Consider the following 72089-nt stretch of genomic DNA (forward strand, 5'->3'; position numbering starts at 1 on the left):
CACAATACATTACAAAATAACAAAAAGAAGACGAACCAAAAGCAAGTTCAATAACAGGAAAACGGCAAAACAGTGCCCTAAACGGGCCAAATAAGAGGCAGAAGTGCCAGAAGAACTCAAATCAAAAAGAAAATCTGCAGACACAACACGGCCCCAAGAGCGATACCAGAACAACACGGAACTAGGGGAAGACAAGACACCACGAGGACAGGAAACGAAAGGAGGGGAAGGAGAACAACATCTAATTTAGAAGAAAGGAACAGAGCGAGACAGAAGAAGAAAAGTGGGACGAAAGACACTTAAAGACCCCAAAAGGGGAACCACCGGAAAAAAGGGTTAAGGAAAAAGCGAAGAGAACTCAGTCGAATCTTGGAACACAATCCACGGCCGCCAGAGGGTCTCGAACTTAGACGAATCCACAAGGTCCTCCGCTACAATAGCCTCCATCCTTCTAATGAGGAGGAATTCCTGGAGCCACTCCAACAGGGAGGGAACCACCGAGCTACGCCAATGGCGTGGAATGACCGTCCTGGCGGCCGTCAGAAAATGGCGTAGTAAGTCCCCTTTGACCCTAGAAATCTTACCAGGGATAAGAGAGAGGAGGGCCAGTTGAGGGGATGGGGACACAGAGCGACCACTGACCTTAGAGTACAGGGAAAAGACAGATGACCAAAACTCCTGAATCTTTCCGCAGTCCCACCAGATATGGAGGAAGGAACCCACAGCTGAACCACAGCGCCAACACTCATCCGACACAGAGGGGAAAATGCGATGCAAGAGGGTCAGACAACGGTACCAACGGGACAAGATTTTATAGTTTTTCTCCTGCGCACTACAGGGCAAAGGCAGCTTATGAGTCAACAGGAAGGAACGTTCCCAATCAGCAGCATACAAACGGTGGCCCAAATCAGAGTCCCAAGCTTTGGTAAAGGGGGGAAGACCGGGGGCAGAAGCCGTAAGGAGAATGTCATAAAGAGCGGAAAGAACCCTAGTCGGCACCCCGTAACGGAGGAATTCGGACTCCAAAGCAGTCGGGGCAGCAGAGAGGATGGGCTGCAAAGAGAACCGACGAAGAAAAGAAGCAAGTTGGTTGTACTCTAACCAAGACAATGTAAAGTCAGGGGAAGAAGCCTGTAGCAGGCTAAGAGGAGGCAGAGCAGAGGACCCAGCAATGGACCCCAGACGGACATCGTCAAAAACGGACCAACAAAGAAAATGATGAGCGGTGCGGCCGGGGGGAAACATACCATTCCGAAACAGAGGTGTCAGGCGACCCGGGACCTTGGCAAGGGAGAGAGAGGAGCAGACGGAATCCCAAGTGGACAGAAAGTGGGAAGAAAGAGGAGAGACGTGAGTTAAGGCCGGCCGAAAATGAGAGTCAAAAGTCACTTACTTTGCTACTGTTACCTCCATTAATCTACCCATAGCGCTCATTGAGCTTGATGGGGAATTTATTAAGAGTAGACTATCATTTATACATTGGTCAGAATTAGAGATGAGTGAACACTGTTCGGATCAGCCGATCCGAACAGCACGCTCCCATAGAAATGAATGAAAGCACCTGACTTTGTCGGCGGCCGGCGTCACAGGTGCTTCCATTCATTTCTATGGGAGCGTGCTGTTCGGATCGGCTGATCCGAACAGTGTTCGCTCATCTCTAGTCATAATGGATTCCATACTGAAGTCAGATACACCACAATTATTGGGAGACTAGTCTCTGCCCGCGACTGTGTCTGCGTGTTGTTGATGTCGATGATCCGCCTATATTCAGCAAATTGCTGCCGTCGATGGTTTGCCTGCTCTGACGTTTTGGCAGCTCTTAAAGGGATTCTACCATTAAAAAACTTTTTTTTCTAGGTAACACGTGGGAATAGCCTTTAGAAAGGCTATTCGTCTCCTACCTTTGGAAGTGATCTCCGCCGCGCCATTCGTTCGAAATACCGGTTTGTACCGGTATGCTAATTAGTTCTCTCGCAGCGATGGAGGCGGGCCCCAGCGCAGGAGATGCGATGGGGGCGTCCCCATTGCTGCTCGAAAACCGACTCCAGGGCCACCTCTGTCTTCTTCTGCATCCGCCCCTTCCTTCTTCGGCTTGACGTCGGATGCCTGCGCAGTACGCTTTGTTCGGCGAGGTTCGCCGAACGTACTGCGTATGCCCGCGGCCATAGTGCCGACACCGCAATTTCGCGCATGCGCAGTACGTTCGGCGATCACTTCCAAAGGTAGGAGACGAATAGCCTTTCTAAAGGCTATTCCGACGTGTTTCCTAGAAAAAAAAGTTTTTTAATGGTAGAATCCCTTTAAGCTTTTCTGCTGCTGAACCTATTCCTCACGCCGTGCCTGTGATTGTTTCGGCATCTCAGCAGCTCACTGGGACGCCATATAATGAGCATGTTGTTGAAACCTGTGTAAAGGGGTGAAGGTCAACCTCTGTTGTAAGCAACCTCAGGTGGTGAACATTGATGCCTATATACTGTATGCCCACTCAAGACAATTTAGCGACTCCTGTGTAGTGAAATAAGTAGTGTTATGCTACTGAAAATACATTACAAATGAATTTAATGTCATATTTATGTATGAAAGTCATTTGCCTGCACATAAGCAGTTAATCTACTGGATATATAACTTGTGGTCATATACTTAGATAGATAAGGTATAATATCCTCAAGGCTGATCACCCTTACCTGTCTAATGATCATTTAATCTATGATGGAACATAGAGGTAAAGGTACATTCACCTTTAGAGGACAGTTGAAAGTAACATTTGGATGACCTTTACTGCTGACAGAGGTTTCATCCATGATCATGCATATTGCAGAATATACCAACCACATCTTACATTAGAGTGGAAATTTTTGAGTTCTGATTTACACTGCTTAAAGGGACACTCCAGTGATTTTTAACTTATGTTGTCCGAAAGATCATGCTATGAATAGTAATAGTTATCTCTTCACAGAGTTTTTCCTACCCTGATGTCACCTTTTTTAATAAGTCACATGATCACAGCATGACCTCTTTTGTTCTAGCACGGGTTGCTGTGTATACAGGAGGTCTCTCTGCTGCTGCCAGATAATATTTGGCGCTACCATATGACCTTAGATCCATCAGAGTCCCATCCCCTTTTCTTCTGCCCTTTTCTTCATCCCATTTGCTTCGCTTCTGTGAAAATGGCTCCCTGCTCCTCTTCTGCCTCTCACATAATTTGCATCATCTACTCTCCTCTCTCACATAATTTGCTTTCTATAGCTCCCTTGCTCACATACTGCCCCTCAAATATTATCACAGTCTTGTGGACTGGAGAGGTTTGGAACCTGAAAGTGGCCCCATTTTATAGGTGGGCTCGTTGCAAGTAAGTGGAGTCAATACAAGTAGGCAGGACAAGCACAAGTAGCTCCTCTATGTAAAGCAGAAAAACAGCGGTTACAGGGTGGCACTTGACTCCTAGTGATTTAAAAATAGCTTGGGTGCACATTTACTGGGGAACTGACCAACTCCCCAAATGAAACTGTAGAAAAATATGCGATGGCACTTTGATTTGTGTCTGCATAAAGTATTTATTATTCAATATAAAGTTCAACATTTCGGGAAAATATTCCCTTCATCAGGCATTGATCCAGAGGTGGATAATATAGCAATAGGCCAATAATATAACAATAGTGATGTCATATGGTATTATTGATGTCCTATGGAACCATTGGTGGGTGGTGAGGATCTGATGCATGGCATCATCAGATCTTCACCACCCACGGATTCCTCCCCAGTTACTGTACAACATCAATCTTACCATATGACATCACTATTGTTATATTTTTTCCCCCTATCGGTATGTCTTTGTATACGAGGAAACCCATACAAACACAGGGAGGACATACAAATTCCTTGCAGATGTTGTCCTTGGCAGAATTCGAATCCAGGACTCCAGTGCTACAAGGTTGCAGTGCTAACCACTGAGACACCATGCTGCCTTCACTATTGTTATATTATCCACCTATTGCTATATTATCTGCCTTTGCACCAATGTCTGATGAAAGGACGGGTTCCCAAAATGTTGCAGTCACTCATTCCATGTAAAGCAGAGGGATGCCTGCTTTATATATAAAGGCAGCAGTCCTATGTAAGTAAAGTTATGGACAGTGGGGTCAGGATATATATTTATCTATGAACAAAAGTATTTCATTCAGCCCCATGCATATGCAGTCAGGCACCTAGCCTTGCAGTCAACTTTTAAAAATCTGTCATGTCCACATACAGTCCTATGAAAAAGTTTGGGCACCCCTATTAATCTTAATCATTTTTTGTTCTAAATATTTTGGTGTTTACAACAGCCATTTCAGTTTGATATATCTAATAACTGATGGACACAGTAATATTTCAGGATTGAAATGAGGTTTATTGTACTAACAGAAAATGCGCAATATGCATTAAACCAAAATTTGACCGGTGCAAAAGTATGGGCACCTCAACAGAAAAGTGACATTAATATTTAGTACATCCTCCTTTTGCAAAGATAACAGCCTCTAGTCGCTTCCTGTAGCTTTTAATCAGTTCCTGGATCCTGGATAAAGGTATTTTGGACAAACAATTCAAGTTCAGTTAAGTTAGATGGTCGCCGAGCATGGACAGCCCGCTTCAAATCATCCCACAGATGTTCAATGATATTCAGGTCTGGGGACTGGGATGGCCATTCCAGAACATTGTAATTGTTCCTCTGCATGAATGCCTGAGGATTTGGAGCGGTGTTTTGGATCATTGTCTTGCTGAAATATCCATCCCCGGCGTAACTTCAACTTCGTCACTGATTCTTGAACATTATTCTCAAGAATCTGCTGATACTGAGTGGAATCCATGCGACCCTCAACTTTAACAAGATTCCCGATGCCGTCATTGGCCACACAGCCCCAAAGCATGATGGAACCTCCACCAAATTTTACAGTGGGTAGCATGTGTTTTTCTTGGAATGCTGTTTCTTTTTGGACGCCATGCATAACGCCTTTTTTTTATAACCAAACAACTCAATTTTTGTTTCCAAAATGAAGCTGCCTTGTCCAAATGTGCTTTTTCATACCTCAGGCAACTCTATTTGTGGCGTACGTGCAGAAACGGCTTCTTTCTCATCACTCTCCCATACAGCTTCTATTTGTGCAAAGTGCGCTGTATAGTTGACCGATGCACAGTGACACCATCTGCAGCAAGATGATGCTGCAGCTCTTTGGAGGTGGTCTGTGGATTGTCCTTGACTGTTCTCACCATTCTTCTTCTCTGCCTTTCTGATATTTTTCTTGGCCTGCCACTTCTGGGCTTAACAAGAACTGTCCCTGTGGTCTTCCATTTCCTTACTATGTTCCTCACAGTGGAAACTGACAGGTTAAATCTCTGAGACAACGTTTTGTATCCTTCCCCTGAACAACTATGTTGAACAATCTTTGTTTTCAGATCATTTGAGAGCGGGCTGTCCATGCTCGGCGACCATCAAACTTAACTGAACTTGAATTGTTTTGTAGAAAGAAATGGTCCAAAATACCTTCATCCAGGATCCAGGAACTGATTAAAAGCTACAGGAAGCGACTAGAGGCTGTTATCTTTGCAAAAGGAGGATGTACTAAATATTAATGTCACTTTTCTGTTGAGGTGCCCATATTTTTGCACCGGTCAAATTTTGGTTTAATGCATATTGCGCATTTTCTGTTAGTACAATAAACCTCATTTCAATCCTGAAATATTACTGTGTCCATCAGTTATTAGATATATCAAACTGAAATGGCTGTTGCAAAATATTTAGAACTAAAAATGATTAAGATTAATAGGGGTGCCCAAACTTTTTCATAGGACTGTATTATGACAATCAAATACAAACCTTTCGAACAATAGCAAAAGATTAAAAAAAACATTTCTATATTGAAAAATATGACTGGTTTTGTCTAATCTATACTGCTAAAAAACACCTCCAAAATATTCATCCTCCTACAAATATGTAACAAAATTGCAAAAACAAGGTACCAGCGGATAGACTTGTAGCAATAGATAAGACTTTATTAATGCACTAACCAGGGTTATAATATTGTGGCTACACTTTGCCTCACTCATTTATGGTCGATATGTTGCATGCTAGCTACTTCCCTCTATAACTTGTTTGGCGGAGTGTGTTACATTCATTCTGGCATGTAGTAACTGGCTGACATCCCAGTTTCAGTACTTTATTCCTGGACAGTATATGGCTCATTTGCATTGGCTGGCACTCGGCATAGTGTATACAGTATTAGATTTATACTGGCGCACATTCAAGGTAGCAGTGATCAAATTAAGTGGCTGACCCTCTGAGTGCATTGTCCTTAAGAGTCCCTGGAATCTTACTAACCTTGCTGTTTTTTATCTCTGTATCTCACAAACTAAATACTATTTAACAGTGACAAGGTAACACAAAATAAATATTACATCAGTTTATATTTTATTACTGCAAAACCTAGAACATGCATGTCTTTTCTTAGATAGGAATTAAAAAGGTTTGCAAAGACACAGTATTAATGACTTTTTTTCATTAATTTGAGATCAGTGGCGGTCCGACATCTGACCCCCCGCACCGATCAGTGGCTTTGAGCATAGTACAAAGATTCAGAAGCAGATGGCTTTGTACACTGTACAGTGGTTGAATTGAGCTATTGAAGTTCAGTTGACTTTCAACTGAATAGGAGCTAAGCGACAATAGTGCAGCCGATAGTGTAGCTGGGGCACTACACAGTATGCAGAGCATCCAACTCCATACACTATACTCAAAACAGTGGATCAGTGTGGGGGCCAGGTGCCCACTGACCTCAAATTAATGACTCATCCTAAGGAACATGGGAAGAATATGCAAATCTGACTTCCATGGCGTAATCAGGATGTCAGTGCCTCAAGTATGCACACCAATAGAGGGCGCTGTCTGAGAATGTGCAAGTCTATTTTCCTAATTACATCATGGAAGATAGACTTGCACATTCTCAGTCAGCGCCCTCTATTGGTGTGCATACTTGAGGCACTGACATCCTAATTACACCATGGAAGTCAGATTTGCATATTCTTCCCATGTTCCTTTGCACAGTGGAGTGCTCATGGCTTAATAAGACTCCACACATCTTAATGGTGGTTCTCTCCTTATTGACTTATCCTAAGTCATGGAGGTGCAGCCAATGGGCTGAATAGTCATGGCAGCCATTTCTAAAGACGGAATGTTGATGTCCCTGAAGCAAGAATCCAGCATTATAAGCTATCTAAAATCCTTTGTAAGTGCTGTAGTATTTTGGCATATGTTGTGAGGCTCTGTGTAATTGCATTGGCTTCATTGTGAATCCATTCTTCCAAATATCGGTTACATTATTCGTAGGATTGCTACTTGGGATCAGTCTTATGGTTTGTGTGCCTTTGTCTGTAACAATCTACATTCCTCAACGTTGAAGTTGCAACACCATGGAGGTCAAAATATAAATGTATGCAACTTGAAGAAGCACCTACTGGTAGATCCAATATGTGGGAGGGGCAAGATTGAAAGCCATTTTTTTTATTATTATTATTTCTCTTACTTGTATAGCACCAACATACTCCACAGTGATTTTCAGACATTTCCAGTCACTGTCACATATAGGGTTCACAGTCTTAGTTCCCTATCTGTATGACTTTGGAATGTGGGAGGAAACTCATGCAAACACGGGGAGAACATCCAAAACTCATTGACGATGTTGTCCTTGGTCAGATTCGGTGCAAGGCAATAGTGCTAACCAGTGAGCCACCGTCCTGCCAACGTAAAGCCTCAAAAATCTGTGGGGAGATTGTGCAATGCCTTTTGACCGAATCCTTACACCTTGGTTTACTTCTGCGGCAGATCACTATGTGCCTGAGCTGGGATATCATTGTTCAATGCTTGTGCTACTGAGAGCAGCCTGCACGGCCTAAACAAGCCACCATGGCCTGCAGTGTCTCTAGACTTCCCTTCCATCAAGGATTTCTGGGATGTTATTTGGCTGGCAATTGCAAGGGAGGCTGACAGCAGACAATCTTGATGATTTGCCTGCTCAAGCGCTTTCAGCCAGGTATAATATTCCTTAGACAACCATTAATAACCTCATTATTAGTATGCCTAGGTGTACAGATGTGTTTGCATATGGCGCTCACTCGATAAATCAAGATGTTTTCAATATTTTTGTCTCTGCTTTTCTGTTTGTATATCATAACATGTCTGTTGAATCTGTGATTTTGATAATTCAAAGTCTTGTTGTCCTTGATGATGTTGTAATATCAATGTTGAGGAGTGTAAGTCTACTAATGTACTAATATTACCTTTTTTATTTATTGCCATAACATTTCCCTTCCTTGATTGAAATTGATCAATATATAATATGTCATAGTTGAAAATGCTATGGTTTTTCTGGTGATTCTGTCCTGTTCTCCATTAATATTCTAAATTTCCCATGGAACCCTTCTTTACAAGATAAAATGAGCCCTGTTGTGTGCATGACTCCTCAATCTGTTACAGGGCACCTCCTATGTTGCTTGTCTTCTTGTCTCTCTATCAGAAATTGATACTTGATGATAGGAGTTGCAACTGACACATCCGGCAGCACTGCCATGTACAAAACACACACAGAAGACTGTAGAGACAGCTTTCTTGTCCCGATGTGCTGTTTGAACTTGATAGACTTCTGTGCGATGAGTCCTTCCCCATTTGTTCCTCTCTAACCTGAGAGCTCAGACTGGTGTACAGTGGAGGGCGCTCTTCATGCAATAAAATAATGAAGCACATCCTCTGTATTTTTGTCTGACTGTGTTCCAGGCTGGCTGGTTTGCTCCCCCCTCCTGATATGATGGACCCTGTAGAAGAAGCTATGGCTGCTATATGGTAGTTAAGACCCTACATGGCAGTGCTTTGGCATTAAACAATAAAATGTTGTGCTACAGACAATATGCAAACTGTATGAGGACTGACCATTATATTAGTGATAACAATATCAACCATGTAAAACACCAGCGCCTGTTGACTTGATACATCATCGTCATGATGATCATATTCCATGCATAAATCTGCCGTGTAAAGGATCATTAGTCTATGAGCCTCCACCACAAATTTTCTTAAGCTAGCTACACACATTCAATAGCTGTCAACCTCTTCTGACCAACAGTTATTCCATTTAACTTCTCCATACACATGCATGCTTGGTTCACCCAAGTATGAATAGGCTTTCAATTATGGAAAGGAGAGTAGGCCCCTGTAAGACAGATCTGCAAACAGATTATTTCCCATGAGAATAAAAAGTCCAGAATGTTGAAATTTAACCTGTACAGCCTACACCCTGTTGAAGTGTCAAAGTGTCGAGATATCTCTGATCCTGGGCATTTAACCATGTTGATTAACTCTTTGTAGTCATAATACAATGTAAAAATACATTATTATGTAAAAGAAAAAAAAATACAAATTTGGTATTGGTAAACCTTAACAACCTACACTGTAAGAATAATACATTATGTATCCAGCAGGGTAAACGTTAAATATTTGTTTATTTTTTTTAAAAGCCAGAAATTGTTGTTTTATTACTTTACCTCTAAAAAGTTGGTATAGAAAGTGATGAAAAGTTGTATGTACCCCAGAATGGAAATGATAGGTAATGGAAAGTATAGGTCATCCCGCCAAAAAAAAGGGTCTTAAACTCAGTCAATAGGAAAAAATGGAGTAAAACATGAACAAAAAAATTAAATGAAGTTCCTATTAGGCCAATATTCTAGATATTAATTGGCTGCCCTATCTAATACCGCTGACTTACCACTGGTTGGCTGGGAGCATATTTTATGTAAGATAAAAGACTTATATTATTGGCAGCACATTGCTGTGTGTAATGAGGACAGTATTGCTGATCCCATGTAGCCAAATGGGGTTGGAGGGGACAATGGCAGCAGCGACTATACCTCCACTATTCAATTAGTCCAAATGTGTTTCTTATTGACTGGCACTCCTGCAGACTGACATCTAACTATTTTCTATGGTCTCGGTTGCACTTGTACTCTGGCTTTATCATACATGTTGTGTATAATATATTACAGTGTTAGGAACCTTCAAATGTTTGTAACACTAGACATATAAATGGAAACTTTTCTTTCTATTTGCACCTGTCAATCTAGCAAAAATTAATGTCCATTGTTCCGAACCTCTGATCGATTAAAACAATGAAGAAACAGCAGTGTCATAAAACTGCCTTTAAGTACCTTCAATGTTATTGGAAAACCTACACAAAAATAAGGCCAAAAAGAGTAATTAACGAAATGTCGTTGTAAGAATGATGAAATAGGGTATAGCTGAGCACCACTATAATACATTATTAGGAGCTTTGGACATTTATATTATTATGCAAGACTAGGTTCACCTATATCAGCTTTGTCCAGTCACTAATGTCATTATATTATTGCTTAATACTAGGTTCACATACTGTATATCAGGTGTGTCTGGCCACTAATGTCATTATATTATTGTATAAGACTGGGTTCACATATGTCAGTTCTGTCCAGCCATCAATGACATTCTTTTATTGTATAAGACCAGGTTCACATATATCAGTTATGTTCAGCTGTCAATTATGATAATTGCATATGACTGTAATACTCACTTAAGAGCAGATTATTGCTCCATGTATGCAACTGATAAGTTTCATGAAAAATAGCAGAATACTGTTTGGATCAGGTGCAAATTTTCTCATGTACAACATATATAACACTGAATAGATCTCAATGAATTGCAATTGAACCTGATAGACTTGTAGGAAGTTGGGTATATGTTCTTTAAAGAAATATTGAGAAGACGTCTTTTATCTTCGTTTCTTATCACTTTGGGCCAAGATGAAATTAGAACTGAGAATAGGGAGGATGTTGCAACTTCTATTATTTAAAGATGGCTGGAAATGCAGTCTGTATCAAGAAGCTGAAACTATAACAAACTGGCAGGAGAAAGACTTAGTCAAGGACGCCATGTGAGCTGTCCATACACATTACCCTAATTTCGACAGATTTTGCAAACATTGGAATGTGTTCAGATGGAGTCTGTCTCCAAACATTCATGATTTTGGGAGCATTGGGGTGAGAGAGCTGTTGACTGAGTGAATGTTCTGCCAACAGCTATGTCATATATATGGGCAGTATTATCTATAGGCACAGTTACATAATCTGGTGCAAACATTTGGCTTCTACTCCCTCTATATGTACATGCATTCTCATATTGGTCAAGCATGCATATTTATGTTAATGAAAAGAAGCTTTGCTATGATAGAATATAGTATTTTAGTACACCTCGTCCTTGTTCGCAGTTGGACAGTTGAGTTAGGTTCACACACATTAGATTGTTGGTGATTCTGTTGATATTGGCAGCAGCCATTTATTAAAAAGAGTTTTGATACTGACTACAAGGAAAACCAGATGGTGTGCTTTAGTTATCTGCAACAGAAGTCTTAGCAGTAGCATGGGTCTGCTAAATATAGTCATGTGTCTGGCGATACTTGGGGTTGCATTTTGGTGTTGCTGGAACCCCATAAAAGTCATTCTTTAGAAAAAACATTCTGAGTGAATTAATATGTTCTTTCCAGTGGTCAGAAAGTGTACAGGACAAGCTTGCAATGGAAGGATCTACTAATACCAAATCAAATCTTCAAACAGAATGGCTTTATCTATCATATAAAAGCTTTCGGCATATTGAAATCATAACAGAATATTTGTATCTACGTGGTTTGAAGACAGACCTTAGAATGTTTCTTTGGTGGCTGGTAAATCTTATGTCTATGACTATATTTTTATGAGACACATTTGGTTTATTTATCATCTAAGGAGGTGTGAAAAAAATCATCTATATGAAGTATTTGTAATGACGTGTGAGTACTTATAGCAAAAAAACATTAGTAGTATTTTTTTGCAAAATTGTACTGGAGTCAGTATATAAAGCAAGTGGTTTCGAGGTAACTAGAGAAGACAATAACCTCGGGGTCCCTCAGCTACAATGTGTTGCTACTGCCAATGCAGTTTAGTATACGGGATGCTTTTGCATGAGTATTCTTGAAGATAACACAAGAAAAAGCAATCCTACTTGCACGCACATAACAATGACATATGGAAGATGACTATAGCACGACATCCTGTTTTTCATGATTTTCCCATGTGAAACTCAGTGATATCATCCATCATAACATATATTTTATGTAGATTGTTTAAAGAATTATGAATAAAATCTGAAAGCATGACTAAAAAGTAGGATTGAGCGATCGGGATCGGAAAGGATCGGCTTCCGATCGGCAATCGAGTAAATTTCACGATCGGAATTCCGATCCTGATCTTTTCTGGTGGGATCGAGGTCAGAAGTTATTTCCCACAATGCTTTGCTACTGGCCAATCATTGTGGGAAAAGCTATTGTATCAGATGACCGAGTGCTATTCGAAACTCCCGATTCAAATAGCACGCACCCATACGAATGAATGGAAGCGGCCGGCATGCCGACTTTGCCGGCGTCTGGCCGCTTAACCCCCTGCGTGCTGGCTGCGTCCATTCATTCCTATGAATTTTACCGCAGCCTGCGACTCTTCTGCTTCATCTCTGTTTTACCGTATAATCAACTCTGGCTACATCTGAGATGTAGCAGAGCTGAGTTTACAGTAAAGCAGGGATGAAGCAGAAGAGTAGATAGTATCTATCTACGCGTGAAATTCACTCAACTTACCTGCACAGAAGTGCTGTCACTGCCGGTTCTGTTCTTCTCGCTCCTATTTTGTTAGAGATGCTGGGAGAAGGCGGAGCTTGTGGCTTAGGAGAGTGTGGGCTGGTACTAGGAGGGGAGACTTGAGTGATGCACTCACATCTCCCCGCCCACACTTTCCTAAGCCACAACAAGCCCCGCCTACTTCCATCATCTCTAACAATAGCCTAGGGAGGTGGGGGCGCGCACGGCGCTCTGAAGGCCTGTCAATGAGAGAGGATGGAACCGAGAAGAATGCGGAGAGGCAGTGGATATGTGCAGGTAAGTGGACACCAGCGTGTAGTCCAAAAAGGCAATTCAGTAATGAGTGTGAAAACTCGCATCACCTATGACATAAGACAATTTATAAATTTCCGAACAGCAGGTGTCATTTACTGTGTTACATGTCCTTGCCCACAGAACTACATCGGGAAGACCCGACGAAAGTTCAAAAAGAGAATTCTTGATCATGTGGGTTATATTAATAGGAAGGAGGACAGGACTCTTGCAACACATGTGTGGCAATGTCATGGGGGTGATCCTAGGACCCTGAGGTTCCAAGGGATTGAACATGTACCTGAAGCTGTGAGGGGTGGTGACTGGGACCTTCTCCTTTTACAACATGAGGCTAGATGGATCTTTAAATTCGATTGTGTAAAACCTAAGGGTCTAAATTACCTGATATCCTTTGCTCCTTTTATTTAAAATTATACTAATTGGGGATTATAATATCCAGTATAGTCATGTAAGAATAAAAACCAAGAAAGACACGCAGTCGCATTATCAGAAATGTATGACTTATATCATGATAATGTTCAACTAATACTCTAAGAAGCAGGCTTATGAAACATCTGGATTTGACCAATTAATTGATCTTTACAAGTTACATGACTACCAGCAATTCTCGAATAAGATGAATGTAATACTCATTTGTTGGTGACAATATTGGTGGTAAAGCACACTCCCCTTTTTGAGAAATATACTATAAATCATTCTGGTATGGGAATGTCTAGGTGGGGATCAACATTGGCCATATTTTTAGCCTCTTTGTTTGGCCGATGTTCACATTTGCGGTAGTGATGTGGTATCGCATAAGCCACGGGCGGACGACAGGAAGAGGAGATACTTAATGGCCTAACCCCTGATTTGGGAAGCGAGCATGTGAGACCCCAGGAATGGGTATAAAAATATGGGGAAGAGAAGGATTGCTCTTCTAATTTTACTGTTATGATATCACTCATACTATACCTCATACTATACCTTTACTCTTACTTACCTTTACTTTTGGCTTCTTCTATCCATGCGGAGATGACATGTTGCTAATCAGAGCGCAACGACGGGATTGACACGCCCACGTTAGGAGTTTTCCCATACAGAGAGACGCTCCGCGATGGGATTGGCGGAGGTCCCAATGACACGAGAGGGGGCGTGTCCATATGAGCGCAAGGACTATTTAAACCCCAGCGTGAGTAATAGTCAGCGTTTGACACTGAGTACTGGCTCCCACCATCAGGGAGCCGGGAAGTGCGGTTATAAAACCAGGATCTTTATTATTTTTTTGACATCGTTATTTACAATCCTCTCCTGATGAGAATTAATATATTTGAAAAGCGTAGAGAGAATGTTACTGAGAGAATATTACTAATCGGTCTATCATAAATCCCTAGAGCCGTCTGCAATTAGACAGGTAGGGAAGTTTTTTCTTGTATAGGTGTCAATTATTATACAACATCATATGCTCTAGGGGAGAACCTAGAGAACTGTGTTATGGGGGGAGAGGGAGTACCCTCTGTAAGCCAACAATATTTGTCAGCTCATTGGGAATTTATCATCAGTATTAATGAGGAACTGACAGGTTAGGTTCATTGCTCCCCAAGATATACCCCCAGATTTCTGGGATGAATGCAGGTGGAATTTGAATTATCTAGTAATCCCCGGGGCGTCTCCTACTTAGTTCTATTTTTGGTTTTAGCCCTAGTAGGCAATGACTAATGGTTTTAGCTGGCTTTATTAAAGGTTATGTTTTATGCTAATTGGTTCGTAATAGAAAAATTTGTAGCAGTTCAGTACCCATCAGCTTAGTTGTAATACAAGGGGCTCTAAAAGCTCTGTGATATCCTGCGACCATGTATTGCCTCTCTTAGAAGGGCTCCTAACCAAGTGCATAGCTATAAATGGTGCAGTAGTAGCAGTTGCTACCAGGCTCTGAGGAGGGGGGAAGGCAAAGGTCACAGAAAATATCCCACTATCCAAAATGGTATAAGATAGCAATGGGGCTCCATTACAGATTTTGCAATAGGGCCCAGGAGCTTCAAGTTACATCTCTGCTTCCAACCGGCATTTTTCAGCAGGATAATGCTCAAACACAGCATGGGTTTCGAAGGAATGTGTCTGCCAGATTGCAATACTCCCTTAGCCTGCCCCATTACTACATTTATTGCCAATCGAGTATTTATGGGAGCAACTGGGATACTAACTATGGCAGCCTACTAGTGCCCACGATCTACAGGCCCAGATGAAACATTGGTGAGTAAATGTGTGCAAGATACTATATGCAAACTGTATGCCTCCACGCCCAACCATATCTCATCTTGTGTCCAGGCTACCTGTAGGCTGCAGTACTAGAGCTTCCTTACAATTGTACAGTATTCCCCAATAAACTTATTTTTGCACGCTAATACTGTAATCAATATCATCATTACATTTACATATAGAAAGTTTCATTGGATTCCAACAGCTTCTTCTAGGTGCATTATTTATTTATTTATTTTTTGTCAATGAGCTTACTGAACCTCCCAACCGTCCTGGATTCAATGGGACAGTCCAAGATTCAGGGTCCTGTCCCGCTGTTCCCGTCATTGTGCCTTCAACCTATCTACATTCGGAGGACACAGATGAGTTGAATGCAATGATGAAGCAGGGAGGCATCCACAATGTAGTTACATCACTTACGTAAATGGCGCCTGCTGCTGTCTGAAGGATCTGAGACGAGAGATAGTAGGCAAGAGCTGCAGGAGTACAGTTTGTTTCATACTATGGGGGCACTAGGAGAGGGAGGTGATACTGTGGGGGGCCACTGGAAGTGTAGATAAAAATGGGTGCAAATGGAGGAGGACATTAAACTGTGGAGGTATGAGTATACTTATAGAATTACTAATACGTCTTAAAGATCAGAAGCCCTTCACAACATCCCATATAAGACCCATTCATTATATCAGAAATATCGTACTGTGTGATTAAGATAGATGGTTCGATAGATGAGGAAGTAAAAAAATGTTCCACTCAGCTAGTCATAACCTTAAAGGCTTTTATCCTGGGGAAAGAAAATGTCCTAAAACATCTAAACATAGGGTGTTAGCATAGCAAAATGTTCCCTCTAACTATCTAAAACTGTGCACATCTGGGCTCCACTTTCTGGCGTTCCATGGCACAAAGGTAATGCTTTGAGATGCCATCTTGGTCAATCACTGGCCACAGCACTGATATTCCTCAGTCAGTAATTGGCTGAGTCAGCAACTCCAAGTATTTCCTGTGTACGTCAAACCCTAGAAAGTAAGGTACAGCGGAGACCCAAGCAGCTTGGGAACTGGAGCGGCTGCAGAAATGAGTGGCAATTGGTTAAGTTAGGGCAAAGCCTTTATAGTGAATGGGTCAGCTAAATATTGTATGCACTGGGTAATGAATCTACTGCATTTAGGGACAATCCCAAACAATTCCCCCAACCAATCCTAACTCTTCTCCAAATTAATTGATGACTGGCTGTGTAGTATACATCCACATGAATGCCAGTACCCACCGTTTCCTAGTAGTACATTGCCTCACACTAGCAATGTTAGATCATCATAGGTGCAATTTGGGTGGCTGGCAAGGGCTTAAAGCTCCCAGGGCTTCCATGGCCACATAAACCTCTCATAGTCCCCTCCCCTCTCATAGTCAGTGGCCACTATAGGTCACCAGCTGGTGAATCTTGAGCTACGGGATTTGGGTGTGAGCAGAAGGGTGTATGTTCTGCTTGTCTGAAACTTGATGTCAGGTTGAACAAAGATAGACTAAGAAATAAGAAAAATCTCCAATCCTTGCAGTCTTTGGCACTGAGAACACACTGCAGCAGTGGTCAGCAACCTTTTTTGCCTGGTGTGCCAATTTTTATTTTTTATTTTTCATCAAAGCTGAAGTAGTCAGTGTGCCATGCAATAACAGTAAGGATGTCGACCTCTACCTTAAAGTCAATAAACACAATCCATATCAGAAACCAATTATTGAGTTAATTAAACTTATATTTCAGTGCCATTCCTCTCTTGTGATAGGATCAGCTTTTGTATGAATAGAAGACATTTACATAGCCTGATCTTTATCTTGAATAAATTCATACAAATCCTTCCAGACTTGTTGAAATGAACAAACATTCACTTCAAGGAATAAAAGCAATTGCTGCCCTCTGATTAGGTTAGCTCATATTACTACCTCCTTATTACTCAGTACCTCCTCCACTGGATCCGCACAACTCAAAGATCCAAGTAGACATGCCTAAAGTGTGGACTTTGACACAGGTGCCAGGGGTTGTTGATGCCTGAACTGCAGTCTGTATGACAACTTGCTTTTACTGCTGGAGCTTTCCTGGAGGCGGCAGCATTTTATATTAGTAGGACAGAGGTTCCCTTCATCATATATAAGACTGAGTAGTGGGCTCTTGAATAAATTGTAATTGTAATGAGATCAGTTAAAAAAGGATCCTACTTGTATAACATTTTAAACCCAATTGCTTTTGCTAGATGACAGCTCTCAACCAGAATCACCAGCTTGCAGGTGAGTATGTGGGCACAAATATTAAAGGGGCTCTATCATGGGGAAAAGTCATTTTTAGATAAGTACATCCTTGCATAGCCTTTAGAAAGATTATTTCACACTTACGTTTTGTATGTAAATTGCCTCAGTAGATTTTGAATAAGTCTGTTTTATTCATATGCTAATTAGCTTATCCTTGCACTCTGGAAGTGTCTGTGATCACAGTCTGCACTATGTGTATGTACAGCAGAGATGAGTCATCAGTACAGCAACCTCTGCTGTACTTACACAGAGAATAGCAGAAAGGAGTGCATGGTGAGACTTCCAGTGCACAAAGAAGGCTAATTAGCATATGAATAAAAATGGACTTATTCAGAATCTACTGAGGCAATTTACATACAAAAGGTAGGTGTGGAATAGACTTTCTAAATGCTATGCAAGGATGTGCTTAGCTAAAAATGACGTCTCCCAATGATAGAGCCCCTTTAAGTATGCTTTAATGGCATGCATGTATGTGATAATGTGGGAACCCATTCCTGTATCATCAACTACAAACACATTGCATCAAATATTTAATTGTATTATTGAAAGTAGCGCTTCAGTCTTGATATCTTGTGCTGTAACCTGAATCATTTACTTGAAAATCAAGATTAAACGCAAGAATTTCTTTGAAACGGGCTCTATCATTGAGAAAAGTCTTTTTTTAACTAAGCACATCCTTGCATAGCCTTTAGAAGTCTATTCCACACCTACCTTTTGTATGTAAATCGCCTCAGTAGTTTTCGATTGAGCCTGTTTTTATTCATATGCTAATTAACCTCCACTGTGCACTCCCAAAGTCTCATTGTGCACCCTCTGCTATTCTTTGCTATGTGTGTGCACAGCACAGGCTGCTGCTGCTGACTCATCTCTCTGCTCTCATACACACGTAGGAAAGAATAGCAGTGAGGTTGCTCGCTGAGAACTTCCTGTGCTCGCTGGAGAATAATTAGCATATGAATAAAAGCGGGCTCATTCAAAAACTACTGAGGCAATTTACATACTAACGGTAGGTGTGGAATAGACTTTTTCTAAAGGCTATACCAGGATGTGCTTAGTTAAAAATGACTTTTCCCAATGATAGAGCCCCTTTAAGCTTGAAAAAAAAATTGAGATTTCTATGTGTGTTGAAATTGTAGCATTACTGTATGTTCTCTTTGGGCACTTACACAGCCCCAAGGCCAGCAAGCAGTGTATGTCAGCATCTGTGTGGTCAGTTTCTACCATCAAGGAGAACATTTGCTTACTTTATCTTTCTCTAGTGTGATCAAAGCTATTTTATTAGTTGCAATAAATCCCCAAAATCTGTTCTGTTTGCATGCCTGCAGTCTTCTACCTTCAGACTATTTTCCTTGTCTATCATCCCTAACTTGTCCGCCATAAAGAAATTAAGGATAATTTGCTCATGCCATATTTTATCACTGGTGGCGTCCAAAGGCCAGTTTACACAGAGCAAACTCTGATATTATGAGTTTGTAAATGTCTACCTACACTTAACAGAGAATCTTTAAAATCTGTATGTGGAGTTTAGGTATTGGTACAATGTAATAGGACTATAGTTTCTGGCAAATCAAGTTTTTTTATCTGTCAAATCTAATCTCTTTTTTTAATAAATCTGCATCAGACAGTGGGGTAGCTAGACTAAACTAGATACATCAGAATTTTGGCTTACACTAGGTTCCCACTAGTGTTTGAGCCTCTCAGTCCCAGATTCTGCTTAAAATTGGCGGAGAGAAAAGTCCTGCAAGGAGGACGTTTCTTTAAGTTGTTTTCAGTTAAAACCCAGAAGACCCCATTATAATCTATGGGGTCTGTGGATATCTGCGTTTAACAGATTTTTCAGGCCACCAAGCAAACCTGAAGGACAGAAACCTGAACACTAGTGTGAACCTAGCTTTGATTTGTCTGGCCTACATACTGTGCATCATATTTATGATGTGTTTTAGGCTTTGTCCATGGAGGGGACAGTGCTTATGGCGAAAAGGAGTATGGGTTGCCAAAAGGAGCGTTTCCTAAGATGTGCATTGGGTGCCAGAACTACAACAAAATTATGACAAAATTCTAGGGTTAAGGGGATATTGTCACTCCATAGAGAGATCACCATATAGGTGTGTGGAGTCTTATTAAGCCATGAGTGCTCCACTGTGCAAAGGAACATGGGAAGAATATGCAAATCTGACTTCCATGATGTAATTAGGATGCCATTGCCTCAAGTATGTACACCAATAGAGGGCGCTGACTGAGAATGTGCAAATATGTCATCCATGATGTAATTAGGAAGACAGAGTCTCAGTCATGCACAACCTATAGAGGGCACTCCCTTTAACATCATGCCCGACCTTCTCAGAGGCCTTTGTTTGTAATGATTTAATCAGTCAGATTTGCATATTCTTCCCATGACAAAACCTGCTATAAACTTATGCTAAACAATCTAAATATGCCACAAAAGTGTGGTCTAACATCAGCCACTATAATAAATTTGGAACATTTTAAGACTGTCTAGTCCACAGTTACACTGTCTAAATATTAGACTGTGCTTCAAAATCTGCTCAATTATGTTCCAAGAGCAGCAACCTTCGTCACTCCAGCTGTTGTAAAACTACAACTCCCAGCATGCATACTTGCTCTGCTGTTCTTGGACTTCCCATGGAAGTAAATGGAGCATGTAGGGAGTTGTAGTTTCACAGCAGCTGGAAAGCCAAAGGTTGCTGACGCCCATCCTAGAGAAATGATAACATAAAAGTTGACCATACACGGTGGACCAAAGATGGGCAAACTCTATAATTTCTGTTTCAATAAGTTTTTTATTATTGCAGTAAATAGATAAGCATAAAGTACACAAGAAGTACATAAGTACTAGAGATGAGCGAACAGTGTTCTATCGAACTCATGTTCGATCGGATATTAGGCTGTTCGGCATGTTCGAATCGAATCGAACACCGCGTGGTAAAGTGCGCCATTACTCGATTCCCCTCCCACCTTCCCTGGCGCCTTTTTTGCTCCAATAACAGCGCAGGGTAGGTGGGACAGGAACTACGACACCGGTGACGTTGAAAAAAGTAGGCAAAACCCATTGGCTGCCGAAAACATGTGACCTCTAATTTAAAAGAACAGCGCCGCCCAGGTTCGCGTCATTCTGAGCTTGCAATTCACCGAGGACGGAGGTTTCCGTCCAGCTAGCTAGGGCTTAGATTCTGGGTAGGCAGGGACAGGCTAGGATAGGAAGGAGAAGACAACCAACAGCTCTTGTAAGAGCTAAATTCCAGGGAGAAGCTTGTCAGTGTAACGTGGCACTGACGGGCTCAATCGCCGCAACCCAGCTTTCCCAGGATCCTGAATGGAATACACTGTCAGTGTATTCCCGTATACCCGATATATACCCCGATACCCGTTCCAACGGTGTGCCCCCCCACCTTCACCCCAGAAATACCCTGCAAGTCCCCTAGCAATAGAATTGGGGCTATATACACCCACAATTTTTACTACTGGTATACAGTGCCATTGTCTGACTGGGAATTCAAAGAATATATTGGGAATACAAATACCCTCATTTCTTGCTACTGCCATATAGTGCCAGTTTCTGACTGGTAATTCAAAGAATATATTGGGGTTACGTGCACCCACAATTTTTACTACTGGTATACAGTGCCATTGTCTGACTGGGAATTCAAAGAGTATATTGGGAATACAAATACCCTCATTTCTTGCTACTGCCATATAGTGCCAGTTTCTGACTGGGAATTCAAAGAATATATTGGGGTTACGTGCACCCACAATTTTTACTACTGGTATACAGTGCCATTGTCTGACTGGGAATTCAAAGAATATATTGGGGTTATAAATACCCTCATTTCTTGCTACTGCCATATAGTGCCAGTTTCTGACTGGTAATTCAAAGAATATATTGGGGTTACGTGCACCCACAATTTTTACTACTGGTATACAGTGCCATTGTCTGACTGGGAATTCAAAGAGTATATTGGGAATACAAATACCCTCATTTCTTGCTACTGCCATATAGTGCCAGTTTCTGACTGGGAATTCAAAGAATATATTGGGGTTACGTGCACCCACAATTTTTACTACTGGTATACAGTGCCATTGTCTGACTGGGAATTCAAAGAATATATTGGGGTTATAAATACCCTCATTTCTTGCTACTGCCATATAGTGCCAGTTTCTGACTGGTAATTCAAAGAATATATTGGGGTTACGTGCACCCACAATTTTTACTACTGGTATACAGTGCCATTGTCTGACTGGGAATTCAAAGAGTATATTGGGAATACAAATACCCTCATTTCTTGCTACTGCCATATAGTGCCAGTTTCTGACTGGTAATTCAAAGAATATATTGGGGTTACGTGCACCCACAATTTTTACTACTGGTATACAGTGCCATTGTCTGACTGGGAATTCAAAGAATATATTGGGGTTATAAATACCCTCATTTCTTGCTACTGCCATATAGTGCCAGTTTCTGACTGGTAATTCAAAGAATATATTGGGGTTACGTGCACCCACAATTTTTACTACTGGTATACAGTGCCATTGTCTGACTGGGAATTCAAAGAGTATATTGGGAATACAAATACCCTCATTTCTTGCTACTGCCATATAGTGCCAGTGTCTGACTGGGAATTCAAAGAATATATTGGGGTTACGTGCACCCACAATTTTTACTACTGGTATACAGTGCCATTGTCTGACTGGGAATTCAAAGAATATATTGGGGTTATAAATACCCTCATTTCTTGCTACTGCCATATAGTGCCAGTTTCTGACTGGTAATTCAAAGAATATATTGGGGTTACGTGCACCCACAATTTTTACTACTGGTATACAGTGCCATTGTCTGACTGGGAATTCAAAGAATATATTGGGAATACAAATACCCTCATTTCTTGCTACTGCCATATAGTGCCAGTTTCTGACTGGGAATTCAAAGAATATATTGGGGTTACGTGCACCCACAATTTTTACTACTGGTATACAGTGCCATTGTCTGACTGGGAATTCAAAGAATATATTGGGGTTATAAATACCCTCATTTCTTGCTACTGCCATATAGTGCCAGTTTCTGACTGGTAATTCAAAGAATATATTGGGGTTACGTGCACCCACAATTTTTACTACTGGTATACAGTGCCATTGTCTGACTGGGAATTCAAAGAATATATTGGGAATACAAATACCCTCATTTCTTGCTACTGCCATATAGTGCCAGTTTCTGACTGGGAATTCAAAGAATATATTGGGGTTACGTGCACCCACAATTTTTACTACTGGTATACAGTGCCATTGTCTGACTGGGAATTCAAAGAATATATTGGGGTTATAAATACCCTCATTTCTTGCTACTGCCATATAGTGCCAGTTTCTGACTGGTAATTCAAAGAATATATTGGGGTTACGTGCACCCACAATTTTTACTACTGGTATACAGTGCCATTGTCTGACTGGGAATTCAAAGAGTATATTGGGAATACAAATACCCTCATTTCTTGCTACTGCCATATAGTGCCAGTTTCTGACTGGGAATTCAAAGAATATATTGGGGTTACGTGCACCCACAATTTTTACTACTGGTATACAGTGCCATTGTCTGACTGGGAATTCAAAGAATATATTGGGGTTATAAATACCCTCATTTCTTGCTACTGCCATATAGTGCCAGTTTCTGACTGGTAATTCAAAGAATATATTGGGGTTACGTGCACCCACAATTTTTACTACTGGTATACAGTGCCATTGTCTGACTGGGAATTCAAAGAGTATATTGGGAATACAAATACCCTCATTTCTTGCTACTGCCATATAGTGCCAGTGTCTGACTGGGAATTCAAAGAATATATTGGGGTTACGTGCACCCACAATTTTTACTACTGGTATACAGTGCCATTGTCTGACTGGGAATTCAAAGAATATATTGGGGTTATAAATACCCTCATTTCTTGCTACTGCCATATAGTGCCAGTTTCTGACTGGTAATTCAAAGAATATATTGGGGTTACGTGCACCCACAATTTTTACTACTGGTATACAGTGCCATTGTCTGACTGGGAATTCAAAGAGTATATTGGGAATACAAATACCCTCATTTCTTGCTACTGCCATATAGTGCCAGTGTCTGACTGGGAATTCAAAGAATATATTGGGGTTACGTGCACCCACAATTTTTACTACTGGTATACAGTGCCATTGTCTGACTGGGAATTCAAAGAATATATTGGGGTTATAAATACCCTCATTTCTTGCTACTGCCATATAGTGCCAGTTTCTGACTGGTAATTCAAAGAATATATTGGGGTTACGTGCACCCACAATTTTTACTACTGGTATACAGTGCCATTGTCTGACTGGGAATTCAAAGAGTATATTGGGAATACAAATACCCTCATTTCTTGCTACTGCCATATAGTGCCAGTTTCTGACTGGTAATTCAAAGAATATATTGGGGTTACGTGCACCCACAATTTTTACTACTGGTATACAGTGCCATTGTCTGACTGGGAATTCAAAGAATATATTGGGGTTATAAATACCCTCATTTCTTGCTACTGCCATATAGTGCCAGTTTCTGACTGGTAATTCAAAGAATATATTGGGGTTACGTGCACCCACAATTTTTACTACTGGTATACAGTGCCATTGTCTGACTGGGAATTCAAAGAGTATATTGGGAATACAAATACCCTCATTTCTTGCTACTGCCATATAGTGCCAGTGTCTGACTGGGAATTCAAAGAATATATTGGGGTTACGTGCACCCACAATTTTTACTACTGGTATACAGTGCCATTGTCTGACTGGGAATTCAAAGAGTATATTGGGAATACAAATACCCTCATTTCTTGCTACTGCCATATAGTGCCAGTGTCTGACTGGGAATTCAAAGAATATATTGGGGTTACGTGCACCCACAATTTTTACTACTGGTATACAGTGCCAATTTCTAACTAGGAATTCAAAATGCGCAAGGCTCCCGGAAAGGGACGTGGACGAGGCCGTGGGCGAGGTCGGGGGAATGGTTCTGGGGAGCAAGGTAGCAGTGAAGCCACAGGGCGTCCCGTGCCTACTCCTGTGGGGCAGCAAGCATTGCGCCACTCCACAGTGCCAGGGTTGCTTGCCACATTAACTAAACTGCAGGGTACAAACCTTAGTAGGCCCGAGAACCAGGAACAGGTCTTGCAATGGCTGTCAGAGAACGCTTACAGCACATTGTCCAGCAGCCAGTCAGACTCTGCCTCCTCTCCTCCTATTACCCAACAGTCTTGTCTTCCTTCCTCCCAAAATTCCGAAGCTTTACAGAACAATAACCCAAACTGTCCCTGCTCCCCAGAGCTGTTCTCCGCTCCTTTCATTGTCCCTCAACCTGCCTCTCCACGTCACGATTCCACGAACCTAACAGAGGAGCATCTGTGTCCAGATGCTCAAACACTAGAGTCTCCTCCATCTCCGTTCGATTTGGTGGTGGATGACCAGCAACCCACCCTCATCGACGATGATGTGACGCAGTTGCCGTCAGGGCATCCAGTTGACTGGCGCATTGTGCGGGAGGAGGAGATGAGACAGGAGTTGGAAGAGGAAGTGGTGGATGATGAGGACACTGACCCGACCTGGACAGGGGGGATGTCAAGCGGGGAAAGTAGTGTGGATGTTGAGGCAGGTGCAGCACCAAAAAGGGTAGCTAGAGGCAGAGGCAGAGGTCAGCAGCTTAGGCGAAGCCAGGCCACACCCGGAATCTCCCAAGATGTTCCAGTTCGTACCCAGCCCCGAAAAACTCCCACCTCGAGGGCACGTTTCTCGAAGGTGTGGAGTTTTTTCAAGGAATGCGCCGAGGACAGATATAGTGTTGTCTGCACAATTTGCCTCTCGAAATTGATTAGGGGCTCTGAGAAGAGCAACCTGTCCACCACTTCAATGCGCCGTCATTTGGAATCCAAGCACTGGAATCAGTGGCAGGCAGCAACGGCAGGACAAAGGCCGCCTGCCGTTCACGCCACTGCCACTGCCTCTGCCTCTGCCTCTGCCACTGCCACTGCTGACTGTGCTGGCGATGCACTCCAGAGGACGAGCCAGGACACCACTTCATCTGCCTCCGCCACTTTGTTGACTTCTACCTCATCCTCCCCTGGTCCTGTCTTATCTCCTTCTCCTGCACCATCAAAGGCACCATCAGGCGTTTCTTTACAACAACCCACCATCTCTCAGACATTGGAGCGGCGGCAGAAATACACTGCTAACCACCCACACGCGCAAGCCTTGAACGCCAACATCGCTAAACTGCTGGCCCAGGAGATGTTGGCGTTCCGGCTTGTTGAAACTCCCGCCTTCCTGGACCTGATGGCAACTGCGGCACCTCGCTATGCCGTCCCTAGCCGTCACTACTTCTCCCGGTGTGCCGTCCCCGCCTTGCACCAGCACGTGTCACTCAACATCAGGCGGGCCCTTAGTTCCGCGCTTTGCACAAAGGTCCACTTGACCACCGACGCGTGGACAAGTGCATGCGGACAGGGACGCTACATTTCACTGACGGCACACTGGGTGAATGTAGTTGAGGCTGGGACTGCTTCCCAAACTGGCCCGGTGTACCTCGTCTCCCCGCCTAACATTCCTGGCAGGGACACGAGAAGAACACCCCCCTCCTCCTCCTCCTCTACCGCCTCCTCCTCCGCCACCGCCTCCTCTTCCGCCACCGCCTCCTCCTCCGCTGTTAGATTGACCCCAGCTACGAGTTGGAAACGTTGCAGCACTGGCGTTGGTAGACGTCAGCAGGCTGTGCTGAAGCTGATCAGCTTGGGGGACAGACAGCACACTGCCTCCGAGGTGAGGGATGCCCTCCTCGATGAGACGGCAATATGGTTTGAGCCGCTGCACCTGGGCCCAGGCATGGTCGTTTGTGATAACGGCCGGAACCTGGTAGCAGCTCTGGAGCTTGCCGGACTCCAACATGTTCCATGCCTGGCCCACGTCTTCAACCTAGTGGTGCAACGTTTCCTAAAGAGCTACCCCAATGTTCCAGAGCTACTGGTGAAAGTGCGGCGCATGTGCGCCCACTTTCGCAAGTCGACAGTAGCCGCTGCTAGCTTAAAATCTCTCCAGCAACGCCTGCATGTGCCACAACACCGGCTTTTGTGCGACGTCCCCACACGCTGGAACTCAACGTTTCAGATGTTGAATAGAGTGGTTGAGCAGCAGAGACCTTTGATGGAATACCAGCTACAAAACCCTAGGGTGCCACAAAGTCAGCTGCCTCAGTTTCACATCCATGAGTGGCCATGGATGAGAGACCTTTGTGACATCCTACGGGTCTTTGAGGAGTCCACAAGGAGGGTGAGCTCTGAGGATGCGATGGTGAGCCTTACAATCCCGCTCTTGTGTGTTCTGAGAGAATCCCTGATTGACATCAGGGATAACTCAGATCACACAGAGGAGTTAGGGATAGCATCCGATCCGTCACAGCTGGAGAGTAGGTCCACACATCTGTCCGCTTCACTGCGTTTAATGGAGGAGGAGGAGGAGGAGGAGGAGGAAGAAGAGTTGTCCGATGATGTGATGGTGATACAGGAGGCTTCCGGGCAACTTCGAATCGTCCCATTGTTGCAGCGCGGATGGGTAGACATGGAGGATGAGGAGGAAATGGAGATTGAACTTTCCGGTGGGGCCAGAGGAGTCATGCCAACTAACACTGTGGCAGACATGGCTGAGTTCATGTTGGGGTGCTTTACAACCGACAAGCGTATTGTCAAAATCATGGAGGACAACCAGTACTGGATCTTTGCTATCCTTGACCCCCGGTATAAAAACAACATCTCGTCTTTTATTCCGGTAGAGGGGAGGGCCAATCGCATCAATGCTTGCCACAGGCAATTGGTGCAGAATATGATGGAGATGTTTCCAGCATGTGACAGTGGCGGCAGGGAGGGCAGTTCCTCCAGTAGGCAACCAAGTTCTCACCGGTCCACACAAACGAGGGGCACACTGTCTAAGGTCTGGGACACCTTGATGGCACCCCCTCGCCAAAGTGCCGCCACGGAGGGTCCTAGTGTCACCAGGCGTGAGAAGTATAGGCGCATGTTGCGGGAATACCTTTCCGACCACAGCCCTGTCCTCTCCGACCCCTCTGCGCCCTACACGTATTGGGTGTCGAAGTTGGACCTGTGGCTTGAACTTGCCCTATATGCCTTGGAGGTGCTGTCCTGTCCTGCCGCCAGCGTCCTATCTGAGAGGGTGTTCAGTGCAGCCGGTGGCATCATCACTGACAAGCGCACCCGTCTGTCAGCTGAGAGTGCCGACCGGCTCACTTTGATAAAAATGAACCACCACTGGATAGAGCCTTCATTTTTGTGCCCACCTGTGTAAAGCACCCCAACATGAAACTCCATGTCTGTACTCAACCTCTCCAATTCCTCCGCATCCTCATACTCATCCACCATAAGCGTTGCACAATTCTGCTAATACTAGGCTCCCTCCAACATGATTTCCCCCAACTCTGCTGGTTAGAGGCTCCCTCCACCCTGATTTCCACCAACTCTGCTGGTTAGAGGCTCCCTCCACCCTGCTTTCCCACAACTCTGCTGGTTAGAGGCTCCTTCCACCATGAATTTGCCCAAACTGGGCTGTTTAGAGGCTCCCTCCACCATGAATTGGTCCAAACTGGGCTGGTTAGAGGCTCCCTCCACCATTAATTGGTCCAAACTGGGGTGGTTAGAGGCTCCCTCCACCATTAATTGGTCCAAACTGGGCTGGTTAGAGGCTCCCTCCACCATGAATTGGTCCAAACTGGGCTGTTTAGAGGCTCCCTCCACCATGAATTGGTCCAAACTGGGGTGGTTAGAGGCTCCCTCCACCATTAATTGGTCCAAACTGGGCTGGTTAGAGGCTCCCTCCACCATGAATTGGTCCAAACTGGGCTGGTTAGAGGCTCCCTCCACCATGAATTGGTCCAAACTGGGGTGGTTAGAGGCTCCCTCCACCATTAATTGGTCCAAACTGGGCTGGTTAGAGGCTCCCTCCACCATTAATTGGTCCAAACTGGGCTGGTTAGAGGCTCCCTCCACCATGAATTTGCCCAAACTGGGCTGTTTAGAGGCTCCCTCCACCATTAATTGGTCCAAACTGGGCTGGTTAGAGGCTCCCTCCACAATTAATTGGTCCAAACTGGGCTAATTAGAGGCTCCCTCCACCATGAATTGGTCCAAACTGGGTTTTTTAGAGGCTCCCTCCACCATGAATTTGCCCAAACTGGGCTGTTTAGAGGCTCCCTCCACCATGAATTGGTCCAAACTGGGCTGGTTAGAGGCTCCCTCCACCATGAATTTCCCAAAACTTGGCTGTTTAGAGGCTCCCTCCACCATTAATTGGTCCAAACTGGGCTGGTTAGAGGCTCCCTCCACCATGAATTGGTCCAAACTGGGGTTTTTAGAGGCTCCCTCCACCATGAATTGGTCCAAACTTGGCTGTTTAGAGGCTCCCTCCACCATGAATTGGTCCAAACTGGGCTGGTTAGAGGCTCCCTCCACCATGAATTGGTCCAAACTGGGTTTTTTAGAGGCTCCCTCCACCATGAATTTGCCCAAACTGGGCTGTTTAGAGGCTCCCTCCACCATGAATTGGTCCAAACTGGGTTTTTTAGAGGCTCCCTCCACCATGAATTGGTCCAAACTGGGCTGGTTAGAGGCTCCCTCCACCATGAATTGGTCCAAACTGGGGTGGTTAGAGGCTCCCTCCACCATTAATTGGTCCAAACTGGGCTGGTTAGAGGCTCCCTCCACCATTAATTGGTCCAAACTGGGCTGGTTAGAGGCTCCCTCCACCATGAATTTGCCCAAACTGGGCTGTTTAGAGGCTCCCTCCACCATTAATTGGTCCAAACTGGGCTGGTTAGAGGCTCCCTCCACAATTAATTGGTCCAAACTGGGCTAATTAGAGGCTCCCTCCACCATGAATTGGTCCAAACTGGGTTTTTTAGAGGCTCCCTCCACCATGAATTTGCCCAAACTGGGCTGTTTAGAGGCTCCCTCCACCATGAATTGGTCCAAACTGGGCTGGTTAGAGGCTCCCTCCACCATGAATTTCCCAAAACTTGGCTGTTTAGAGGCTCCCTCCACCATTAATTGGTCCAAACTGGGCTGGTTAGAGGCTCCCTCCACCATGAATTGGTCCAAACTGGGCTGGTTAGAGGCTCCCTCCACCATTAATTGGTCCAAACTGGGCTGGTTAGAGGCTCCCTCCACCATGAATTTGCCCAAACTGGGCTGGTTAGAGGCTCCCTCCACCATGAATTGGTCCAAACTGGGTTTTTTAGAGGCTCCCTCCACCATGAATTTGCCCAAACTGGGCTGGTTAGAGGCTCCCTCCACCATGAATTGGTCCAAACTGGGCTGGTTAGAGGCTCCCTCCACCATGAATTTGCCCAAACTGGGCTGTTTAGAGGCTCCCTCCACCATTAATTGATCCAAACTGGGCTGGTTAGAGGCTCCCTCCACCATGAATTTGCCCAAACTGGGCTGTTTAGAGGCTCCCTCCACCATGAATTGGTCCAAACTGGGTTTTTTAGAGGCTCCCTCCACCATGAATTGGTCCAAACTGGGCTGGTTAGAGGCTCCCTCCACCATGAATTTCCCAAAACTTGGCTGTTTAGAGGCTCCCTCCACCATGAATTGGTCCAAACTGGGCTGGTTAGAGGCTCCCTCCACCATGAATTTCCCAAAACTTGGCTGTTTAGAGGCTCCCTCCACCATGAATTGGTCCAAACTGGGCTGGTTAGAGGCTCCCTCCACCATTAATTGGTCCAAACTGGGCTGGTTAGAGGCTCCCTCCACCATGAATTGGTCCAAACTGGGTTTTTTAGAGGCTCCCTCCACCATGAATTTGCCCAAACTGGGCTGTTTAGAGGCTCCCTCCACCATGAATTGGTTCAAACTGGGCTGGTTAGAGGCTCCCTCCACCATTAATTGGTCCAAACTGGGCTGGTTAGAGGCTCCCTCCACCATTAATTGGTCCAAACTGGGCTGGTTAGAGGCTCCCTCCACCATGAATTTGCCCAAACTGGGCTGGTTAGAGGCTCCCTCCACCATGAATTGGTCCAAACTGGGTTTTTTAGAGGCTCCCTCCACCATGAATTTGCCCAAACTGGGCTGGTTAGAGGCTCCCTCCACCATGAATTGGTCCAAACTGGGGTTTTTAGAGGCTCCCTCCACCATGAATTTGCCCAAACTGGGGTGTTTAGAGGCTCCCTCCACCATGAATTTGCCCAAACTCTGCTGGTTAGAGGCTCAATCCACCCTGATTTTCAAAACAAATGTTGGTGCCAACCTCAACTTACTACAAGGGCCAAATTCACTGCTGGTGACAAGCTCTCCTCACTGCAAGTGCCAAATACACATGTTTCAAGGTGTTTTCCTACTGTCAGAGAGGTGGTATTGAGTGTGTAAAGTGTGTAGTTGTTAGGCTGTGATGTTGGGGTAATAGAGGGTCTTTGGTGTGTTAGATGCCCCCAGACATGCTTCCCCTGCTGTCCCAGTGTCATTCCAGAGGTGTTGGCATCATTTCCTGGGGTGTCATAGTGGACTTGGTGACCCTCCAGACACGGATTTGGGTTTCCCCCTTAACGAGTATCTGTTCCCCATAGACTATAATGGGGTTCGAAACCCGTTCGAACACACGAACATTGAGCGGCTGTTCGAATCGAATTTCGAACCTCGAACATTTTAGTGTTCGCTCATCTCTAATAAGTACATAAAGAAGAACATCAGAAATTAGATACAGAAGGAATGTATGCAACAGTACCTAGTCATAGTCAGCCTAATGTGTAGGTCAGTGTATATCATTTCAAACGATATCAGATGTAAATAGTGATATGTATGTATATGTAGTGATATGTATGGTCAGAATCCATTTTAAGGTAGCGTCAAACTGAAATATTAGTAACAGTTATAACTAAAGGGGGGCAAGGGTTGTACATCAAATTTAGCTTCTTATATATGTAGTTAATATAAGATTTAAAATGGAAGAGCAGAATCGTAGCTGGAATTTTTCCAACAATGCCAGTATTCTGAGAATTTTTGATGTCGGTTTTGTCTACGTCCAAGCAAATACTCATATTGGAAATTATTGTTGATTCTATCTACCATAGTTGAAAGTCCAGGAACTAGGTTTGATTTCTGTGTACATGTTAGGGCTGACGTGGTTGATAACCAGTGGCGTAACTACCGTGGTAGCAGCAGTAGCAGCTGCCACAGGGCCCGGGACATTAGGGGCCCGGTGGCAGCCGCTACCGCTGCGTTTTTTGTTTTTTTTAATAGGCCGTTACCGGCTGGAGTTACTCCAGCCGCTAACGGGCCCTATATACTTACCGATCCTGGCAGGGGCCGGGATCGGTAAGTGACACTGCAGGCCCCACAAGCACTATTATACTCAGGGGTCTTTTCGGACCCCCGAGTATAATGATCGGAAGTGCAGGAGAGGTAACTGAACATAAAAAACTGTTGGACCGGGTCTGAGGAACAGCTGAAAATCTTCCATGAACAGTTCAACCAGTTCCATCCCACCATCAACCTGACGCTCAATCACTCCTTCTCCGAAATAAACTTCCTGGATGCAGTCATCAAGATACAGGACAACAAAATTGAGACATCACTGTATCGGAAACCAATTGACCGCCCTACGTACCTAAGATGGGATAGCTTTCATCCTAAACAAATAAAGAACTCCATTGTATACAGCCAGGCCATCAGATACCATCGCATATGTTCAAACCCTGCAGATAGGGACGAACACCTTGGGGGCCTCAAAAACACATTCTTGAGGCAGGGTTACCATCCAAGAACAGTTGATAACCAAATCACCAGAGCCACCAGGATACCAAGATCGGAGTTATTAAAATACAATACCAAACAGGAGAACACTCGGCTACCCCTGGTTGTCACATATAACCCCCACCTGGAGACGCTGAGAGGAATCACATGCAAATTACATCCACTACTGCAAAAAGACAATCGTCTAAAATCCATATTTTCTGACCCCCCTCTCCTATGCTACAGACAGCCACCAAACCTCAGGAATATGATTATTAGCAGCTCACTGTCACCTCCAACTAACAAAGGAACATTTCCATGTGGACAGAAGAGGTGCAAAACCTGCCCGCACATACTGACCACTGACAAGATAGAGATACCAAACTCTAACAGGGAATATCAAATCCCAGGTACGTTCACCTGTAACACACCTAATGTGGTGTATTTGATCATTTGCACCAAATGTTCCACTGAAAATCTGTATGTTGGAGAGACTGGTCAGAAACTCAGAATGAGAATTAATTCACATCGCCATACAATCAAACAACAGAGAACTGATCTTCCCGTGCCAAGTCATTTTTGCCAGGAAGATCATAATATCACCAATGACATGAAAATCTTGATCTTAAAAGGGAACTTTAAATCAAGGAAACAGCGACTGATTTATGAGTACAAGGCCATGACCCTATTCCAGACGTTGGACAATGGGATGAACATCTCACGTGGGTTTATGTCTTTTTATACACATCATTAAGACAGCCATTAAGATAAGAACTGAGGGATCTGGCAATTGATTGTTTGTTGTTATAAGTATATAGAAATAAGCCTCTTCCCCCCTCCCTCCTGTAATTCTAGCCCTGTGTCCTGTTGTACATAAATATGCAGCCTCTAGAAAGTGTCTTTTAGTTATATCTGAAGAAGAAGCTCAGAGGAAAGCTTCGAAACGTCATATTCTGTCATCATTATGAGTTAGCCATTAAAAAAGGTATCACCTACTGAAGACTTGCAAAGTTTTTTTTGTTTTTTATATATAAAAAACTGTGTTACTTACCTCTCCAGGCTCCGCGCAGGCTTCGGCCTACTTGTGTGACGTCTCAGACGTCACATGATCGGGGCCTGTGTCCTTATGCGTCGCGACGCAGGCTCCCGGTCACATGACGTCCCTGACGTCATTGAAGATGGCCGCCAGCGGGGAGTCGGGAGACAGGTAAGTTACAGTGTTTTTTTGTTTTTGTTTTTTTTTATGTTGTTCTTCCCCCGGGTCTCCGATTATTATACGCTGGGGTCTGAAAAGACCCCAGAGTATAATAATTGTTAATAGGTGTCCACAACGGGGCATAATAGTGGGTGAAGGGGCCACAATGGGGGATAATACTGTGTGTAGGGGCCACAATACTGTGTGCAGGGCCACTATGGGGGATAATACTGTGTGCAGGGGCCACTATGGGGTAAATACTGTGTGCAGGGGGCACTATGGAGTATAATAGTGTGCGTAGGAATGCGGGGGGTGGGGTCGTGCGGGGTTTTCGGCGTTGGTCGGGGTTTTCGATGTCAGCCGGGGGGGGGGGGGGCATGTCAAAGGTTCGCCACGGGGCCCCGCCATTCCTAGTTACGCCGCTGTTGATAACGTAATATGTCAAAATATGATTCTACGAGATGGATGGATCTTGTCCAGTCCTAAACCCAACAAGACTAATTCAGGAGGAATGGGAGTTATGACCAGTGCCAATACTAATATTGTGCAGACTTATGGTTTGGTGTGCGCTAGTTGCTAACATGCACATAGGCCTCATGTACATGCCAGTGAAAATGGTCATTTGACAGCCATTTTTTTTAAACACACAGACATTTTAAAAACACATTACAGTGGATTTATCAAAATGGTCTAAGTGCAAAACTGCCTAAGTTGCTCCGAGCAGCCAATGACAAAGCAGCATTAATTTTTCAGGAGCTAAACTGTGAATTATTGCTGTGGGCAACTAAGACATGTTTCGATTTTGGACTGTTTAAATAAACCTGCCCCAATGGTTTCAATAGGGTTAGTCACATATCTTATTTTTGCATTTCAAATAATAGGATACGATCTTGTTTTGTCCATTTTCTCAGATCAATCAATACATTCAAGTCTATGAAAACGTCTGCCCCACAGATGAAAACATGGACATTGAGTCCGATTGTTACTACCTTTTTTTACAGTACTCATGTGCACGTAGCCTTATTGTTCAAGGACTAAAGGATTGGGTATGTTGAAATCCAACAAGCTTGATCTCTGCTTTTACTGCTGTCAGACAGAAGGAGATATTTAGGCTACCACTATACACATTTACCTACATGGCAAGCATAAGATATTTCCTACCTGAGCAGAACCTTGCCTGGGGTCCTGTAGTGAAAAGATCTTGAAGACAGTGATTTATCTAGAATTGGAGGACCCCATAGCAAAGTAAAAAAAAATTCCCCTTTTTCAGGAATTTGTTTGAAATGACCAAACACCTATATACACTTATATACACATCTTTGTTAGATAACATTGCAGCACCTGTGGATAGGATATTCCTGTGCAAGTTATTTCTAATTCCATTAAAATTTGGATAAAGCTAACTTGGAATGATTAATTCTATATAGTGCTCTACATATAAAAAGGTTAACATACATCATGCAAAAAACAAGTGCAATAAACAGGAAATAACTTGGCTGACTGGTACAGTGGGAAAGAGCACCTGCCCATGAGGGCTTACAATCTTTCAAGGGATGAGCAGGAGACAGTAGGTGAGAGGAGTAAGTGCTCATATGTCAGTATAGTGGCAGCAGGGTTATCGTAGGCCTTCTTAAAGAGGTGGGTATTCAGATTTCTATCATGCGGAAATGTTTGATTTTTTGGTGTATCAATTAGTGTATGAGGCATATATGGAAGAAACATTGCAGAAGAGGGGAAGGTTGTGGATGGTCTTAGGGCCCCTTCACACGGAGTAAACGCGCGTGTATTTTGGCAAAATACATGTGTAAAATGTCATTGAAGTCAATGGGAGTCTTATTTTTACACGTGTATTTTGCCAAAATACACCCGCGTTTACTCCGTGTGAAGGGGCCCTTATATGTCATTTTTAATATTTGGAATTTAATGGGTAGCCTGTGAAGAGATTTGACACAAAGGAGAGGCAGAAATAAAAATAAATTTGGATTAATCAGGCAGCAGAGATATGAGGAGGTGTTAGGGGGGTTGTCAGGGCTGGCAAGGGTTAATCTCTAGATGTCTGAACTTTGTGGTTTGGGAGGATTTTTTCCCCGAGATTCCTTATCCTCCCCCTCTTTTTCCCGATTTATTCAATAAACTGGTGGGGTTCCTGTGATTTTCTAAGCTAGATCTGTGCAGGGCCTACAATTTGATGAGTACGGGAGGGGGTGAATGGAAAGCGGCATTTAACACGCCCTTAGGCCATGTCGAGAGCTTGGTTATACCCTTTGGGCTTACCAATGTCCCTGCCATCTTCCAAGAATTCATGAATGACATATTACGTCCTTTTATTGGACATTTCCTGGTATTATACGTAGATGATATCCTTCCTTATCTTTTCTCCTGATTATGAGTCTCACTGTAAACATCTTCGATCTGTCTTGTCTGTACTAAAAGAGACTAAAGCTGAAAAGTGTGTTTTTTGTGTTCAGGAGATTTATTTTTTGAGATTTGTCATCTTGAAGGACGGATTCAAGATGGAATCAGGTAAGATCAAGGCTGTTTTAGACTGGGTTCAACCCAAGAACCTCACAGCTCTTCAGAGGTTAGGGTTTTTTCTTTGATTGTTAAGACTTTGAATGATCTGACCAAGAAAGGTGCTAAGGTGTCGGAGTGGCTGCCGGAGGCCAAGGAATCATTTCAATCGTTTAATCAATGTTTTGTTTCTGCACCTGTTTTGGTCCAACCCATCAGCTCCTTACCGTTCTTCGTTGAGGTGGATACCTCTAGTGTGGCGGCTGGAGCAGTGTTATCGCAAGAGGATACAAAGGGCCATAACCCGCGGGTCTGTGCTTCTTTTTTGTTTCTGAGGGCCCCTTCACACGGAGGATATGCTGGCTGATTTTGAACGTGTAAATGTTCCGAATCAGCAGCATCGTCATCCACCGGCATCCAGTTGCAGCTACCCATATTTTGGACCAGAATCTGAGGCAGCCTCCGCATCAAATTCCGGTCCATTATACCCCATATGAACTCAGCCTCCCCCCCCCCCACCGAGATTCTGCCCCACCCTCTGGTGTGCTATTTAAGCTGGGTTTTGGCACCAGTCCATTGCTGGTTATACTCTTGTGATCAGCTACTCCTGTGACCTGTTGTTCTGCTGTCTGTTTAGTGTTGTAACCTTTGCTTTGTCAGTTTTCTCTCTGGCCTACATTGTGAGTATCTGTGTAGTGGTATTTGTTGGTGTGAGGGTTCTGTGTCACTGTGCATCTGTTAGGGTGAGCTTCCAAGGACTCTATTTAGGCTCCTGTGAGGCCTCCTGTCATCAGAGGAAAACTCTGGTGCTGGGCAGGCTTAGTCAGGGTGAGTGATAGGGAAACCTCCCCTGCTGTTATCCACCTACCTACTTAGGTTTTCTCATATTTTGCCTGCTTATGTTATTTTGCATTTCTAAATAAACCAGTTTGTTTCTCATGTACATTTGTTATTACTTTGTTTGGAGACAAACGTAACAGGAGGATTTCCAGGGCTCAAGAGCATTGAGTAATAGAAACCCTCTCGTAAGGCAACCACGCAAATACTTCATCATTAAACTGCTTTGAGTGTCAGATTATATTAAATGTATGGTGGTGAAATCGAATAAGCCAAGTCTTGAGTTGTAGCCCAGTTTATATTTATCATATAAAATGTACAGTTTGATATCATGTACCATATAGTTCAATAAGAGCTAGAGGTCCAAAGTTTTTTAGACCAGAGGTTTGTTGGACATTCCAAAACAGACTACTTTTTGGTGTCCTATAATGTGCTATATGTACTCTAGTGATCAATGTTCAAGAGAATGTTAGTTATTCATTTACTATTATACAATCAGGCCAAATGTGTTCATTCAGTTTTCTTGTTATATGATTGAAATAGACTTCCTCTGAAGCATAAGACATGCATCATTTTATCAATACTTTGGCTGTGTATTGCCATGTCAGTATAGAATGAAACTGCAGAAATGCAGATTCTGACAATACGCCAATTACTCACATGTGATCATGAATGCAAGTCCACAATAGCATCAACCAAACACGGAGAACCTCTAGCCGCAAACCAGCAGATATAGGCACTGGAAAGACGCTTCAGGAGTCTTTGTATTTGCAGTTAAATAACATATTATTTTCCCACACCACTATATATTCTGCTTTATGTCTCCCACCCAACTGTTAGGCTATGTTTACACGCTCTCTTATTCAGGATTTAGGCAGAGAGCACACCTAAATCCTGTCAGAATCTGCTAACATTCCAGTTACTGCAAGTGAATGGAATACATTGTACCCTATTCACATGCTGCAGAAAAAACTCATGCAGAGCAAAAGAATAAAATAAGAGACACAGACTATACATGGCACTTCAGCTAAAACAGACGTACGTAAGAGCATCTACAAATCCACCATAGGCTATTCCAGAAGTGTGTGTGTGTGTGTGTGTGTGTGTGTGTGTATATATATATATATATATACTGTGTGTGTGTGTGTGTGTATATATATATATATATATATATATATATATATATGTATTGTACACAATAAGAACAAGACCTTGCATAATACAGTAGGCATCCCAGAACGACCAAATAGTGAAAGGCCTCCATTGTATGATTCAAGGTGGCAGTGAAAAACTCCAGGCTGCGGACATCCTTCATGCGAGCGATCAGTTCAGACCTTGTAGGGGGGAGCACATCCCTACAGTGACCGGCAATAAGAGTCTTCGCCCCAGTGCATAAGTACAAAAATAGGCGAGAGGTCTTGTTGCCCAAGTGGATGGGAGTTAGATTAAGCAGGTAGATCATGGGATCCAGAAATATAATTTAAAGTTCTTGCGGCGCTGGAGTCCTGGGTATAAATCCTGCCAAGGACAACATCTACAAGAAGTTTGTATGTTCTCCCAGTGTTTGTGTGGGTTTACTCCCACACTACAAAGACATACTGATAGGGATTAGATTAGAGTAGATTAGATTAGATTGTGAGCCCTATATGGGATAGTGGCTGACAATATCTGTAAACACTGCGGAATATGATGGCGCTATATAAGTAAATAAATTAAAAAAAAGTTCCTGAGCCCAACTGCAAAATCTTTAATGGGGCATCTACCTACCTTGTGCTATTTAGAATCCTATTAATATTATAAATGTGAATGTTTGTGGGTTTGTGTGTTTGTATGTTTGGATGTTCGGATGTTTGTTCCTCAATCACAGCCAAATGGCTGAATGGTTTGGGGGGAAATTTCACACACACCTACATAATTCCCACGAAATACGCATAGGCTACTTTAAATGTGGGTCACTCACCCCAAATTGCCACCGTCACCCTCCAAAGACCCCTCTGCCTCAGCTATAAAAGCTGGCATTCTGCCAGCCCAGGTCTTTCCATGCACCTCCTATTGGTGCATGGCAGGGTGTGGGCGGGCTAGGGAGCCAGCGCTGCAGCACCATACGTTCCCGGCAAGGTGTGGGTGGGCCGATTGACCGGGAAGACCGTAATCAACATGGCGGCAGCCCACATGCTCCACCCGCTGCTGCCAGCCCAGCCCGCCTACACACTGCCAGCATGCCGGCCGACTACACAGGACCAGCAGATGTTGCGGACTACACACCGTACACAAGGTGAGTCTAGCGGGGTGGGGGGGTGTCCGCAACGATCCTCTACCGGTGCGTGGGCGCTGCTCCTTCTCCGCTATATTCCTTCTCCACGTCGGCACCCGGACCAAGCTCCGGGGCCAGTGTCATGTTCCTATGCCAGCCGGGAGCCTTGCGCAGGGTCCCCGTCCTGTCGGTCTTTTGCTCCTACTGCAGCCTAGGCTACGTAACCTGCAGTAGAAGCGCTGGTATAGCTTAGCATAAAACCGGTGCTTCTACTGCAGGCTACATGCCATAGGCTGCAGTAGGAGCGAAAGACCGACAGGACGGGGACCCTGCGCACACCTCCCGGCTGCCATAGGAACATGACGCCGGCCTCGCAGCTTGGTCCGGCTGCCGATGCGGAGAAGGAATATAGCTGGGAAGGAGCAGCGCAGCGCCCATGCACCGGCAGAGGACATCAGGACAGGTCAGCTTTTTCTCTGGGTGCCGGCGCGGCACACACACCACGCAGCGCCGCCAGAGGAAATGCCATCTTAGTCAGCTGAGCTGCGGGAGCAGCTTGCTTAAGGGTGAGAGGGGTGGTGGGGCATGGGTGATCGGTAGGGGGTGGGAGGGGTTGCTGGTTTGGGGGTGGTGCTGGTGGTAGGGGTTAGAGAGGGGGCCGGGGGGGGGGGGGGGTCGGGTTTCACACCAGAGGGCAGAAGGCAAGTAGGGGGGGGGACCAAGGTCACGGGTGGGTGGTGCTGGGGGGAAGAGGTAGGAGATGACTGTAACTCTAAAGGGGGAAAGGGGGCCGGGGACGCGGGTGGGGGGTAAGGGGAGAGCCGGGGGTGCAGGTGGAGGGAAAGGGGAGGGCCAGAGGTGCAGCAGCGGGGCCGTGGGGTCCTGGCCCACGACGCTGTGGGAGGTGACCGCGCTGGATGCAAGGAAAGGGCCATGGGATGCCACGGGCCACGCTGCAGGTGGATCGTGCAAGTGGGAGGGGATAGCGGACGAAGTCACGGGCTATAGCTAGTAGTGGTATATTTTATGTGGCAGAAGGACCTTTGGGGCACCCTATGGGCTGCTGTTAAATCACTATAGCTATGCCCCTGGTCTATGTTGCTGGAGGGCTTCTTTAAAGCAGATTGCTGGACGCTAAAATAGAGAGCAGATTTTCTAAATAAAACACAAAATCATTCATACAATGAAAATTGGTGCTGAATGTGCACTTGATTTCGGTAGGGTCCATTGCAGGTTTTGCTATGAAGCGCCATGTTTAGCTGGTACATCCCTGTGTCTACCTTTACCTACTGTCTTATTCTCTGTTCTCGTAGGAAAATTGGCTAAAGTATATAAATAAGTCTGAAGGACGTTGTATTGCTCTCTATGGAGAAGCAGAACGCCGATTTTCTTTGATCCTACATTGTCTAATCTGTATATGTCAGCATTGCTGCACATTGAACAGGTGTACATTCCCTCAAGGAGTGCAAACTCTAATCGTAACACGTACAGCTCGTATCTTAATTGGCAATTATTAACTTGCTTTCCTTTATCTTACCATACATATTTATATTGAACAATTAGAATGAGCATTAACGTATTCAACAGAGACCCAAGTGTAAAGCTAGCAGCGCACATTACTAGGACTAGCTGACAATGTGATTTGTACTGCGGACCTCCTCACTCTCCCCTGATGGCAAATGTCAGGGAAGAGAAGGATCCTTTTGTTATGAGATACTACGGAAGACCAATCCCAAACCTGGATCCACAGTTAGAGAGAGAGGATCCAGAAGGAAAGAAGGCACAAATGTTGAAAAAATCCACGGTTTTTAATTCCAGAATAATAAAAATAATAGATGACCCCAGCAGGGTGTTTCAGGGTCGCACACCTCTTTCTCAAGTACAGACAGGTTGTAGAATGCAGTGTACTCAAAACGCACCTCTTATACGTGGTTCATCAAAAGAGGAGTCCATTAAAAGTTTTGATCAATTACAGTCTGACTTTTACTATTCTGCATAGATCCTTTTATCAATGCCTCCATCTATGTCATGTATATTAGGCCCAGAGGAGAACTGGTGATATGACTATTGGGAAATATGCTGTCTTGGATACCATCTTATCTTCAGAAGACACCAAAGGCCTCATCTTGGTACACCATGGCTCATCTTGTGTCATCTGGTGTACAATACAAACCCCCCAGCTCTCCCATGTTTGGAAATCTGTTAGCATGACAAATTCCTGGAGTTGTACTTTTCTCCAGATCAGGATATATTTCATACAATCTGTTATTTGCATGGCATGGAAATGGAAAGCAGCAAACATCAGAGTGCCAGAGACAAGGATGATATTTTTTTTGTACGTTTTACCTACCCCGGCCTCCTTGACAACCCCTCTAAGGAGTTATCGAGGGAATATTAAAGCTTAGCAGTGCTTTGCCCTGGAAAACCCCATTAGGCTAAAGTCCCATGGGACGATCTTCAGTGCTAAAGCGCTGTGGGAAAAACAGTGGCGGGAACGCATCGCGGTTCTTCCCAGAACACTTTCAACAGAAAGTTCGCAGAGTTTTCCTCCGCAGACTTTCTGTTACAATTATATCTATGGGAAATTTGCCAGTGTTTCCGTAGATATTATTGACGCGCTACGATTTCCAAAACCGCGCCGCTTTTGGAAATCGTACCGTGTTCGTGCTGCAGATTTTACTGCAAAGTGGGCATGGAATTCGCATGAATCTCATCCACTTTGCAGTTACTGTATAACGCCATGATTTTTCCCATGGCGTTTCCTCACAGGCAAATCTTGGCGTTTCTGACCCATGAGCTGCCCCCCTTACTAAACACGTCTGGTTCATCTACTTATTCCACTGATGGAAGCATGCAGTATGTTTAGCATTTGGCGATTATTTAATATTGTGTTGAAAACTATTCAAAAAGTCATCTACAAGTCTTCACAAGTTGTGACAGCATCTAAAGTCGCCACTTAGGGATGCTTGATCTTGGTTGCATGATCCCTTTAAATTTAAAGGTATCTTTTCTGAATTATAAAGGGAAAATATTCCATTTCTTGTCATTGAGCTAATGCAGTATTATCTGATCTGAAGAGCAATGTGACATGTGATGACTGCACAAATGCATTTATGGTTTTATACATGAAAACAGAGACTCCTATTACTACTAATAGAATTTCAGCACGTGATACAATATATCTCTGCAAGCAGAGAACGAGCACAGCCTTCTATTACAGCTAATATATGGATATTAAATTGAAAAAATGGTAAGTATGTTTATGAGGGATTTTTCCTTGAAGCAAATTAAATCAAGATTCATTTGGGAATTGCTGTGACCCCAACCATTTGCTTCTTCTTCCCCTCATAAAGCAGCAACAGATATATCCACTGGCTGTAATTTCATATCATGTCTTGTGATCTCTATTTAAAGAGAAACTATTACACATGACTTAATTCCATCCTGGATGCTGTGTCGATTTGTGACAACTTGACAGGAGCTAACAAAAAGATGATTATTACACAGTCAACTTGGAAGAATCCTTGAACAGTGAAATGTAACATGACAGACAATCATTCTCAGCAGAACAAACAATATTAGCATTCCGTAATCTACAACCATAATGGCATTTTCCTTAGTCAGTGTGTGATTTGTGATCGTCTACTAGAAATGCGGAGAAATTTGTCCTTCAAATTGAAAGGGCAACAATTTGTTTCAACCTTTCTGAGACAAAAATTACAAAAAGTCAATGGGGAAGATTTATCATGCCTTGTTCACCATTTTTTTTTTTTTTGGCATACAAGGCACTATAAAGATGAAGTACAGATTTTAAAAAGCCACATTTTTTACGCAAAACATTTTGTATAAATAAAAAATTGTGACTTTTTAAAAATCTTTACCGCCTGTGCCACATTCCCAAAAAGGGAGACATCTGGCATGAATTATGGGTGAAGATATATATACGCCTGCTACCAGCTGGCGTATTTTTTTCCTGAGTCGGCTCTGGGGCTATGATGACTGGAGTGAGTAATTCCAGTCTTCATAAATTTTTCCCAATAATTTCATATAATGCAAAACATGCAGCCATTTTCACGATTGTTTTTTCTTTATATTGCCTATTGGGATTACTATTGCCACATACTGTAGCTCATGTAGGAATAGAATAAAGATGACCACTGAGCACGCGCTGTCAGCTCTGTCCCAACTCGAAGTGGCAGAGCCAACAGTACTTGCACAGGATTTCGATCCTGAAGAAGAGAACATCGTCTGCTGATGAGTGAAGAGGATGGCAGAAGAACCAGGGGACATCATTAATAGAAAACAGAGGAGGCATTGTGGGGATGACAAAGCTGTGCTCGGAGCACATGGGGATTGCCCTGTGTGCTCGGTGACTATGATTTGCGTAAACTTATAAACCTTCATAATTCAAAAACAGTGGGGATCAGAAGAGAAAGAAAGGTAGGAGGAGAATAGTCTTTATAAAGTCTATTCCTACGTGGGGTCACTGCAATTATAAACTCGATAAAACTAACCTAAATTGCCTATTGATTTTACACTGTTCCTTGATACTGTCCATGTGGTCACCCCCAAAAACATGCACCCAGTAAGGGTGAATTCACACTGAGTAAACGCTAGCTTATTCTGAACGTAAAACACGTTCAGAATAAGCGGCGTCTAAAGCAGCTCCATTCATTTCTATGTGAGCGGGGATACGAGCGCTCCCCATAGAAATGAATGGGCTGCTTCTTTCACTCCGTGCAGTCCCATTGAAGTGAATGGGGAGTGCCGGCGTATACGGCAAGCTCTGCTCATGCCGGAGCGTACACGCCGGCACTCCCCATTCACTTCAATGGGACTGCACGGAGTGAAAGAAGCAGCCCATTCATTTCTATGGGGAGCGCTCGTATCCCCGCTCCCATAGAAATGAATGGAGCTGCTTTAGACGCCGCTTATTCTGAACGTGTTTTACGTTCAGAATAAGCTAGCGTTTACTCAGTGTGAATTCACCCTAACAATGTGCAGCCAATCATCAGTTCTGAAGTCGCCAGGAGCCCACCCTAGAGTGTGGCAAAGGAAGTATAACGAAGGTAAGTCTAGTAACACCTAAACCCTAATATGTGGTCATATAAAAGATGTCTAAAATTTCTGAAACTGTCTTTAGAAAAGTGAATTCTTCATGAGATTACAAAGGTAAGCACAAAAAAATGACATAAAGATGGTACTCACTATATGGTAAAGCTGGGTGGGATCAGTGACTTACAGAATGATTAGAATCCAAAAGAAGAATTACTCCCAGCATGGAGTATCAATTAAATGGTTTACTCTACAGTGATTCTCCAAACCAGAGAGTTAATAATGTACGTCACATTTCACCACTGTTATGAATATGAGTTTGAGCATGCATTATGTTGATATGAAGGATACAAGGAAACAGACTGGCTTGTTCAAGGCCACCATCTATTTTTAGATTAAGAGTAGTGGAAACCTGAGAGAGAAACCAGAAATCTAATACATAGCTATGTTTTCAGCATCCTGCAGAACCATCTGCTAGTATCCAAGTGACGTCACTGTTGTACATTCCCTAGAAGACACATCATGTAAGTGTCTACTGGTACAGATGCACCGTTACATTTTTTCTGAATGAATTTGCAGTTAGCTTTATGGCCATGAGGTGGCGCTGTTTACTTCTTTGATATTGTGCTTTCTTATAGAACTGGCAAGAACATTCCCATGCAAAGTATTTTATACATTAATGAAATCAGAAATCTTCAGGGTTACAAAAGTTTTTTTTATAGAAATTTAATTTCAACATTCCCGATAGAATACATTTTCTAAAACATTTTACCATAAACATTTCAATATGGGGGTCTTTGCAAGATAAGTTGTTTAGTTGTACATATATGTTATTGTCCATGTGTTTATTACTTTATTTATGGAGGACAAAACTTAAAGGGAGTCTATCACCTACAACAACCAAGATAGACTAGTGTTACAGCAATGTTCCCACTGCAAAGACAATTCCAAGTATTGATATGTAGATTAGCCTGCCAGGATGACTGTAAAATCTGAAAACCTGCTGAAATCCCGCGCATATGCAGTATGCTCCAGTAGTTTGTAGGCAGTACACTCGAACACCACACAAACTACAGGAGCATACTGCGCATGCGCCAGATTTTAGCGCAGCACTTCATATCTGATGAAAGCTCTGAAGCTGCTGAGGGGGCTGAACTACATGACTGGATGGGTGTTATTGTTTGGGCTATGAATTCAACGCCCCTCTACTCCATGAGGCTCATTTCCATACCTTAAAAGTAGTTTTGTAGTCATCCTGGTGAGCTAATCTACATATTATAGGTATGCTTGGAATTGGCTGGTGTAAAAATGATATGACAACTTAGTCCGGCAGGTCATTACAATTATGGTGATACTATATTTATATTGGTTTTACTATGTTTTACCCCCCGTTTATTATTATTATTATTATTATCATTATTATATTATCAATAGTGATTCAGGTTATTATTATGGTACATTTACTTATGCCGCTGAGGACACTTATTGGCCTTAGTGATCATATGTGGCAAGAACGTCCACCAAAACAAGCAATTGGTGCAGCAGGACTGGACCACGGTGGGAGACACGGGCACAGGTGAGTGTGGTTTCTTTTGTTTGGGGGAGGGGGGGGTTAACCTTCCCTGGCCTCATAAAAAACACAGTTATCCTGGACAGCCCCTTTAAGATGCAATAATATGCACCAGAATTGTGCAAAAATTCTGGAGCAAATTTCTACCTTAATGTAAGCCAATGGTAATAATAAACAGACTAGACAGCCTAAAGCTGCACCACATTTATCATCCAGCATCAGCCACTGGAGCATTTTATGTGCGGTGCCACTGAAGCAAATTAATGAGATTAGTTTAGACATTTTACCGCTCAGAATGACCTCAGCAATGTGCATGTGATGTATTATCCTTACAAATACACATTTCTGATCCCGTTTACAGTATATTGTACCAAGTGCAGTGTGTGGAGAACAGAAGGACAACACTGACACCTGCTGGTCACAAATGGAATGCTATCATTTACAGCAGTGGTGGGAAACAGGTCGCATCAGGCACACCTTGTGTTTAGTCTGTACAGCTGCACAGGGATCCTACAGTTAAACTGGCCCAAACCATAATTGTGATTCCTTCTGTTTTCTACCAGCTTGTAAAGGACACTTTGAAGACCCTGGACATTATTCAGATCAGAAAAGTCCAGTTAAAGGGATTGTCCCATCACAAAGATCCTATCTATACTGCTTGTTAATGTGGATGTAAGACTTTTCCTAAATACACTGCTTCAGTAAAACTGCTTTGTTTGTTCACTATCTTACTTTATTCAATTCTTTGTGGCCTCAGCCCTGACTTAGCTGCTCATGAGTCAAGTGATGTATCTGCTGCTCTCAGGGGGGAGGGAGGAGGGGCTAAGTGCACGGGAGCGAGCCTGTGTATCTAGCTATTCCTGTGCCTACACCATGTGACCTAGCTTCCTGTTAGCAGATAGGGGAGAGGAGCTGCTTTCATTTCTTCTGTTCTCCCAGTTATCAGGCTAGCTAATTCAATTGTGTTCATTATGGCAGAGACAGGCAGTCTCTGTATGTAACACAGAATGGAGTTGCTACTGCCTGTACTTCATAGTCCAATATGGGTGGGCGGAGCTAAACGACAGGTTGCATGTGAAACCCCGCCCACCAAATGAAGCAGTAAAGACTGATGAGTATGTGAGGTGGGAATACCCCTTTAAAGGGGTTTTCCGGGCATAACAAGTTGTTGTTTGTCTTTTTAAAATATCTGTTAGTGTTACTATTTGGTTAATAAATGCACCTTTTAGCATGTTTTGAGTGATTTCTGGGTGTCTCTGCGGGCTGCTGGTATCTCCTGCTTTTGTTTAGATCCTAGATCCAGCATCACTATAGGTGGAGAAAGCCGTCTCGCCGAAAGAAGCCAGAATGGTAAGTATAATTGATTGGATAAGGGGGAAATAGTAGAAAATGTCCCTGGGGCTGTCATATCACATGACCACCCCAAGGATATGGGTATCTATATATTTTTCATAATTGATGTTATTTAGAAAGTAGGAGGGGGAGGGTGTTTAGAGTAGTGTCGGGATTTCAAGTTATGCCAGACAACCCCTTTAATAATCCATTTGATCAGAAAACCTGGTTTCCTGATCTACCAAATATTATGCCCACCAGGCCCTAGGATCACAGATGGCCAAGGAAATAGTCATGGAGATCCAGGACTCAACCTTGGTTTAGACATCTTAGCATTTTGAAAATGAATATCCTCCAAAGACTATTCTATCTCCGGCATACTATTCCTACCCCTATCTTTGTTCTATTTATATTATATGTAAATATATATATTGATCCCAAATCATGTGATAACTTGTATCAATATAATCTATTCATTGTTTTTCTGTTTTTATATTTTCCAGATGGTTTGTATAGATTGTAGGGTTGCATTGGCAGGGTCAGCTATGTATTCCACGCACACTGTGCATATCCAGGCTTCAGTAGACATCGCCAACTAGTGCAATCTTTTCCTGCCATTTTCTAGATTCCACTGTCTGATTTTCTTTTGTTTTTAACCCCGATTTTTTTTTATTTTTTTTTTGTCTAATAAAGATTTGTTATATTTTTGATACATAACTGGATGGAGCGCCTTCTTTTAGCCATGTGCTTTTTCTTTCTCTGTTCATATTGTCCATTTACCATGGCTTAGATGCATCCCCACATTATAATAGTGGTGCCCACTGTTCCATCCATTTTAGAAGTCTGACAACTTCTGTCCTAAGTAAACTATGCCTTTGACCTAAAGAGGTTTTCCGGGTAAAAAAGGTCTGTAAGTGCTATTAATGGGTTAATAAGTGCACCCAAATACCTTTATCAGTGTTTTGAGTGATTTCTAGGTTTCCCTTGCTCTTCACTCAGATCCCACTTTCACTCCCTCCTCCTCCTCCCTCATACCTCCTCCCTGTTTCCCTAACTAGTCTGTGAACTATTAGCCGTACCTAGCTAACTCAGTCAAACCCCTCCGCATCATACAGGGAGTTCGGTGGGCTTTACAAAAAATGGAAGTGGAAATGCCCCAAAACTCAGATCTTGATATGAAGACATCGAGAAATGCAACAACTGGTATGACGGTCCATAGGTAAATTGCAGCCCTATATTGTTAGAACTAGCATTTGCCCGCGACTTTGTCCACGTGTCATTGTCTCAGCCATGGTACATGTCTAGATATGTGCGCTCACCGGGCGCCTCCCTTTACCCCCTCCCAAATCCCTCTCCTGTGTCAACGCCGGTCACCCCGGGCCCTGCCGCCCACCCCCAAACTCCTCTTCCGCGCCCAACCCTCCCATGTGGCCCCCTTTAAAGTCCTCTTTCGCAGACCCCGTCCCATGTGGCCCTGGCCCACCCAAACTCCTGTAGCACGCCCCTCTCCTCCCGTGTGCAACCCCAAACCCCTCCCCCGTGCCCCCCTGCCACGGGGCCCTGGGAACTCCCCTGGCCACCTAAACCCCTCTTCCGCGCACCCCCCCCCCCCCCTGCACGCCCTCCTGGGCCCCCAAACCCCTCTCCCGCGGCCAATGGCACCAAACACTACACTCTACTGGGTTACTCACACAGCCGGCACACAGTCAGGCCGCGTGTCCGCATCACTCCGGAGCTGTGGGTATGCACCATTTTCTCAGGAGCCCAGCCTGTGCACACCAGATCAACTTGTTGTGCCCCGCACAACTAGGCCGCCTGTCAGCATTGCTCCAGAGCGGCGAGCAGTCGCCATTTTCTCCGGCTCGCACATCAACCTGCCCACAGACTGCTGCGAACCTATTGGAGCACGGCTGAAGGGCCTGGGATGACATCATCTCAGATCCTGCAGCATAGCCGGAGCATACGTTCGACGGTAGCAGTTGGTATTTTGGGGCATTTAGCAGCATATGAAGTAGCCTATGTTTCCTTCCAGGTGACCATCTAGGTATGTGTGAAATCTGTGCCAAATCCGTTCATCTGTTTGGCCGTCATTGAGGAACAAACATCCAAACACATATATTAGTAGGATAGGATTAAGTCTTTCCACAAATAGGGCAAACTGCTCCTGACTACCTTTTCAGAGGATAAAGGCATCCAGCCAGTCAGTTTGTTCTGTTAATGTACAGTCCTATGAAAAAGTTTGGGCACCCCTATTAATCTTAATCATTTTTAGTTCTAAATATCTTGGTGTTTGCAACAGCCATTTCAGTTTGATATATCTAATAACTGATGGACACAGTAATATTTCAGGATTGAAATGAGGTTTATTGTACTAACAGAAAATGTGCAATATGCATTAAACCAAAATTTGACCGCTGCAAAAGTATGGGCACCTCAACAGAAAAGTGACATTAATATTTAGTAGATCCTTTGCTTTAGATAGCAGTGAATCAGGATAACCATGCTGTCTAAATCGAGGCGCTAAATAGAGGCGCTTTATAGTTCGATCCCGCATGACAAGGGATGCGCAGCTATTAGGTACTTCCTACAGAGCAGGAGAACACAACTTACAGACCATGGCAAGTTTATCTTGGAGTTACTAGAGTTCGTGTTGACTAGGAATTATTTTATTTTTGACGGGCGCTTCTTCCACCAGCAGCGGGGGACCGCTATGGGGAGTTCAGCAGCCCCGACATATGCAAATTTATTTTTAGGCTGGTGGGAGGAGCGCCTAGTCTTTACAGAACAGCACGAACAATGGACTCCGGATATCTCGCTATGGTTACGTTATATTGATGACGTGTTGATTCTGTGGACAGGTACAGTTGAGAGCTTTCAAGCTTTTGTTGAAAAACTTAACATCAATGACATCAATATGAGGTTCACCTCAACCATTGACCCGGTCACTATAACATTCCTGGACATCACGGTCACGATTGATAAATCTGGCAGATTAGAAACAAGTCTTTTTCATAAAGAAACAGCTACGAACTCCCTTCTGAGATGGGATAGCTAAGGGCAGTTCCTGCGGGTACGCAGGAACTGCTCTGGTCTGCAGGATTTTCATCAGAAGTCATGCGATTTGGGAGCCAGATTTAGACAGCGTGGTTATCCTGATTCACTGCTATCTAAAGCAAAGGAGTTTGCTGAGGGCAGTAATAGAGTTGAACTACTGACACCAAGACAACATCTGAGAGATGACAATAGGGTGGTCAGGTTAATCGGCAGTTATGACCGTGGATACAAAACTGTTTTAGGTATTTTGAGATCCTATTGGGATATTCTTGTAATGGACCCAGAGGTTAAACCCCTCATTAATGATACACCGAGCGTCACTTATAGGAGAGGGAAAAATTTACGGGACCTTCTGGTCCATAGCCATCTTAGACCTATTGCTCCCGAAAGGACATGGCTGAACCGAGATATTCCACATGGCACATTTAAATGTGGTACATGTAGAGCATGTGATTATATTCAAAAAGATAACTCGGTATTGAGCGTGACAACTAATAGGAGTTATGATACAAGACAGTTCATAAACTGTCGGACGACAGGAGTGATTTATTGTGTCACATGTCCATGCCCACTAAATTATGTTGGTAAGACCTGACGGGAACTAAAAAAGAGGGTCCTAGAACATGTGGGCTATGTAAATAGGAAAGAAGATAAAACCCTCTCCAATCATGTGTGGCAATGTCATGGGGGGAACCCTGGAGTTTTGAAATTTCAAGGGATTGAGCATATACCTGAACCAGCAAGGGGTGGTGACTGGGACCGCCTCCTTTTACAACATGAGGCGAGATGGATTTTTAAATTCGATTGTGTAAAACCAAAAGGTCTTAATGACCAGATTTCCTTTGCCCCATTTATTTAAGTTATCAATTGGCAGTGTATCTGGAGTAGGTGCAACCAGTTGTGATATATGTGCGGCGGAAAAAACTGACAAAATCCAGCTTGATATCAGTTTTATTTATTATCATAGAGAATTAAAGAATAAGGGTTGGAAACATGCTCTATGTATTAAGGAAATCACCAATTCCTAAGTAACTATGATAGTTAATATAGACACCTTGTGTCCTATTCACATTGGTTGCATGAACCAGTGATGTATCCAATTCAAACTAGCTACAAGTGTATATGTGGACACCCTAGTTGTTGTTAAGTCATCATTGGGGTGTTCTTGTTGAACATTGTTCACACTTGTAGCAGGGTCTAGAGCTATATGTGGTTTAAAGGACACTGAGATTTAGTTTTTCGGAATGCCGTCTTGAGCACTGTTCACACTGGTGGTGGGGTGGGGGGTAGTGTCTCCACATTAAATTGGTCACTGCAGGGTAGGGACGATGATTAGGTAGTAGATCGTGATATTATATCTCTCCTAATCCCAAATGCGGTATCGCATCCTGAAAATGTGAGCTGTGCTTTCGACATTCTTTTATGCCGTTATCGGTAGTATCTGTAATTAGGGTCCAGTGGATCCAGTGATGCGAGATCATATCTTGATTCTGGGAGACCGATACCTACCTAATGTCCTCAATAGTAGGACTTACTGATCCATCCGTAGCCCCAGTCCGATATCCTGCCTGTACAAAACATGTGATATAAACAAATTTGTGAATTAACTTACCTTCTGGCTTTCCTCTGTCAGAATATAGCAGAAGCGCTGTGTAACAGAGCGCCGCGGGAGTATGTACACGCCCACGGGAGGGGAGTTTCCCCTATTCGGACACTCTGCAAGCTCATTGGTGGAGGTCCGCATGACGCACGGTGGGCGTGCCCGTGAGAGCGCTAGGGCTCTATTTAAACCCCAGCGTGCGAGCGGTCAGCGTCTGACACTAAGTACTGGCTCCCACCATCGGGGAACCGGGAAATGCGGTTTTTACCGCAACATCTTCTTTATTATTTTGTTTCTATCCTCTCCTGATGAGAATACTTAATCGAAACGCGTAGAGAGAGTAGTCATTAACAGCGTATCTAGTGTGAACCCTATAGAATGGCATATTAATCATAAGGACAGGGACACTAGGTTTGTGCTTAAGTGTCAAGTTAACTTTGCTATTACTCTAGGGCAGTGTTAACAGCATCAGAGCAGCAGGGGGAAGGGGGCATTCACCCTATATAACGCTGTTATTAGTTACAGTGTCAGTGAGGTTACCAATATTTAGGCACTTGATTAGTGCTAACCGTCACCTGATAAGTAGTGGCTGTTTTTTCCCCTAAGCTGCACTACCCTATAGTATCTAGGAACATTGCAAAAAAGATTATTATAATGTTCCCTATTTGCTCATTGAATTTATTATTATTTTGATTTAGCCCTAGCTACATTGTTGAAAGGATTTTAGCTGACCATGTTAAACATTAAAAGTTATGTTTTATGCTAAATGTTGTATGTTAAAAAGAAAAGTGTAGCAGTCAGTGCCCTTTGAGATTAAACATTCATTGTGTGTATTTTCCACCTAAGGGATTATTATACAGTCACACACTGTTAAAGCCCTTATAGTGGTGTCTATTCAGCATTAAGGTGTGAGTAACGTGACATCTGAGATTTAAGCATACGAGCTTTAATGTACGAGGGTAGTCTGAAAAGTTTCCAACTGTGAAGATTTGAACCTGTGACCTGATGTCTTGCCCGATGTCTCCTTGCTTCCTGAGCTATCCAGCTTGTTGAATATCTGTCTGTTGTATTTCTGTGTGGAATCTGCTCCTGTGGCTCATAAGCTGTTTCTAATGATTGGAACCCTCCCTGTATTATCCTGATTGGGTTGCTTATATATAGGGGACTCTGACACTTCCTGTTTGTGTTGGTATTGTGTTCTGTTTATTATACAGCCTGAACACCCAGGAGACCTCCTTGCTGGAGATCTTCTTCATTTCCTTGGACTCCACCTACTGGCTGCAAGCTCACCGTATCTCTAATACAGCTCCTGAATTACTACAAACTTCTACCTGTTTTTTTCTCATCTGCTCTTGGACTACTGCCTCAGCCCCCTGGGGCTACCCATGTGCTGTCTCCAGCCTTCTCTGCATTCCCCGAGTACTGGACTCCTGATCCTGTACCACTAGTATCGTGACACCAACTTAACAAAGAAATAAGAAATTTATTCTTAAAATTTATTTTTATTTTTCAACATAATCTCCTTGTAATTGTATACACTTCTCCCAGCAATGCTCCCATCTCTTGAATCCGTCCAAAAAAAGTTGGTATCTTTCTCTTCAAAATAGTTGTTCACGAAAGTGATTGCTTCTTCATTTGACGAAAATTTCTGTCCTCCGAGCTCAATTTTTAGCTGAGGGAACAAAAAAGTTGCTTGGGGCTAGATCTGGTGAGTAAGGAGGGTGGTCAAGCAGTTCATACCACAGTTCATGGATTTTCACCATGGCAACTACTGAGGTGTGGGCTGGCGCATTGGTCCTGGTGAAACAGAATTTTCTTCTTCTGCAAATGGGGCCATTTTTCCTCAACATCCGCTTTCAGCTTGTCAAGTAATGTTGCGTAGTATGCTCCTGTAATAGTTTTTCCTTTTTCAAGAAAATCTATGAAGATAACTCCATGACTATCTCAGAAAACAGTTGCCATCACTTTCCCAGCTGAAGGAACTCTTTTTGCCTTTTTTGGAGCCGATTCTTCTTTCGCAGTCCACTCTTTTGACTGTGTTTTTGTTTCTGGGGAGTAATGGTGTATCCAAGTTTCATCCACAGTAATTTATGGGCGCCAAAACTCTGATTTATTGCGCCTAAACTGCACCAACAGAGCTTTGCAAATGTTCATCCGAACACGTTTTTGGTGCAGAGTGAGCAATCGCCACACCCAGCGCGTGGTCAGCTTTCTCATCCCTAAAATTTCAACCAATATGTGACAAATACGTTCTTTCGATATGCTCATAGACTTTGCTATATCTCTAACCTTAATTCGATGCTTCTCTACCACCATTTGTTGAACTTGAGCAATGTTTTTGTTCGTGGTTGCAGTTTTTGGCCGTCCCAAACGTTCATCGTCAACCAAGCTGGTACGGCCACATTTAAATTCAGCTGCCAAAATTTGACGGTGGTACATAATGGTGCAAATTCCCCGTACACAGTATCCAACTCGTCTTTAATTTGCAAAGGCGTATTGCCTTTCAAAAACAAATATCTAATGATAGCTCGATATTTGATTTTATCCATTTTCACAAAATCACTCGTACATTCCAGCGCATACGCAAACACATTCCCCAACTTTGGTAGACGAGTGTTGCCATCTACATGTGGAGGTCAGAAACTTTTCAGACTACCCTCGTATATCTATTAAATGTTATATTTTAGGGATTCTTATTATTTATATGTTTTCTGGGATTAATTAAGTATTGATTTGGTGGAGATCCTTATACTTGCTTTTTTCATCATGAACCCTGCTGGGAGTCCATCCAAGCTTGGAGATTTATTGGTGGCCATAAAGGCCACTGCATCTTGCAGTTCCTCCAACTGCAGAAGCCTATTAAGATATGCCCTGTCCACCTTAAAGGGGTTGTCTCATCTCAAGGATCCTACCTATACTGGTAGCTAATGTAAATTGAAGACTTCTCCTAAATATATTGTTTTAGAAATGCTGCTTTGTTTGCCTGCTATGTGAACTTATTCCTCCCATTGTTTACACATCGTTACCATTATCATGCACCTGTGAGATAGGACAAGTGATGTCACTTACTGCTCTGCTGCCAGGGCAATACGTTCAGCTAATCGAAGTTTGCTGATAAAGCAAAGTCTGTTATCTCTCTATATAAACACACAGATAACACTGAGTCCATTCTGTACAAACATCTGCATATTATCTGATCTGCATAAGTATTGTGATACCGCATAGTGTTGTTCAGCAAGAGGGGAGGAGGAGAAATACAGGAAGTCCAAAGAAGAGACAGCAGGCAAACTTCTGAAACAGGGAGATGGGAAAACCACTTTAAACAGTAAGGGCACATGAATTTTCTGCAATCTGGTAACTACTGTACTGTCTTTTCAGTGTTTACAGGCAGACTCGAACTGTGGACGGTGGATAGAAAGAGGGATTGATACAGCACAGCAGCTCCTGCAGACTCACTCACTGGCATACTACCACTTGCTTTTTAGTTCCTAATTCTATAAAAACAAATGAGAAAAAGTCATGTATGAGTGAAAGAGAATTCTCATTCCTACTATCCAGTTCAAGTGGGCTGTGTTTTTCCCTCTCCCCTTGTCCCATTCTAATAATGAGTGAAAGAGACACTGTGTAGCTTCATGCAACTTACGGTACCTGATTTTATGATAAAATCACCATCTTGTTAGTTTAGAGAAGGGGTCTGCAATCCTTGGCAGGCGTGGTATATTTTGTAGGCATGGCAGTCAGCATGTGACCCTCAGGTATAAATGAAGAGGCAGCATCCCTTTAGTGATCTGCTACAGCAGTAGTATAGGACGTTGCCGTCTCTGCACACCAATGAGAGGGGTTAGGAAGGCACAGGAGGCTGAGCACCTCACTGTACAGCACAAGGATCCTGCCTGCTACAGTGATGAGCTCCTGCCATGTGCATCCCGCAAAGGCTCCCTGAGGAGAAGGAAGAAAGCGCCTGCCAGCAAAGGGAAAGTAAAAAACAACAGGTACATGCTGAGTTTACTATTCATATTAATGTCAGGCATTTGGAATTATTAATTTAGTTTTAGTAATGCCATGTGCTTCATAGTAATAGCAATTAACCCCATCATGTCCTGTTCTGTCCCCACATGAGGCGAATGAAGATGTGGCAGGTGGATAGGGGCTGGGAGAGGTCCTACCTTCGTTTCCTCAATGCAGGGCAGACAGGACCATGTTGCTCAGCGTCCGGAGAGATGATGCACATCAGGAATGGTGAAGTTCAGGCTTGTTTATTTGGAAGACTGGACATACAGCATGTGATGGAAATGCAGCACTTCTCCAGGAATACAGGTGTAACAAGCAGGATGGTACAGCAAGTGTGAGCAACTACTCATAAGTGAAGTTTGTGATAAGTGAGTGTGAGTATGTGTGGTCGAAAACTGATGCCTTCTGCTGCTCAGTCCAAGGGTGTCTCTCCCAGAGAAAATGGAGACTAATGATAAGTGAAAACAGGAAACAGTTACCCTGAACCAGGAAGTGAAGGCATGTACAGAATTAACTACAGGCTGTCATACAGAAAAAGGACAGCAGGTGGCAGCAAGCATTAAAAAGAATACAATCTATGAATGAACGGTATGATTATATCTGGATGAAACAGCACACTCCCCGTCTGAAATTCCGTAAGGGATTTCACTATATATATTTTTTAAAGTCCAATAACCTAGAAAACAAACACAAATATGCATACAATGTAATAATAACTTCAAACGAGGTAAATGACAGGCAGTTCCTGAGATAATCCAAAGATACCCATCTTCGGATCGGAGAAGCCGCACTAGGCCAAACTATCTCCGACCCAGTTGTAATCCAATGAACGAAGTACTAGGGTAGTGTTCTGTTCATGGTTCATCCTACCGGAATGTCCTCAACTGGTAGTATCAGTACGAGCTCGTGGATTGGCCTCTGAAATATCTTAGGTTCACCTTTCCTAAGGACCTTCAGCTCCACCTTCCGGACCTTACCGTCTTGACTTGGGAAAGTCTTTGTAACGATTCCCATAGGCCAGTCGATTCTTTGAGCTTGTGGTTCCTTCATTAGCACCACGTCTCCTTCTTTCAAGTTTGGTTTATTCTGTCGCCATTTTCTTCTTCCTTGGAGAATCACGAGATATTCCTTTCTCCACCGGTTCCAAAAGTAATCAGCGAGGTATTGCACCCGTTTCCATTGCTTCTGATAGGTGTTTGCGTGAGTAAACTCTTCGCTGATGGTTAGTGGGTTCCCAGTCTTTTGGGTGAGAAGAGTAGCTGGCGTAAGAATGGTCGACATTTCGGGATCCATTGACACTGGGACGAGTGGTCTTGAGTTGATTATGGCCGAAACTTCAGCCAGGAGAGTGACCAGAGTCTCATGGGTGAGCCTTGAAGAGTTCACGTCCATAAGCATAGAGTTTAGGATGTTGCGTGAGATTCCAATCATTCTTTCCCAGGAACCTCCCATGTGAGAACTATGTGGAGGATTGAAGATCCAGGTACAACCTCTTTCTGCCAGTTGATCCTGAATTGGCTTGATGTTGATATCCAGATCTCGACAAGCACCAATGAAGTTGCTTCCACGGTCGGACCTTAACTGTTTCACTGGTCCTCTGATCGCTAGAAAACGCCGGAGAGCGTTGATCAGGCTGGAAGTGTCCATAGACTCTATTACCTCTATGTGGACAGCACGTACACTCATACAAGTGAATAATACAGCCCAACGTTTGCTGTTGGCATACCCGCCTCGAGTTTTGCGTGCGGATATCATCCATGGCCCAAAGACGTCTAGGCCAACGTAGGTGAAAGGCGGTTCGGCACTCAGTCTGTCAGAGGGCAGGTCAGCCATTTGTTGATGTACCTGTTTTCCCCTGGTTTTACGACATTGAACACAGCGATGTAGTGCTCCTGCTACACGTCTTTTCATACCTATGATCCAAAGTCCTGCAGACCGTAATTTGCCTTCTGTAATCTGCCTGCCTTGGTGTTCGGTTTTTTCATGAAAGTGCCGGATTAATAGATCAGTGATATGATGTTTACTGGGTATGATGCAAGGATGTTGCTCTGAAGCCACAATCTTGGCTTGATTCAAACGACCACCGACTCTCAGCAAACCAAAACTGTCCATCACTGGATTTAAATGAGCAATGGGGCTTTTGAGAGGGATTTGCTGCTTGTGGTATAGGCATTTCCATTCAGTACTGAATACGCTCTGCTGGACGCAACGTATTATAAGGGACTCACAGTGAGAAATGTCCTCGGCAGAGAGTGGTTTATGGCAAACATGCCAACCGTGACAGTCTTTGTCTTCATGTGAGTTGTTATAAGATCTCGCAATGTGGACTAACCTTGCTATAGACTTGACAAGTTTCATCCAATTGGAGAAGCGTTCAAAGCGTTGGCAACCGAGGCTAGAGGTTGTTTTAGTGTTTGTTGTCAAAGCACTAACCTCGGAGCGGACTTCTGGGTCACCATCCGGATCCTGAATGCTGAAGACTTCCTGGACACATTCACTTCCCTTCTGTTCCAACAGAAACTTAGGACCTGAAAGCCAAGAAGAGTTAGCGAAGGAACTTATAGACATACGTCTAGTGGCATGGTCAGCTGGATTAAGTTCGGATGGGATATAGTACCATTGTTCGGGCTTGGAAGATCTCCTTATTCTCTCAATGCGGTTACTGACGTACACATAGAAGCGTCTTGTTTGGTTGTAGATGTAACCTAAGACGATCTTACTGTCACTGTAGTATTGTACGTTATCTATGTTGACGTCCAGCTCGTGCTGTATAAAGTCTGCGAGTTCTACTGCAAGCACGGTGCCACAGAGCTCAAGCCTGGGAATAGTGTGTTCAGGCTTAGGAGCCAACTTAGCTTTGCCGAAAACAAACCCAACGTGATCTTGATTGTCGGGTCCCGTTACCTTCAGATAGGCAACTGCTGCAATGGCCTCCATGGATGCATCCGAGAACACATGAAGTTCCCTTCTAGTGCTAGCAGCGAGTGAGGTTCTGGCGTAACATCTTGGTATATGGATTTCATCCAAGGCACACAAAGATTGTTTCCAGGTTTCCCATTTTGATTCCTTATCAGGGGGAAGTGGGGCATCCCAGTCTTTGACTGTTTCGGAAAGTTGTCGCAGAAGAGATTTACCTTGTATGGTTATTGGTGCTACGAATCCCAGCGGGTCGTATAAGCTATTCACCACTGACAGGACACCACGTTTAGTGAATGGTTTATCTGCGCAATTGATTTGGAAACTAAAGGTATCGGCTGACAGGTTCCACCTCAAGCCTAGGCTTCTCTGCACAGGTGGACAATCTGATCCCAGGTCTATGTCCTTGAATACTGGAGCGTAGTCACTCGACTCAAAGGCTCTCATGACAGCCGGACTGTTTGAAGCAATTTTGTGCAGTCTAAGATTAGCTCGGTACAGCATACCTTGGGTCCTCTTGAGTAGGTCGATCGCCGCTTCTTCTGTGGGTAGAGATTTTAGTCCATCATCTACATAGAAGTCTTTCTCTACAAAGTCTCTGGCGTCTATTCCATATTCGGACTCTCCTTCTTGTGCGGTTCTCCGCAGACCATAGGTTGCCACTGCGGGGGAAGGGCTGTTCCCGAATACATGCACCCTCATGCGATACTCCACCATCTCTTTGTTGGGGTCATTGTCCTTGTACCACAGGAACCTGAGGAAATTCCTATGGTCCTCTCTGACTATGAAACAGTGAAACATCTGTTCAATGTCAGCGGTGATGGCAATGGGCTCTTTCCGGAACCTCATCAACACTCCTACTAGGTTATTTGTTAGATTAGGACCTGTGAGGAGGACATCGTTGAGAGATACGCCTTGATGTTTGGCACTTGAATCAAAGACAACTCTAATTTGCTTAGGTTTCCGTGGGTGATACACTCCGAATGAGGGTAGGTACCAGCACTCCTCATTTTCCTTTAAGAGAGGCGCTGGCTCCGCATGGTTATTCCGGAATATTTTGCTCATAAAGGTGATAATGTGTTCTTTCATCTCTGGTTTGTTGCTAAGTGTACGCTGGAGGGAGTTGAATCTGGACAAAGCTTGTTCACGATTGTTCGGGAGTCTTACCCTGGTGGCTCGGAAGGGTAAGGGAAAAACCCAGTGATTAGTCTTGTCTTTAAGGAACTCATTGTCCATTATCCTGACAAATTCCTTGTCTTCCATTGATGGGGCTACCTTGTTGTCATCCTTAGTTGTATGAAACACTGATTTTCCCAAGTCGTCTGCATAGGGAGAAGGAATGGCATCAGGTAGTTGTACGGGATCTGGGGGCTTCTCTTTCACATCATAGTGACGAGGGCATGGTTTGCAGAAAGTAGTTCGACCGTCCCGGCGTACATAGGTCTTAAAGGAATCAACACATGTTCGGTCCAAGCACACATTTCCTATGATTACCCACCCTAAGTCAAGTCTCTGTGCGTAGGGGGCGTAGTCAGGACCATTGCACTGTTGGCGGACCTTATGTATCCTTAAGTTGTCTCTGCCAAGCAGAAGTAGTATTTCAGCGTCTGTATCCATAGGTGGGATAACGTTGACTAGGTGCCTTAGGTGTGGTTGATGGAACGCAGCTTCTGGGGTAGGAATCTCATCCCTTTGGTTTGGTATTTGATCGCATTCAATTAGAGTAGGTAGGGGTATTTCTACGCCTCCATTGATGGGAGAAGCGATGAAACCTTGTGCCCTCCTGCCACTAGTTTCTATGCGGCCTGAGCAAGTGTTCAGAGTGTAGGGCATCGCTGGTCCTTTGATTCCAAAGACTTCAAAGAACTTAGGTCCAGCTAGGGATCGATTGCTCTGATCATCAATGATGGCATACATTTTTACTGCATTCTCTGGTTGCCCTTCTGGATAAACTCTGATTAGGCATATCCTAGCACAACATTTATCACTTTGGCTCTCCCCACATACTTCTGAGCATGAGCAGGAGACCGCTGTGGTAGACTTGGTGTTAGCCTGTGGCTCCCCGCCATGGCTTGTAGCCGGACTAGAGGTAACTGCGACTGCTGGATCGCTGGTGGCTGAGGTTGGATGCAAAGCTGATGGGTGTTTGTCACTATGACACTCTTCACACTTAATGGCAGATTTGCAGTCCTTGGCCATGTGTTCTAAAGAGGCGCAGCACTTGAAACACACCCCAAGTTCACTGAGTATTTTCTTGCGCTCCAGCATAGTTTTGGACCTGAAGCCTCTACATTTGTTCAACGAGTGTGGTTTTTTGTGAATGGGACACTCACGATTGAAAGATTTATCTCTTGAGGAAACAGTGTGCTGTTTATCAGTGGGTACCGCAGGTAGTGGCAGGTTAGTCTTTCTGACACTTACACTGCTCTTCAAATCCTTGCGTTTATGTGTGACGCTTTCATACCTTGGTGAGGATGTTGCTGTGGCTGCGGTGTTAGACTCCAGGAAGTCTAGGCTAGGGTCATTCCTCATTTGGGCCTGTTCGTCGATGAACTTGCAGAATTGAATGAATGGAGGAAAGGTGACATCATGTGACCGTTTGTACCTGGAGACACATACCGCCCACTTCTCTTGCAGACTATGTGGCAGCTTTGAGACGATTGGGTTCACCCCATGGGCGGTGTCTAGGTAGCACAATCCAGACAGACGAGGATCTTTTTTTGCAAGTTCCAGCTCCATAAGCAGATCACTCAAGTCCAGAAGCTTGTGGGCTTCCTTAAGGTTGATCCTTGGAACATTTTGCAGTCTCTTGAATAGGGACCTTTCTATGGCTTCAGCGCTACCGTAGGTTCTTTCGAGTCTTAGCCAAGCAGCAGCGAGACCTGATTCCGCTTGCCCCACATAGACGGTCCGAAGACTTTTGATACGGTTTGAGGAGTCAGGACCCAACCATTTAACCATAAGGTCGAGTTCCTGTTCCGCAGATAGGTTGAGGTCGGCAATGGCGGCCTTGAAGGTAGCCTTCCAGGCTCTGTAGTTCTCTGCACAATCATCAAACTTTGAGAGGCTGGTACTGATCAGCTCTCTGCTCACCATAAACCTGGCAAATTCAGACATGTCTGATCCTTCACTCCTTGTTGCCGTGTTAGCTTGTGGTGCTCCTTGGGCGTATAAGCTGTGTGGCGTGAAAGGGTGAATTGCTCCTGGGTAGAATGATGTCGCTGCAGGGTTGAGCTGTGGTTTAACCTCTGGAGATTTCGATGACTGCGGCTTGAACTGTGGAGATGGGCTGGAATGCGTCTTGTGGTCGTCTTGTGATGATTGCTGCTCCTGAGGGGACACATTATGGCATTGGTCTTGGGTCTCTGCAGATGCTGTGGGTAACACTGGCACCGTAGGTTGGGCTGACTTGGATGTTTCCACATTGTCGGGTAGAATGTCACTGGAGAAGGCATGTGCTGCAGATATCTGTCTCTGTACGTAGACTCTGGTACGAACGGCTGGATCATCTTCTTCCAGTGGTGGTAGGCAAATTGGGTCGAGGTTTTGCTTCAAAGCTTGCTCGAGTATTGTTACTTCAGCTAATGCAATTTTTTCCTCCATTTCTGTTTGAAGGATCTTTGCTTTGGCTTCTGCCTCTGCCTCTGCCATTGCTTTCTTGGCTTCTGCCTCCGCCTCTGCTCTCTTGGCTTTTGCCTCTGCCTCTGCTTTCTTTTCTGCGTAGGAACGTCTTAGTTTGGATCGCTCTGCGTTTAAACGAGCCTCTAGAATTCTGTCGCTGAGGGCAGAAGTTCTTGAGCAGGATGATCTGTATGATCGAGAAGAGTGCTTGGATGAGCCTGACCTGTTAGATCTGGCTTCTTGCAGATAAGTGATATGGAGCTCTGCTTTATCTTTGGCATCTTGCACAGCAGCATCCCTTTCTCTGTTTGTGGAATCTGCTTTGCTTAGCTCTGATAAGGCTTCATCAATATTAGAGTCTTTTAGGAAGGCAGCGTACCTTGTGGATAACCTCTTGTACCTTCCATGGGTCGCATCTAGCCGTTTTATAGTGTCCTGTAGGCTAGCTGCATCATTTTTGTGGCGTTGGATGCTTGACATGAGGGAGGTGACTCGTTCCCATAGGTCATGCAGGTTGTCATTGAACTCATCCTTCATGTAATGGTAGTTCTCAAGGACCTTTATGGTTGGCTTAAGAGAGCGTACAGGTCGTGAGTCTTGGCCTGCTTCTGGTGCTGACTCTACTTCCCGTTCTTCATGGTAAGCAGTATCGGGTTGTATTTGATCTGTTTCAACACTGGGAGACAATGCAGAGTCCTTTTCGGCCATTTTGGTTTAAGGTGCGCTGTCTCTTTAAGAAACTGGACTTTTGAATTGGGGCCTGGAAACCGCAGTGCAGCTTAATTAAGGTGTTCTGACAAGATTCCCAAGCTGTTTTGGAGAATCATGGGGTATTGCAGTCCGACAATCTGCATCAATGTTGTATAACATACAGAGAGTCTCTATACACAATGCAGACTAGGGTGACACTGCAGACAGTTTCTTAGCAGAGCAGAGTTGTGATATATGGGCAGGCAGAGGGGTTACTACAGGTTGGGGCCGGGCTTTAAGGCAGTTTTCGACTGTTCTGTCCCCACATGAGGCGAATGAAGATGTGGCAGGTGGATAGGGGCTGGGAGAGGTCCTACCTTCGTTTCCTCAATGCAGGGCAGACAGGACCATGTTGCTCAGCGTCCGGAGAGATGATGCACATCAGGAATGGTGAAGTTCAGGCTTGTTTATTTGGAAGACTGGACATACAGCATGTGATGGAAATGCAGCACTTCTCCAGGAATACAGGTGTAACAAGCAGGATGGTACAGCAAGTGTGAGCAACTACTCATAAGTGAAGTTTGTGATAAGTGAGTGTGAGTATGTGTGGTCGAAAACTGATGCCTTCTGCTGCTCAGTCCAAGGGTGTCTCTCCCAGAGAAAATGGAGACTAATGATAAGTGAAAACAGGAAACAGTTACCCTGAACCAGGAAGTGAAGGCATGTACAGAATTAACTACAGGCTGTCATACAGAAAAAGGACAGCAGGTGGCAGCAAGCATTAAAAAGAATACAATCTATGAATGAACGGTATGATTATATCTGGATGAAACAGCACATGTCCTTCACATTGTGCCTCACATAAGGGTTACTAATATGTCGGACATATGGAGGTAATAATGAAGATCCTCAATAATGAAAATGCTTAATTAGTATCTCCATATGTCTTACATGTCAGTAACCATTATGTAAAGCACACGGATCTTAATGTGAGGGGCATGATGGGGTTAATTGTTATTAATATGAGGCAGATGAAGTTGCTAAACTGTAATGCACATGAGAAGACTTTTTATCCACAATTATATTTCAGTGGGACCATACACACAGCTGTTGTTTTTGCGGTGTGTGTCCAGGCCAAATTGAAAATCTGCATATTAAGTCCTATATGTGTCTGCATTTGTGGCCTTGTAAATTAATTTTTAATGTATAGGTTAGTGAAAACAACATCTGTGCCATGTGTGTGCTGGAGGCCTAAGGCTAAGTCCCCACATTGCGGAATCGCAGCATTTTTGTTGCAGATTTAGCTGTAGCTTTTTGAGTCAAAACACCCCAGTATTATGGCATGTGTTATATGGCAGAAACAGTATAGGTTTGTGGTATATGACTTTAGTATAGGGGTTGTCAGACTTACAATTATTGTCCAGCACTCTGAGGACCTCATCTTTTGACTTTTTTTTTTTTTTTTTTATGTATAAATCAGCACGCCAAACAAAAACGTTTGCCTACTCCTGGTCTAGAGGTTCCGTCTATTGTGTGATAAAGACGCTAGGTGGTGCTATACCGCCATAGGTGTCACTCATCCATATATATCGCATTGAGCTACACTTTCCTAGTTAGCTCTCTGCAGTGGCGTAACTAGCAATGGGGGGGCCCCGTGGCGAACTTTTGACATGGGCCCCCCCCGACACCGAAGATCTTGACCGAGTCCCTCCTACGCATTCCTGCGCGCTCTATTATGACCAATAGTGGACCCTGCACACAGTATTATGCCCCATAGTGGCCCCTGCAGGACTAAATACTGTCACGTCACCCGCTGACCGCTATACCAGGACAATTGTGGATAAAAAAAATCTGGTCATGTGCATTACAATTTAGTAACTCCATGTGCCTCATATTAATAGAAGTTAACCCCATCATGTCCCTCACATTAACCCTTGTGTACCTCACATAAGAGTTACTGATTAGAGATGAGCGAACACTAAAATGTTCGAGGTTCGAAATTCGATTCGAACAGCCGCTCAATGTTCGTGTGTTCGAACGGGTTTCGAACCCCATTATAGTCTATGGGGAACAGATACTCGTTAAGGGGGAAACCCAAATCCGTGTCTGGAGGGTCACCAAGTCCACTATGACACCCCAGGAAATGATGCCAACACCTCTGGAATGACACTGGGACAGCAGGGGAAGCATGCCTGGGGGCATCTAACACACCAAAGACCCTCTATTACCCCAACATCACTGCCTAACAACTACACACTTTCCACATTCAAAAAAACCTCTATCAAAGTGGGAAAATACCTGGAAACCTTCTTTACTCCCCAAATGGATGGACACAAACCCCAATTTAAGCTCAACAAACAGTAACAACCACCCCTTTAAATCACGTTCCCCATGACAACCACAAATGGAATAGGCAATGGGAATTCCAAAAGCCCTCACCCTTAACTGTCATTTTGAGTGTGTGTGTGTGTGTGTGTGTGTGTGTGTGTGTGTGTGTGTGTGATGTGGTAAGACCTTCCAAAATTCACTTTTCTAGCCCTTAACATGAGCCCTTCCAAACAAAGTTACATGACCTTAAGCTGAGCTACCAGCAGAGATTGAGGCCCTTGGCATGAGTAGAGCCTTGCACCAGCAGTGTTTTTGGCACTTAGGGTGAGTTGAGCCTTGTACCAGCGTGTGTCCCTTAACATCAGGCGGGCCCTAAGTTCTGCGCTTTGCACAAAAGTTCCACATTAACTAGGCTGAATGGTACAAAGATTAGTAGGCCCGAGAACCAGGAACAGGTCTTGCAATGGCTGTCGGATAACGCTTAAAGCACATTGTCCACCAGCCAGTCAGCCTCTACCTCCTCTTACCCAACAGTCTTGTCCTCCTTCCACCCAAAATTCCCAATCTTCTCAGAACAATAACCCCAACTGTCCCTGCTCCCCAGAGCTGTTCTCCCTTCCTTTGACTGTACCGCAACCTGCCCCTCCATTTCGCGATTCCACGGACCTAACAGACGAGTATCTGTGTCCAGATGCTCAAACACTAGAGTCTCCTCCATTCCATCTCCGGTCGATTTGGTGGCGGATGACCAGCAACCCACCCTCATCGACGACGATGAGACGCAGTTGCTGTCAGGGCAGCCAGTTGACATGCGCATTGTGCAGGAGGAGGAGGCGAGACAGGAGTTGGAAGAGGAGGTGGTGGACGACGAGGACACCGACCCCACCTGGACAAGGCAGATGTCAAGCTGGGAAAGTAGTGTGGATGTTGAGGCAGGTGCAGCACCAAAAAGGGTAGCTAGAGGCAGAGACATGTCCAGAGGCAGAGGTCAGCTGCTTTGCCGAAGCCAGGCCAGACCCGGAATGTCCGAAGATGTTCCCTTTTGTACCCAGCCCAGAAAAACTCCCCCATCGAGGGCACGTTTCTTGAAGGTGTAGAGTTTTTTCAAGGAATGCGCCGAGGACAGATATAGTGTCGTCTACACAATTTGCCTCTCGAAATCGAGTAGGGGCCCTGAGAAGAGCAACCTGTCCACCACTTCAATGCACCGTCATTTGGAATCCAAGCAATGGAATCAGTGGCAGGCAGCAACGGCAGGACAAACGTCGCCCGCCGTTCATGCCACTGCCTCTGCTCACAGTGCTGGCGATGCACTCCAGAGGACGAGCCAGGACATCACTTCATCTGCCTCCGCCACTTTGTTGACTTCTCCCTCATCCTCCCCTGTTTCTGTCTTATCTCCTTCTCCTGCACCATCAAAGGCACCATCAGGCGCTTCTTTACAACAACCCACCATCTCTCAGACATTGGAGCGCCGGCAGAAATACACCGCTAACCACCCACCCACGCAAGCCTAGAACGCCAACATCGCTAAACTGCTGGCCCAGGAGAGGTTGGCGTTCCGGCTTGTTGAAACTCCCGCCTTCCCGGACCTGATGGCAACTGTGGCACCTCACTATGCCGTCCCTAGCCGTCTCAACTTCTCCCGGTGTGGCGTCCCCGCCTTGCACCAGCACGTGTCACTCAACATCAGGTGGGCCCTTAGTTCCGCGCTTTGCTGCAAGGTCCACTTGACCACCGACACTTGGACAAGCGCCTGTGGTCAGGGATGCTGCAGTGCTTATCTTTAATGACAGGCAGGGTGAATGTGGTGGAGTCTGTTCCCCGGGTGCAAACTGGGGTGGCCTATCTCCTCTCCCAGGCCAAAATTCATGGCAGGAGTAGACTGAAACCCTACGACGCTGCAACCTCCACCACAGCTACTAGCGGCAAACGCTAAAACACTGGTGTGGGGAGACGTCAGCAGGCGGTGCTGAAGCTCATCAGCTTGGGGGACAGACAGCACAGTGCCTCCGAGGTCAGGGATGCCATCCTGGCTGAGATGGCATTTTTTTTTCCCTGCTACACCTGGGGCCTGGCATTTTTACGCCTGTGATAATGGCTGGAACCTGGTAGCGGCTCTGGAGCTTGCCAGCCTCCAACACGTTCCATGTTTGGCCCACGTCTAACCTAGTGGTGCAAAGTTTTTTAAAAACATACCCAAATGTACCGAAGCTACTGTTGAAAATGCGGCGCTTGTGCGCCCACTTTTGCAAGTGCACAGGAGTCGCTGCTAGCCTAAAAACACTCTAGCAAGGCCTACATCTGTCCAAACACAGGCTGTTGTCCGTCATTCACACACGCTGAAACCCTACAATACCATATCTTGAGCAGGGTGTGTGAGCTGCACAGACCTTTGATGGAGTTCCATCTACAAAACCCAAGGGTTCCTCAAAGTCAGCAACCAAAGTTTCTGCACCATGAGTTTCCAGGGGTGGCAGAGTTATGGCTAGGGGAAGAGGCATGGATAGGGATGATGTCTAGGGGCAAAAGCAGTGTGGATGTGGAGGCAAGCTAAGCAGGAAAAACTGGGGGTACAAGCTAAGGCATGGACTGGGGTGATGTCTAGGGGCAAAAGCAGTGTGGATGTGGAGGCAAGCTAAGCAGGAAAAACTGGGGATACAAGCTAAGGCATGGACTGGGGTGATGTCTAGGGGCAAAAGCAGTGTGGATGTGGAGGCAAGCTAAGCAGGAAAAACTGGGGGTACAAGCTAAGGCATGGACTGGGGTGATGTCTAGGGGCAAAAGCAGTGTGGATGTGGAGGCAAGCTAAGCAGGAAAAACTGGGGGTACAAGCTAAGGCATGGACTGGGGTGATGTCTAGGGGCAAAAGCAGTGTGGATGTGGAGGCAAGCTAAGCAGGAAAAACTGGGGGTACAAGCTAAGGCATGGACTGGGGTGATGTCTAGGGGCAAAAGCAGTGTGGATGTGGAGGCAAGCAAAGCAGGGAAAATGGTGGCTAGAGGCAAAGGGATGTCCATAGGCAGCAAGGGCAAAGATGCAAAACTCTCCCGTTTCAAGAATTTTCCTGACTTGTTTCCCCACAAAACATTCCTGGGAGGAGGGCTGAAACACCACCCTCCTCCTCCTCCGCTGTTAGATTTACCCCAGCTACGAGCTGAAAACGCTGCAACACTGGTGTGGGGAGACGTCAGCAGGCTGGGCTGAAGCTCATCAGCTTGGGAGACGGACAGCACACTGCCTCTGAGGTCAGGGATGCCATCCTGGATGAGATGGCAATTTGTTTATCCCCGCTGCCCCTGGGGCCAGGTTTTTTAGCTTGTTGGAGGGCTCTGGAGCTTGCCAGCCTCCAACACGTTCCATGCCTGGCCCACATGTTCAATGTAGTGGTGCAATGATTTTTAAAAACATACCCCAAATTAGCTGAGCTAAGGGTGAAAGTGCGGCACTTGGACACCCACTTTCCCAAGTCTACAGTACCTGGAGCTAGCCGCAATACACTCCAGCAAGGCCTACATCTGCCTGAAGCACCTACTGTTGTGCGAGGTCACCACACGCTCTAACCCTAGATACCGTATGTTCAGCAGGGTGTGTGAGCAGCAGAGACCTTTGATGGAGTACCAGCTACAAAACCCAAGGGTTCCTCAGAGTCAGCTCCCTCACTTTCTGCACCATGAGTTTCCATGGGTGGCAGACTTATGGCTAGAGGCACAGGCATGGATAGGGGTGATGTGTAGGGGCAAAAGCAGTGTGGATGTGGAGGCAAGCTAAGCAGCAAAAACTGGGGGTACAAGCAGCCGGTGACATCATCACTGACAAGCACAGCTGTCTGTCAGCTGACAGGCTGACTTTCACCAAAATGAACAGACAATGGATAGACTCATCATATACATGTCAGTTACATGACAAATTTAGTGCAATTTGCAAGTCCAAGATGGTTTGGAGATCTGCGGAGAGGAATCTCACCACCTCTTGCGGGTGCCATCATTTGGAAGGCAAGCCCTGGGCTCAGTGGGTGAGAGCAAGCGCAGGATAATCGTCGTTTGGCCTGGCGGCCACTGCCTCTTCCACTGTTGACAGGGCTGGCGCTGCAGTCCAGACCAGGAGCCAGGACACCTCCACATCTGCCTCTGACACTTTGGGGAGTTCACCCTTATCCTCACCTTTTCCTGCCATTTCTCCTTTTGCCCGCGCCATCATGCGCCTCTTCCCAGCAACTCCCCATCTCCCAAGCCTTTCATTTCATGCTAAAGTACAGCGCAACCCACCCACATGCCCAAGGCTTCAACGGCCTCATCTCAAGAAATCTGGCCCAGGAGATGTTGGAATCCCGGCTGGGGGACACTCTGCCCTTTTTGGGCAGAGTGTCTACTGCGCCACCGCACTGTGCCGTCCACACCAGCACTTTCCCCCAAACATGAGGCGGTCCCTAAATTCAGCGCTTAGCCCTAAAGTTCCATGTGACCAGTTACGAATGGACAAGTGCATGCGGACAGGGACGCTACCTTTCAATTTGGGCACAGTGGTTGAATGTAGTTGAGGCGTGGACCGGGTCGCAAAATGTGGTGGCCTGACTTGTCTCCCCACACAACATTCCTGGGAGGAGGGCTGAAACACCACCCTCCTCCGCTGTTAAATTGACCCCAGCTACGAGCTGGAAACGCTGCAACACTGGTGTGGGGAGACGTCAGCGGGCCGTGCTGAAGCTCATCAGCTTGGGGGCCAGACAGCACACTGCCTACAAAGTGAGTCATGCCATCCTCGATGAGACGGCAATGTGGTTTTTGCCACTGCACCTGGGCCCAGGCATGTTGTCATGTGTGATAATGGCCGTAACCTGGGATTGGCTCTGTAGCTTGGCAGCCTGCAACATATTCCATGCCTGGGCCACGTTTTTAACTCATTGCTGCTAATCTTTTGAAAAAGGTACCCCAATGTTCCTGAGCTACTGGTGAAAGTGTGGCGCTTGTGCGGATAGTTTTTAAAGTGTATAGTTGCCGCTGCTAGCCTCTATGCACTCCTACAACGCCTGTACCTGCTGGAACAACGGCTGTTGTGCGACGTCTCCACACTGCTGGCACTAAACATATCATGTGTTGAGCAGAGTGTGTGAGCAGCACAGACCTTTGATGTAGTTCCAACTCCAAAACCCTCGGGTTCGTCAAAGTCAACTCCCTCAGTTGCTCAACCATGAGTGGCCATGGGTGGCAGACTTATGTGAAATCCCATCCCATCCATTGCACTGGACACGAAACATTAGCATGCGCTCAGCACAACTTCGGATATGGCAGATGCGTTAAGCAGGGTGCAGGGTACAACACAGACCAGGTCCGAGCACCAGGAACAGGTGTTAGAAATACTGCAGCATCTGCCATTTCCTTCCAATTTTGGGGTTTTGGACCCGCCACCGACTTGTCTGGACCTAAGTGGGGATCATGAGACACAGTTGCCATCAAGGCAAGCTGTGGTCATGTGCGGTTTGCAGTAAGGGGGCAGTGCGCAATTGGAAGAGGAGTTGGTGGATGACGAGGCCACCGACCCCACATGGACAGGGGTGATGTCTAGGGGCTAAAGCAGTGTAGATGTAGAGGGAAGCTAAATCAACAAAAAACCTGGGTAGAAGCAAAGGCATAAACTGGGGTGATGTTTAGGGGTGAAAGCAGAGTAGATGTGGAGGGAAGCTAAGCAGCAAAAACAGTGGGTAGAAGCAAAGGCATGCAAAACTCTACCCTGTTGGAAGACTTATTCCTAGGTCTGGAACACGTTAATGGCCCCCCTGGACAAATTACTGCCACTCAGGGGCCTAGTGTCACCAGGAGGGACAAGTATAGGCGCATGTTGTGGGAATACCTGGCCGACACCAGCTCTGTCCTCTCCGATCCCTCTGTGCTCTACAGCCTAAACTTATTTTCTCATCTTTTTTTCTGAACTGCACATCTCTTGCCTGCTTCCTTTGGGATCTTAGAAATGGTGGTCCACTTCCACAGATGGTAACTTCAATAGACAGTGTAACGGGAGTAGCTGAGGGATCGCTGTCTTAACCACTTTTTGGCACAAAATTAACTTCCAAAGCCAAATATGGTGCAAGTATATGATGCAAGGACACCTACACACCTATCTCTGACACATTGGGGAGTTCACCCTCATGCGCCCTTTTGGCCTGCACCATCATGCGCCTCTTCCCAGCCACTCCACATTTCCCAAGCTTTTCATTGCAGGCAGAAGTACAATACAACCCACCCCCATGCCCAAGCCTGTAACAGCCTCATCGATAAACTGCTGGCCCTGGAGATGTTGGTGTTTGTTTATGCTTCTGGAGACCCAGGCCTTCCGTCAGCAGATGGCAGCTGGGGCACCTCCCTATGCTGGGCCTAGCCGTTACTACTTCTCTTGGTGTGCTGTCTCTGCCTTGCGCCTGCATGTGTCCCATAACATCAGTCGGGCCCAGAGCTCTGCGCTTTGCTGCAAGGTCCACTTGACCACCGACACATGGACAAGCGCCTGTGGTCAGGGATGCTGCAGTGCTTATCTTTAATGACAGGCAGGGTGAATGTGGTGGAGTCTGTTCCCCGGGTGCAAACTGGGGTGGCCTATCTCCTCTCCCAGGCCAAAATTCATGGCAGGAGTAGACTGAAACCCTACGAAGCTGCAACCTCCACCCCAGCTACTAGCGGAAAACACTGTAACACTGGCATGGGGAGATGTCAGTAGGCCGTGCTGAAACTGATCAGCTTGGGGGACAGACAGCACAGTGCCTCC

The sequence above is a fragment of the Leptodactylus fuscus genome, chromosome 5 (genome assembly GCF_031893055.1).
Source record: "Leptodactylus fuscus isolate aLepFus1 chromosome 5, aLepFus1.hap2, whole genome shotgun sequence".
In the NCBI taxonomy this organism is placed as follows: domain Eukaryota; kingdom Metazoa; phylum Chordata; class Amphibia; order Anura; family Leptodactylidae; genus Leptodactylus; species Leptodactylus fuscus.